Below are 60,948 nucleotides of genomic sequence, written 5' to 3' on the forward strand. Positions count from 1 at the left end.
GTTGGAAGACAAATCTCCGTCCCAGTCTCAGGTCTTTTGCAGACTCCATCAGGTTTTCTTCCAGAATGGTCCTGTATTTGGCTCCATCCATCTTCCCATCAATTTTAACCATCTTCCCTGTCCCTGCTGAAGAAAAGCAGGCCCAAACCATGATGCTGCCACCACCATGTTTGACAGTGGGGATGGTGTGGTCAGGGTGATGAGCTGTGTTGCTTTTACGCCAAACATAACGTTTTGCATTGTTGCCAAAAAGTTCAATTTTGGTTTCATCTGACCAGAGCACCTTCTTCCACATGTTTGGTGTGTCTCCCAGGTGGCTTGTGGCAAACTTTAAACAACACTTTTTATGGATATCTTTAAGAAATGGCTTTCTTGCAACTCTTCCATAAAGGCCAGATTTGTGCAATATACGACTGATTGTTGTCCTATGGACAGAGTCTCCCACCTCAGCTGTAGATCTCTGCAGTTCATCCAGAGTGATCATGGGCCTCTTGGCTGCATCTCTGATCAGTCTTCTCCTTGTATGAGCTGAAAGTTTAGAGGGACGGCCAGGTCTTGGTAGATTTGCAGTGGTCTGATACTCCTTCCATTTCAATATTATCGCTTGCACAGTGCTCCTTGGGATGTTTAAAGCTTGGGAAATCTTTTTGTATCCAAATCCGTCTTTAAACTTCTTCACAACAGTATCTCGGACCTGCCTGGTGTGTTCCTTGTTCTTCATGATGCTCTCTGCGCTTTTAACAGACCTCTGAGACTATCACAGTGCAGGTGCATTTATACAGAGACTTGATTACACACAGGTGGATTGTATTTATCATCATTAGTCATTTAGGTCAACATTGGATCATTCAGAGATCCTCACTGAACTTCTGGAGAGAGTTTGCTGCACTGAAAGTAAAGGGGCTGAATAATTTAGCACGCCCAATTTTTCAGTTTTTGATTTGTTAAAAAAGTTTGAAATATCCAATAAATGTCGTTCCACTTCATGATTGTGTGCCACTTGTTGTTGATTCTTCACAAAAAAAATACAGTTTTATATCTTTATGTTTGAAGCCTGAAATGTGGCAAAAGGTCGCAAAGTTCAAGGGGGCCGAATACTTTCGCAAGGCACTGTATGTACTTACTAGTCGCTCCCGTTCAAGTCCGTGTCCCACAACAGGACTGTAAAAACATCTGTACAGTAAGGAGAGATCAAAACACTCATCAGCTTTGCAAGACTAGTCCCTTATGACAGTGTTAGCTCAGTTGTTCCCTTTCGTGTTGTCATGGCGAGCAGAGGGTGACGCTGACGCCCTCCCCTATCCGACAGGCGGGGGAACAGCTCCTGAGTGAAGGCACAGTAGAAGGAATGCAGCCTCATCTGCCTGTCTTCGTAGTACGTCAGCGTTCCCGCCTCGTAATCCAGCAGCATTACAATGTGGTGGTAGTGACCAGCCACCGTCTCCCGGCGCCCGCTGTGCCAGGCGTTCAGCTGGAGGCTCCAGGACAGATCGTTCATTACCACCATGCTACTCTTTCCCTTTTCCTTCCTGGGGATGCCCTCATAGGTGAACTGGGGGAGAGACGCAGGGGTCAAAGGTTATGTTGGGAAGTCTCAAAAGACATAGGTACAATTCTATAGTCCCCAAACTCAACTCTGGACCTGGAAGCCAGTTACACTGCTCCCCCCTGTTGTCAGTTGAATAGCCCTGCTCTGGGCTACCATGGCCTTCACACTCTGACCCCCTGCTCTGGGCTACCATGGCCTTCACACTCTGACCCCCTGCTCTGGGCTACCATGGCCTTCACACTCTGACCCCCTGCTCTGGGCTACCATGGCCTTCACACTCTGACCCCCAGGTAGGCCCATGGCCTTCACACTCTGACCCCCTGCTCTGGGCTACCATGGCCTTCACACTCTGACCCCCAGGTAGACCCATGGCTTGGACACCTCCAGCTCCCAGTACTGCTTTCTGTGTTTGAAGCAGAGCACCTGCCGGGTGTGGTCTTGGCGAGTCTCGTGGGCGGGGACACGGCGCAGCGCTCCTCCTGGGAGAGTAGCAGGTGACTGTTGGCCGTACGAGGGTCAGAGTGCAGCGGTCTGTGGAGGGAGCATGTGAGAAGATGCATATTAGTCACAATTGGCTCTAAAACAGCAGATAGGCAATACATCATGGCAAACTTTTTAACATCCTTCCTTTTGAGTGACAAAAATTTCACCCATAATATGTTTTGGATACAAATGCTCAATTGTTTATGAATTACATTCATGTCTTACTACCAGGAAGTTTAAAAAGACAGGTTGAGTGGGCCTGGAGCTGATATTCATGAGCCTTGATGAGCTCATTTGAAACGTTTATTATATGGAATAAACACAGCGAGTAAAGTGTTGGTTCCATGTTTCATGAGCTGAAATGAAAGACCCCAGAAATGTTTCATACACACAAAAAGCTTATGTCTCTAAAATGTGGCAACAAACTTGTTTACATCCCTGTTAGTGAGTATTTCTCCTTTACCAAGATAATCCATCCAACTGACAGGTGTGGCATATCAAGAAGCTGATTAAACAGTATGGTCATTACATAGTGCTGGGGACAAAAGGCCACTCTAAAATGTGCCGTTTTAGACCATGTGTAACCATGCTAGCCCAGAACCTCCACATCCAGCATCTTCACCTGCAGGATTGTCTGAGACCAGACACCCGAACAGCTGATGAAACTGAGGACTATTTATATTTGTAATAAAGCTCTTTTGTGGGGAAAAGCGTATTCTGATTGGCTGGGCCTGGCTCCCAAGTGGGCGTATGCCCTCCCAGCGCCACCCATGGCTGCGCCCCTGCCCAGACGTGAAATCCATAGATTTAGCCTAATGAATTGATATCAATTGACTGATTTCCTCATATGAACTGTAATTCAATAAAATCGCTGAAGCTGTTGCATGTTTTATGTTATCTACAGTTGAAGTGGGAAGTTTACATACTCTTAGCTTGGAGTCATGAAAACTCGTTTTTCAACCACTCCACAAATTTCTTGTTAACAAACTATAGTTTTGGCAAGTCGGTTAGGACATCTACTTTGTACATGACACAAGTCATTTTTCCAACAATTGTTTACAAACAGGTTATTTCACTTAGAATTCACTGTATCACAATTCCAGTGTATTTGGCTAAGGTGTATGTAAACCTCCGACTTCCAACTGTATAAAGCATTAAAGTAAAACACGTCCAATGTATCTGACATCTAATCTGTTAGAATTACTCATTAGAAAACTAGGTCAATGAATTACATTGACTTGGTTTTTTCCCCCTTAGTTTCTACACAGATCGGAAAATGCGCCTTCAGTTATGCCGCACCTTACATGTCAAACCATTGACAGAAAAAACAACAATAAGAATGGGATGTTCTGGTGCCTCTGGGGAAATTCAAAATTCGGTTCTCCCACTCCACCAATTTCTGAAATTTGAAATGTTAATTGTGATTGTTTTTTGTTAATGTGTATATATATGTCTTGTGTCTGTATATATGTGGCTATATGTGGTTTTTTCTTTGTATTGAAAACAGGGCGCTACTGTTCATATAAATAAGAGTATATTAAAAAAAGTGTATGTTGCGTTTATTATTTTGTTCAGTATATATTTACATATTAGTCCTATGTCAAGCAACGTGGATGCAGTGAGCAGTGTTCACACCAGCATCAACAGATTTGTCAATTTGACAACTGTGTCAGACTTTTGAATGACAAATAACTGTCATCCCAAAATTCCATGACCGTCACACACAGACAAATCTACTTTACTAGGAAAAGGAACCTATTTTCAATGTAGGCCTCTCCATTGACTATGCTGGTACTTTCACCAGTGTATTGACTGTCACTATAAAAAATAAAAAAAACTTTACCTTGGCTTTGGCGATATTCTCTGTCAGCCCAGCATCTTTCAGTCTCCTCTATACATATTCCCACCTCTACACTCTTCCTCCACAGTAGTGACTGTGGAAACAGATGGACAATACCACATTGAGTGTGTAGTAGAATATGAATTAAATTCCACGACAGCTGCAGCACACAAATGTTGACCGCAGGTAGTCCCTGTCAGACAGAATATAGTGTGTATATAGTCAGTGTTTTCCAGAAGTTAAGTGTTGGGTCACAGGCAGCCAATGGGTTTGGGGCAGAATTCTTTTTACCCCTTTTTCTCCCCCAATTCATGATATCCAATTGGTAGTTACAACTCCCGTATGGACTCAGGAGAGGCGAAGGTCGAGAGCCATGCGTCCTCCGAAACATGACCCTGCCAAGCCGCACTGCTTCTTGTCGGAGGAAACACTGTACAGCTGGCGACCGAAGTTAGCGTGCACGCGCCCGGCCTGCCACAAGGAGTCGCTAGAGCACGATGGGACAAGGACATCCGGACGACGCTGGGCCAATTGTGTGCCGCCTCATGGCTCTCTGTGATACAGCCTGGGATCGAACCAGGGTCTGTAGTGACGCATCTAGCACTGCGATGCTGGGTCTTAGACCGCTGTGCCACTCGAGAGGCCCCCCAAAACATATTTTATGTGTTAATCTCGTTGACATCCACAAAAACATAGGAGTTACATAAGGTCTGTCTGACACTCACCTCTCGGTTCTCCCTCTCACACTCCACCAGCACCTCCTCGTGGTTCTTACACTCAGAGATGGCACACTCACAGCACACACACGTTGTCTGTCCGGCAGTAGTACACCAGGGGCTTCTTGTGTCGGCCACACAGAATCAGGGGCGTGGCTCTGGCCATGTCGCCCCTCATAACAGGTACAGTGTCTCTACCGGATGCACCGGCACTGTTCGCTGAGGCCTCAGCCAAAGAGGACAGGGACACGTTGCGATTCAGGACAAGCCTGGTGGTGAATTTCTCATTGCAGACAGGGCATATCGGACATGGACTTCGTGTCCCAGTGAGCCGTGATGCAGTCTCGACCGCATGGGACGGTGACTGGGACGGTGAAGGGATCCAAACAAATGATGCAGGACAAATTGTGGGCCTCCATCACTACAGTGTATCTGTGTACAGAACACTCCCCTTCAGGTCTAAGGAGAGAAATTCATGGGAGAAGTAGGACATGTGGGTTGCTGATACAGTAGCTCCATTACATGGATAAGGCTTTCAATATTGATTCTAAGATTGCTTCATGCATACTGTAGTTGTCATAATGTCACTTGAAAACCCAACCATTACTGTATACTATACTGGCCTACTGTATACTGGCCTACTGTATACTGGCCTTCTGTATACTGGTCTACTGTATTTATTTTAATTTTTAATTTTACCTTTATTTAACTAGGCAAGTCAGTTAAGAACAAATTCTTATTTTCAATGACGGCCTCTGAACAGTGGGTTAACTGCCTTGTTCAGGGGCAGAACACTGGCCTACTGTATACTGGCCTTCTTATAGACAGCATCACTAGAAAAAGAGTCATTTAGAAGAAGGACCATGGCGACAGCTGGACCTTATCAGCAACTCAACGTTCCATTATGGGATGTCATTGCATGAGTCACACGATGCTACATAGGCTATTCAGGGCTCAAGCAGAGGCTGCTGAGGGGAGAACGTTCATAATAATGGCTGGAAAGGAGTAATGAAATGGTATCAAAAACATGGTTTTCAGATGGTTGATACCATTCCATCTACTCCATTCCAGGCATTATTATGAGCCGTCCTCCCCTCAGCAGCTTTCACTGGCTCCTACATATTATGCTGTGTGACCCCGAATTTTATTTCAGGAGTAGCAATGCACCTAGAAAAATGAAGGATTCTGGCTTTAATATCGAAAATATTTTTCATTGTGCTCTTAAATTTATTTGTGTGTGCCTACATTTTTCAACTTAGGCGCACAAATGCAGTTTAGGTAAGCATAGAGCCCTGCTATAGCAAAGCCAGCAGTTTGTAGCTAGCAAGCCTACATCAAATTAATGGAAATCATAGTAGCTACTACTTAGCCAGCTAGCTAGCTAGCTACTTTGTAACCATTATTACAGTAAAAAGACAACTATCAGATGAGTACAGTTCTATGAATCAAAGGTAAAACACTTAACATATTGTCATTCTAAGATTCCATTTTAAAGTAAATGTAGCTCACCGGTGTAATAAATTAATATAGGGCATCTAATTTGAATACAGTAGCTGGGAATCCGCCTCGCCAAATTACATATGAAGCGCCATATGATGACGAAGTACTCATAAATATCATACGTAGCTATCTATACTCCACATGCCGGATGTTACAGTTTGCGTTTTTCGTCATTCACCACCAAAATGGCGTTGCGTATGCTTTGCTCCTCTGTGCTGCGAACGGGCACAGATATAGGGGTCAGCAATGCCAGGACATTTGGAACTGCAGGTACGATGTTATTGTGGACAGATTTATGGTTCCAAATTCAGGAATTATTAGAATGGCGAGCCTCTCGCAAGCGAATACCGAAAGGAAGGTTGCAGATCATAGCTACGTTAGCTAGCTGGCTAGTGGCTACTCCCTGCGTATGCTTTATAACGTTACTTGCATATCATATTTATTCTGGTAATATGTGTTTGTGATTTTCAGCCATTTTATGCCGACGGTCTGCTCCATTGGGACCAATGCCAAATGAGGACATAGACTTCAAAAACTTGGAATCACTCGAAAAGTATCGCAGTTACACACGCTACCTCAAGAAAGCAGAGGAGGCGAAGAACACACCAGCCTGGTGGAAGACCTACAGACAGTATCAGGAGCAAGAGGACCCTGGGCATGGTGCGCAGTATTTTCTTATACACTGACACAATAACGTTACCTAATGTGCCCTCCTACAGTATGTTTACTTTCGGCCTCGCTTTTCTGGACCTTGCTTTATCACAGTGGTGGTAGTGCACTTGTCCTGCATCTGCAGCTAAGTTACTGGTTCAAGTAGTGTTATCAGCCCAGTTTTTAGAAGATTTGAAGTATAAAGATGAATGTCAACTGACACAGAAGACATTTCAACCCTTTATTGTCTGGCATGCTCAGTTTTCTCTCCTGTATGTCATTCTGGTCCAGATGTGGAGCGAGCCAACATTGGGCTGCCACATTGTCGGCCCTCCAGGGTGAAGGAAGCGAGGGAGCGGAAGAGGGTGGTGAAGGAGAACAGACGTAGTATAGAGCTGGAGAGAGCCATGCGTCTGCGCACCTGTAAGTTCCCCCAGCTCGGCCTGATATTTTTGAATACCATACAGAAACCAGACATATTAGCTTAATTTCAAAGACTAACGGGTCATCTTGATCTAATATGGATGTTGTTTTTCCAGTTAAGGTCTCCCTGGATCGGGTGCAGGCAGGCTGGGAGGAGACGAGCGGCCCGTACCATGTCCAGAGGCTAGCGGATCACTATGGGATCTTCAAGGATCTGTTCCCCATGGCCTACTTCTACCCCCGCTTCACACTGTGTGTCAGCTACGGCCAGGATAGCCCAGCACAAGTACATTATGGGAACCACTTGACCCCCACAGAGGTAAGAGAAACAGATCGCAGGTGGATGCTGTAGTTTTCAGAACCGATTTACTGAACCGATGCAACCTTTGTTTTGCCCCCAGAATCCTGCATATCAAATCAAATGTATTTATATAGCCCTTCTTACATTAAATGATATCTCAAAGTGCTGTACAGAAACCCAGCCTAAAACCCCCAAACAGCAAGCAATGCAGGTGTAGAAGCACAGTGTCTAGGAAAAACTCCCTAGAAAGGCCAGAACCTTGGAAGAAACCTAGAGAGGAACCATGCTATGAGGGGTGGCCAGTCCTCTTCTGGCTGTGCCGGGTGGAGATTATAACAGAACATGGCCAAGATGTTCAAATGTTCATAAATGACCAGCATGGTCAAATAATAATAATCTCAGTAGTTGTTGAGGGTGCAGCAAGTCACCTCAGGAGTAAATGTCAGTTGTCTTTTTATAGCCGATCATTAAGAGTATCTCTACCGCTCCTGCTGTCTCTAGAGAGTTGAAAACAGCAGGTCTGGGACAGGTAGCACTTCTGGTGAACAGGTCAGGGTTCCATAGCCGCAGGCAGAACAGTTGAAACTGGAGCAGCAGCATGACCAGGTGGACTGGGGACAGCAAGAAGTCATCATGTCAGGTAGTCCTGGGGCATGGTCCTAGGGCTTAGGTCCTCTGAGAGAAGAAAGAGAGAATTAGAGAGAGCATATATAAATTCACACAGGACACTAAATAAGACAGGAGAAGTACTCCAGATATAATAAACTGACCCTAGCCCCCTGACACAAACTACTGCAGCATAAATACTGGAGGCTGAGACGGGAGGGGTCAGGAGACACTGTTTCCCCATCCGATGATACCCCCAGACAGGGCCAAACAGGAAGGATATAACCTCACCCACATTGCCAAAGCACAGCCCCCACACCACTAGAGGAATATCTTCAACCACCAACTTACCATCCTGAGACAAGTCCGAGTATAGCCCACAAAGATCTCCGCCACGGCACAACCCAAGGGGGGGCGCCAACCCATATGTCTATGTATTCTCCTATTTCACCTCCTCGCCTCTGTGTTTAACAGGCTGCTGTGGCACCTCAGGTCAGTTTTGAGGCAGAGGAGGGCTCCATATGGACACTGCTGCTCACCAGCCCAGGTCAGACACACACACCATCAGAAAATACCAAGAATTGTATAATTCAGTTCTTAACATGTCCACATGGTGGCACTGTATCATTAAAGAAACATTTACTGCATGTTTTGTGTGTAAACCAATGATTTCTTTGTTTCAGATGAGCATCTGCTGGACAGTGAAGGGGAGTATGTGCACTGGCTGGTGTGAGTATTGCAGTAATGATAATTGTATTGTGCTTTTTGTCAAACTTGTAAGTGGTTTAAATAGTCTGGGGGTTGCCTACTCCTTCAACCATCAATACGATGATGATGATTAAAAAACACATGTTTTTTTTATATATAAATGTAACCTTTATTTAACTAGGCTGATGATGACCCTTTTTAAATCTGTTTTTAATTGATGATGATGAGCTCTGTTACCATCAGAACATTTTTACACCTCTAATTTCAAATGACAAAGATCACAAATTGTTTGCCAAAAAAAAGTGAGTCATTGACGTCCTCTCTTTTTTTTCCAGTGGGAACATCCCAGGTGGGGCTGTGACCTCAGGAGAGGAGCTGTGTCCATACCTGGCCCCGATCCCTGCTAAGGGCACTGGCTTTCACCGCTATGTTTACATCTTGTTCAGACAGGAAGAAACCATCGACTTCCATGAAGACATCCGACCGCTGCCGTGGTGAGGAACAGGACATACACAAGTGTCACTCGCGCTCCATGACATCAATCATCAATCCATTCATTCCATAGGGTACCCAAACAGACGAACACACATAGTAACATGCCCCTCCCCCCTGTTCCCCAAGTGTGTCTCTGTCAGAGCGGAGCTTTAAGACGGTAGAGTTCTACAGGAAGCATCAGGACAGCATGACTCCAGCAGGCCTCTCCTTCTTCCAGAGTCAGTGGGACCAGTCTGTTACCCACACTTTCCATAACATATTAGGTAAGTGCACACAAGTTTTATTAGTTTGGCTGAACCTTTGGGAATGTTGCCGGCAATTTGATGTGTGCACATGTACACTGAACAAAAATATATAAAAACAACGTGCACCAATTTCAATGAGTTTACTGTGTTACAGTTCATATGGAAATCGGTCAATTGAAATAAATTAATTAGTCCCTAATCTAGGGATTTCACATGACTGGGAAGTGGCGCAGCCATGGGTGGGCTTGGGAGGGCATAGGTCCACCCACTTGGCTAATCAGCCAATTCGAGTAAGTTTTTCACCACATAAGGACAGAAATACTCCTCGGTATCATCAGCTGTCTGGGTGGCGGGTCTCGGACGATTCCGCAGGTGAAGAAGCCGGATGTGGAGGTCCTGGGCTGACGTGGTTACACACGGTCTGTGGTTGTGAGGCCAGTTGGACATGCTGCCAAATTCTCTAAAACTACGTTGGAGGTGGCTTATGGTAGAGAAATGAACATTAAATTCTCTGTCAACAGCTCTGGTGGACATTCCTGCAATTGCACACTCCCTCAACTTGAGACATCTGTGGCATTGTGTTGTGACAACACTGCACATTTTAGTGGCCTTTTATTGGCCACAGCGCAAGGTGCACCTGTGTAATGAGCGTGTTGTTTAATCAGCTTCTTGATATACCACACCTGTCGGGGGAATGGATTATATTGGCAAAGGAGAAATGCTTACCAACAGGGATACAAACACATTTCTGGGAACTTTTATTTCAGCTCATGAAACCAATACTTTACATGTTGCGTTTTTAAATTTTTGTTCAGTATACTTTGGTACACACTCATTGCACTGTGTGTGCTGTGGCATCTTGTCTCTATTGCAGTTCAGCGATTGCAGACATGTCTCTTTACAAGAAAATCGTGGACCTTGAGTTATACTCTTTCTGGGAACGCTTTAGTGTGTGGATTTAATTGTGTGGTTGATTTTGTGATAAGTGTCCATAGACTACAGTATCTGAAGGAAGAACCCGCCCGTCCTCTCTTATCCTGAGAGGTGACATCATCGGCTATAATGTTGTAATGGATCTGATTGCCTTCCAGAGGAAGTCAACATGGGGCTTTTTCAACATTGCAGCCGACAGTGCAGACAACTGCTGCGGACTGACTGTCAGTGACCATTTAGCCACTATTCATCATGGAATTAATGCTCTCGAACACTAGGCCATGTTTGAGAGCAGGAAAAACATGTTTTTATGGGTAAATTGTGACTGACCTACGGACAATATTGAGCAGTTATTTATGATTTATAGATCAGTCAGTTTTGACTCATTTAAGTCGGCTGCAATGTGGAACGCATCGATCGTCTTTTCTCTTAGGGGGTCGTCGGGGTGGACTGACATGAGATTCACCCATCCTCTCTCTCTTGGTCCCTCAGACATGAAAGAGCCCGTGTTTGAGTTTGAGCGGCCTCCTGTGTACCACCCTCCTCAGGTGAAGTACCCTCATGGACAGCCCCTACGGTACCTGGACAGGTACAGAGACGGACAGGAGCACACCTACGGAATCTACTGATGTGTGCAATCTGGATGGACGCACACAGTCCAATTATGGTTGATGTTAATATAATAAAGCATTTTTTTTCTATGAAATGTATTTGTCTAGATGCTCTCTTGTGCACTTTTGACTTGCTTCTGCCTGAATTCTCTCCTTTTTTAAAAGAGAAAATAGTTATTTTTAAACCAGCTGGGAACTGTTGCCAGTGTGGTAATACTGATGATTTGTCGCTCCAGATGGTTGTTTACATGGCAGGTTAGCCGAGTTGGGTCAGATTACTTTCTAAATTTTATTCCGTTACTAGGAACCTGTCCCAAATTGTAATGGGTAACTTTACCTTACAGAGTTTGGGTAATCCAAGTTCTCTGATTACATTCCGTTACTTTTAGATGACTTTCCCCTTAAGAGACAATAGAAGAAGACAATGTATGTCACCAATAGAACGGCATCTATTGCAGGATAAATCAATGTTAACGTTTACATAGCTGGCCATATATGGATGTTACATTTAACTTTGTGTTGGTTATGTAGTCTTCTTCAAACCCATAGCTATATACTACATATAATAATACGATTAAATTATATCTTTACATTAATAACCAGAGTCTATCAGAATTCGGGTCATTACAATAAATGTAATACCCCTTGATCTCCAAGAATAGGACTTTGAAATATGGCAGTATACATTAGCCAAATTGTTTAACCTGAGCATGACTCCAAAACTAAGGACTTATTAGCCAGCCCTACTTTGTTTTTTTATGATATTGTCACGGAGGACTGATTGGGCTCATTGATTCCAGTTGGAAAAAATATGCTGCGCTCATGGAATGGCATGCTTTGAGCACTACTGAAAAGTGCTATTTACATGTGAAAAATGAATGCCAGAGCTCATGGAATGGCATGCTTTGAGCACTACTGAAAAGTGCTATTTACATGTGAAAAATGAATGCCATATGCTACAGGCCTCTTGTTTACCTTTTAGTTGGTGACACTTTATCTTGATAATATGCAGCTGTTTAAAGGGCAAATTTACAGATGAAACAATAACAAAACGGGCGCCTCGCCTCTGTTCTGGTAAAAAGCTGAGGGATGTGCCTAGAGAAATGTAACCACTCAGACTAATAGACAGAGCTATGGATGCGAGGACTGACCATCAATCATATCAAAATTATTTTAACCATGTAATGAGGCTATACAGTGTTTAAATGTACAATGTTTACAAACATTGGAGTAAAACAAGCTTACATTTGGGGTTTTGATGGGGTGTGACAGTTGAACTAAGCTTATGAGGCATTTATAACTGATATTCTCCAAGAATCAATAGATATACATATTTTTAAGTTTAAATATTGATGTAGCAACTACAGGTTTCCCCTTTTTAAGTCTATCAAAAGTTTGAGTTTGAGCATATTTTATTTAAGTCAGTCAGTTAAGAATAAATTATTATTTTCAATGACGTCCTAGGGGGTTAACTGCCTGTTCAGGGGCAGAACGACAGATTTGTACCTTATCAGCTCGGGGATTTGAACTTGCAACCTTCCGGTTACTAATCCAATGCTCTAACCACTAGGCTACACTGCCGCCCCATGTGTCCATTAGGCCTATGGATTTATTTTTTATCAGCATGAATTAGATTGAGCAATAAAAGCCTCACTTTTATTCCACAGGCTTGGATCCACACTATCCAGCTGTTGCAAGAGCACATTTTTTACTGGCTGTCCACTGGTTTGGAAAACAATGACTGATAGGCAGCTCATGTTACATGCTAACCACACTGTTCGCGTCACAAAATAAATGTACACATGTTATCATTGTACCCACACTGCTCACGCAACTCAGCGAGCGTCTGCGTGGCAAGGTGCTAAAATAGAAATAGGTTCTATTTGTGACGCTCGACACACTGCAAGTCCGGCCTCTCCCATATTCTCATTGGTTTTTAGTAGCATTTACCCACGTGGTTGATTGAAAGATGAACTGACATCCACACTCCAGTCGGTTGTAGTAATGCACCGTAAGGTTGTTTGCCAATAGCCATATAAAGTCCAAAGAAGTAAGAAAGAAGCCTGAGTCCATTTGTGGTTTCACAGAGGGTGAAAAAAAGAGTTGGGTAACGTGGAATCGGTGAGGGTAACCAGAAGTGATCTAGTGATAATTGTGTTTCTGTTGGTCAGAGGGAGAAGATGCTCGGAGTAAAACAAATATGGGCAAGAAAAGTGAATTTCTTCATTCTCAAGAAAAGGGCACCAATGAAAGGAGTGATACCTGGGGTAGCAGATATAAACGTTGACCAGCTGAGGGGAAAGATGGCGAGAGTGGGGAAACAGAAGAGTCATTGTCTGTTCTTTTGAGTTTTGAAGTTGAGTCTTTGTCCGACAAAGTGAAGTTAGGATATATCAATTATCCTGTACTAGCTTATTAAGTGCCGAATACATTACGATGTTACAGGTGTCAAGCTTATGGGCATGTGGCAGCAGTGTGTAGGAGGGAGGATCCAAGCTGTGAGAAATGTGCAGAAGGGCATGAGACAAAGGAATGTGTAGCATTAGGGAAAGTAGTGGAATGTGTTAAATGTAGGGGTGCCCATGGGGCTGGGGATCAGACATGTCCCGTGCGAGAGAGGCAGGTTGAGGTTTCCAGGGTTAGAGTAGTGCAGAAGTTGTCATATGCTGAGGCAGTGAAGAAAGTAGAGGAAGATGGGGAGGAGTGGTGTGAGTAGTAGAGATATACCAGTACAGAGGGAGAGGCCAAAAAGTGATATAAGTTTCAGTAAGATTGGATTTTTAGCATTTATAACAATGGTTATCAAATATACTGCAGGGATGAAACATACATCTCAGAAAATTGAGGTTGTGGTGGCAGCTGCATTTGGTGAGGTATTTGGGTGTGTGAGACTTGACATCAGAAGAGTTACAGGATGTGTTAAGTGGTGGTGTCCCATCCTGTCAGGGTGATGGCATGAGGTAGAAATAAATACATTTAATTAGTGGAGTAGGCTGGTGCTCATTTTATTTGATATCATTTTTGAAATTAGTGCGTAATATTAGGTAACCTAGTGGTTAGAGCATTGGGCTAGTAACCGAAAGGTTGCTAGATCAAATCCCTGAAAATGTGTTGTTCTGCCCAAGGCAGTGAACCCATTGTTCCTAGGCCACCATTGTGAATAAGAATTTGTTCTTAATTGACTTGCCTAGTTAAATAAAGTTTAAAAAAACAACAACATGTATTTAGTACATTTTTATTTTTCAAGCAAAGTACAAGGGAGTTGTACTCCAGTCTAGTAGGTGGTGGTAATGCAACACATTAGATGCCAACCGCCATTAAACCTCATAGAAGAAGAAGCCCGAGGAAGGAAGAGAAAAGGAATTCGGTTGACCGTTTTATCTGTGGATTAATCGTCGGGAGTAGAGGACCTTGTGCATTTCAGGTAAAATAACAACCCATTGTTTATAAACACAGGACAAATTAGCTAGCAACAGCAAGTTGCTATATTTCCATAAATGTTTAATGATTTTCGACCTGTCCCCAAATTAATATATTTGGTTCAGACTTTATTTTGATATTCCATTGTGTGTAGCCTGATTGTATCTAGAGTGGGGGTACAAAATCATCATCCCGCGTCCGGTTTGGGCAGGATGTTAGACCCTGTGGCTGTCTGGTTTAAATGAACTAAAACAAGAGTGGGAAAATTTAGGGGACATCCCAGCATGGACCAGAAAATTCCAGTATGATGTAATTGCAATTCTGAGTGTTTCTTGGAAAAGGGTTAGGTTTCTGTACAGCACTTTGAGATATCAGCTGATGTAAGAAGGGCTTTATAAATGAATTTGATTTGAAATAAATTTGAGTTTAGCTAAATGCTACAGTTGTCAACAGCAATAAATGGCCAAATCAAATTGTATTAGTCACATGTGCCGAATACAACAGGTGTAGTAGACCTTACAGTGAAATGCTTACTTACAAGCCCATAACCAAAATGCAGTTAAAAAAATACAGTTAAGAATAAGATATAAAAGTATCAAGTAATTAAAGAGCAGCGGTGAAATAACAATAGCTAGACCATATACAGTGCCTTGCGAAAGTATTCGGCCCCCTTGAACTTTGCGACCTTTTGCCACATTTCAGGCTTCAAACATAAAGATATAAAACTGTATTTTTTTGTGAAGAATCAACAACAAGTGGGACACAATCATGAAGTGGAACGACATTTATTGGATATTTCAAACTTTTTTAACAAATCAAAAACTGAAAAATTGGCCGTGCAAAATTATTCAGCCCCTTTACTTTCAGTGCAGCAAACTCTCTCCAGAAGTTCAGTGAGGATCTGTGAATGATCCAATGTTGACCTAAATGACTAATGATGATAAATACAATCCACCTGTGTGTAATCAAGTCTCTGTATAAATGCACCTGCACTGTGATAGTCTCAGAGGTCCGTTAAAAGCGCAGAGAGCATCGTGAAGAACAAGGAACACACCAGGCAGGTCCGAGATACTGTTGTGAAGAAGTTTAAAGCCGGATTTGGATACAAAAAGATTTCCCAAGCTTTAAACATCCCAAGGAGCACTGTGCAAGCGATAATATTGAAATGGAAGGAGTATCAGACCACTGCAAATCTACCAAGACCTGGCCGTCCCTCTAAACTTTCAGCTCATACAAGGAGAAGACTGATCAGAGATGCAGCCAAGAGGCCCATGATCACTCTGGATGAACTGCAGAGATCTACAGCTGAGGTGGGAGACTCTGTCCATAGGACAACAATCAGTCGTATATTGCACAAATCTGGCCTTTATGGAAGAGTGGCAAGAAGAAAGCCATTTCTTAAAGATATCCATAAAAAGTGTTGTTGAAAGTTTGCCACAAGCCACCTGGGAGACACACCAAACATGTGGAAGAAGGTGCTCTGGTCAGATGAAACCAAAATTGAACTTTTTGGCAACAATGCAAAACGTTATGTTTGGCGTAAAAGCAACACAGCTGAACACACCATCCCCACTGTCAAACATGGTGGTGGCAGCATCATGGTTTGGGCCTGCTTTTCTTCAGCAGGGACAGGGAAGATGGTTAAAATTGATGGGAAGATGGATGGAGCCAAATACAGGACCATTCTGGAAGAAAACCTGATGGAGTCTGCAAAAGACCTGAGACTGGGACGGAGATTTGTCTTCCAACAAGACAATGATCCAAAACATAAAGCAAAATCTACAATGGAATGGTTCAAAAATAAACATATCCAGGTGTTAGAAAGGCCAAGTCAAAGTCCAGACCTGAATCCAATCGAGAATCTGTGGAAAGAACTGAAAACTGCTGTTCACAAATGCTCTCCATCCAACCTCACTGAGCTCGAGCTGTTTTGCAAGGAGGAATGGGAAAAAATTTCAGTCTCTCGATGTGCAAAACTGATAGAGACATACCCCAAGCGACTTACAGCTGTAATCGCAGCAAAAGGTGGCGCTACAAAGTATTAACTTAAGGGGGCTGAATAATTTTGCACGCCCAATTTTTCAATTTTTGATTTGTTAAAAAAGTTTGAAATATCCAATAAATGTCGTTCCACTTCATAATTGTGTCCCACTTGTTGTTGATTCTTCACAAAAAAAATACAGTTTTATATCTTTATGTTTGAAGCCTGAAATGTGGCAAAATGTCGCAAAGTTCAAGGGGGCCGAATACTTTCGCAAGGCACTGTACATGGGGGTACTGATACAGAGTCAATGTGCGGGGGCACCAGTTAGTTGAGGTAATATGTACATGTAGGTAGAGTTATTAAAGTGACTATGCATAGATGACAACAGAGAGTAGCAGTGGTGTAAATTTGGTGGTGGTGGTGGGGGGGCATTGCAAATAGTCTGGGTAGCCATTTGACTAGATGGAAGAATGCACTTTTACATTTTTATATTTATTTAACCTTGCAGACTGTGCATGCAGAGGATTGCAATACCATTGAATTGGGGCTAGTTGAACCAAAATATGCCACAATTGCCTTGTGTAACCTACAAAAAAAGGTTCACTGTTATAAGCTAACTTTTTTTGCTGAATTTAAGCAAAATTCCCAAAATTCCCGGGCTTAACTTCCCATGGAAAATTTCAGGTAAATTTCCCAAAAAGTTTCCGACCCTTTGCAACCCTAACTCAGACCTCGAGATAATATGTATTTATATAACGTGTGGGTCTAATCCTGAATGCTGATTGGTTAAAACCGCATTCCAGTCGGTGTCTATTCCACAAGTTTCCACCAGCTAAATCTATGATGTTAAAATGCCTATTTACTGTTTTCCATCTGACTGAGCAATCCACTGTCTCATCAGCTCAGACAGGCAATTTGATATCCACTATAAAAAGCATCTCAAATCAATTCCAGACATTATCTCACATTTCTTGTAGACTAACATTTAGTTTACAACAGCAGAGATTTGTCTCAGCCTCCAGTATTTATGCTGCAGTAGTTTATGTGTCGGGGGGCTAGGGTCAGTTTGTTATATCTGGAGTACTTCTCCTGTCCTATTCGGTGTCCTGTGTGAATCTAAGTGTGCGTTCTCTAATTCTCTCCTTCTCTCTTTCTCTCTCTCGGAGGACCTGAGCCCTAGGACCATGCCCCAGGACTACCTGACATGATGACTCCTTGCTGTCCCCAGTCCACCTGGCTGTGCTGCTGCTCCAGTTTCAACTGTTCTGCCTTATTATTATTCGACCATGCTGATCATTTATGAACATTTGAACATCTTGGCCATGTTCTGTTATAATCTCCACCCGGCACAGCCAGAAGAGGACTGGCCATCCCACATATGCTCTCTCTAATTCTCTCTTTCTTTCCCTCTCTCGGAGGACCTGAGCCCTAGGACCATGCCCCAGGAATACCTGACATGATGACTCCTTGCTGTCCCCAGTCCACCTGACTGTGCTGCTGCTCCAGTTTCAACTATTCTGCCTTATTATTATTCGACCATGCTGGTCATTTATGAACATTTGAACATCTTGACCATGTTTTGTTATAATCTCCACCCGGCACAGCCAGAAGAGGACTGGCCACCCCACATAGCCTGGTTCCTCTCTAGGTTTCTTCCTAGGTTTTGGCCTTTCTAGGGAGTTTTTCCTAGCCACGGTGCTTCTTCACCTGCATTGCTTGCTGTTTGGGGTTTTAGGCTGGGTTTCTGTACAGCACTTTGAGATATCAGCTGATGTACGAAGGGCTATATAAAATAAATTTGATTGTATAAACCTTGCTGTCTGTCTCTACGATATTTGCAACATTTCAATATTCAATCCTAACCCTTACAATAACCCTAACTTTAACCCCTAACACTAACCCAAACCTAACTCCTAACCCTTACCATAACCCTAACTTTAACCCCTAACACCAACCCAAACCTAACTCCTAACCCTTACCATAACCCTAACTTTAACCCCTAACACTAACCCAAACCTAACTCCTAACCCTTACAATAACCCTAACTTTAACCCCTAACACTAACCCTAACCTAACTCCTAACCCTAACCCTTACCATAACTTTAACCCCTAACACTAACCCAAACCTAACTCCTAACCCTTTCCATAACCCTAACTTTAACCCCTAACACTAACCCTAACCTAACTCCTAACCCTAACCCTTACCATAACTTTAACCCCTAACACTAACCCAAACCTAACTCCTAACCCTTACCATAACCCTAACTTTAACCCCTAACACTAACCCAAACCTAACTCCTAACCCTTACCATAACTTTAACCCCTAACACTAACCCAAACCTAACTCCTAACCCTTACCTTAACTTTAACCCCTAACACTAACCCAAACCTAACTCCTAACCCTTACCATAACTTTAACCCCTAACACTAACCCAAACCTAACTCCTAACCCTTACCATAACTTTAACCCCTAACACTAACCCAAACCTAACTCCTAACCCTAATCCTAACCCTAAACCTAAGCTTAAAATAAATCAAATCAAATGTATTTGTCACATACACATGGTTAGCAGATGTTAATGCGAGTTTAGCGAAATGCTTGTGCGTTTAGTTCCGACAATGCAGTAATAACCAACGAGTAATCTAACCTAACAATTCCAAAACTACTACCTTATACACACAAGTGTAAAGGGATAAAGAATATGTACATAAAGATATATGAATGAGTGATGGTACAGAACGGCATAGGCAAGATACAGTAGATGGTATCGAGTACAGTATATACATATGAGATGAGTAATGTAGGGTATGTAAACAAAGTGGCATAGTTTAAAGTGGCTAGTGATACATGTATTACATAAAGATTCAGTAGATGATATAGAGTACAGTATATACATATACATATGAGATGAGTAATGTAGGATATGTAAACATTATATTAAGTACCATTGTTTAAAGTGGCTAGTGATATATTTTACATCAATTTCCATCAATTCCCATTATTAAAATGGCTGGAGTTGAGTCAGTGTGTTGGCAGCAGCCACTCAATGTTAGTGGTGGCTGTTTAACAGTCTGATGGCCTTGAGATAGAAGCTGTTTTTCAGTCTCTCGGTCTCTGCTTTGATGCACCTGTACTGACCTCGCCTTCTGGATGATAGTGGGGTGAACAGGCAGTGGCTCGGGTGGTTGTTGTCCTTGATGATCTTTATGGCCTTCCTGTGACATTGGGTGGTGTAGGTGTCCTGGAGGGCAGGTAGTTTGCCCCCGGTAATGCGTTGTGCAGACCTCACTACCCTCTGGAGAGCCTTACGGTTGTGGGTGGAGCAGTTGCCGTACCAGGCGGTGATACAGCCCGACAGGATGCTCTCAATTGTGCATCTGTAGGAGTTTGTGAGTGCTTTTGGTGACAAGCCAAATTTCTTCAGCCTCCTGAGGTTGAAGAGGCGCTGCTGCGCCTTCTTCACGACGCTGTCTGTGTGGGTGGACCAATTCAGTTTGTCCGTGATGTGTACGCCGAGGAACTTAAAACTTACTACCCTTTCCACTACTGTCCCGACGATGTGGATAGGGGGGTGCTCCCTCTGCTGTTTCCTGAAGTCCACAATCATCTCCTTTGTTTTGCTGACGTTGAGTGTGAGGTTATTTTCCTGACACCACACTCCGAGGGCCCTCACCTCCTCCCTGTAGGCCGTCTCGTCGTTGTTGGTAATCAAGCCTACCACTGTAGTGTCGTCCGCAAACTTTTTTTTAATTTTTTTATTTTTTTATTTTTTTTACCTTTATTTAACCAGGCAAGTCAAGTTAAGAACAAATTCTTATTTTCAATGACGGCCTGGGTGGGTTAACTGCCTGTTCAGGGGCAGAACGACAGATTTGTACCTTGTCAGCTCGGGGGTTTGAACTCACAACCTTCCGGTTACTAGTCCAACGCTCTAACCACTAGGCTACCCTGCCGCCCCGAGCGAATGATGATGATTGAGTTGGAGGCGTGCATGGCCACGCAGTCGTGGGTGAACAGGGAGTACAGGAGAGGGCTCAGAACGCACCCTTGTAGGGCCCCAGTGTTGAGGATCAGCGGGGTGGAGATGTTGTTACCTAACCTCACCACCTGGGGGCGGCCCGTCAGGAAGTCCAGTACCCAGTTCCACAGGGCGGGGTCGAGAGCCAGGGTCTCAAGCTTGATGACGAGTTTGGAGGGTACTATGGTGTTAAATGCTGAGCTGTAGTCGATGAACAGCATTCTCACATAGGTACAGTATTCCTCTTGTCCAGATGGGTTAGGACAGTGTGCAGTGTGGTTGCGATTACGTCGTCTGTGGACCTATTTGGACAGTAAGCAAATTGGAGTGGGTGTAGGGTGTCAGGTAGGGTGGAGGTGATATGGTCCTTGACTAGTCTCTCAAAGCACTTCATGATGACGGAAGTGTGTGCTACGGGGCAGTAGTCGTTTAGCTCAGTTACAGCAGACTGGGATAAGGAATGATTGAATATGTCCGTAAACACACCTACCAGCTGGTCTGCACATGCTCTGAGGACGCGGATGGGGATGCCGTCTGGGCCTGCAGCCTTGCGAGGGTTAACACGTTTAAATGTTTTACTCACGTCGGCTGCAGTGAAGGAGAGTCCACAGGTTTTGTTTGCGGGCAGTGTCAATGGCACTGTATTGTCCTCAAAGCGGGCAAAAAAGTTATTTAGTCTGTCTGGGAGCAAGACATCCTGGTCCGCGACGGGGCTGGTTTTCTTTTTGTAATCCGTGATTGACTGTAGACCCTGCCACATACCTCTTGTGTCTGAGCCGTTGAATTGAGACTCTTCTTTGTCTCTATACTGACGCTTAGCTTGTTTGATCACCTTGCCCTGGTTCACGCTTTCAGTTTCACGCGAATGCTGCCATCAATCCACGGTTTCTGGTTTGGGAATGTTTTAATCGTTGCTATGGGTACGACATCGTCAATACACTTTCTAATGACCTTGCTCACCGAATCAGCGTATTCGTCAATGTTGTTGTTGGAAGCAATGCGGAACATATCCCAATCCACGTGATGGAAGCAGTCTTGAAGCGTGGAATCAGATTGGTCGGACCAGCGTTGAACAGACCTGAGCGCGGGAGCTTCTTGTTTTAGTTTCTGTCTGTAGGCAGGGAGCAACAAAATGGAGTCGTGGTCAGCTTTTCCGAAAGGAGAGCGGGGGAGGGCCTTATATGAGTCGCGGAAGTTAGAATAACAATGATCCAGGGTTTTACCAGCCCTGGTTGCGCGAATCGATATGCTGATACAATTTAGGGAGTCTTGTTTTCAGATTAGACTTGTTAAAATCCCCAGCTACAATGAATGCAGATATGTGGTTTCCAGTTTGCATAGAGTCAAATAAAGTTCGTTCAGGGCCATCGATGTGTCTGCTTGGGGGGGGGGGGAATATACACGGCTGTGATTATAATCGAAGAGAATTCCCTTGGTAGATAATGTGGTCGACATGTGATTGTGACAAATTCTAAGTCAGGTGAACAGAAGGACTTGAGTTCCTGTATGTTGTTATGATCACACCACGTCTCGTTAACCATAAAGCATACCCCCCCGCCCCTCTTCTTACCAGAAAGATGCTTGTTTCTGTCGGCGCGATGCGTGAAGAAACCAGCTGGCTGCACCGACTCCGTTAGCGTCTCTCGAGTGAGCCATGTTTCTGTGAAGCAAAGAACGTTACAGTCTCTGATGTCTCTCTGGAATGCTACCCTTGCTCGGAGTTCATCAACCTTGTTGTCAAGAGACTGGACATTGGCGAGTAGTATACTCGGGAGCGGTGAGAGATGTGCCTGTCTACGGACCCTGACCAGAAGACCACTCCGTCTACCCCATCTGCGGAGCCGTTGTTTTGGGTCGCCTAGTGGGATCTGATCCATTGTCCTGGGTGGTGGTCCAAACAGAGGATCCGCTTCGTGAAAGTCATATTCCTGGTCGTAATGTTGGTAAGTTGAAGTTGCTCTTATATCCAATAGTTCTTCCCGGCTGTATGTAATAAGACTTAAGATTTCCTGGGGTAACAATGTAAGAAATAATACATAAAAAACTAAATACTGCATAGTTTCCTAAGAACGTGAAGCGATAGATTTTATAATTTTTTTAAATAGATTTTCAAGTAAGTCAAAACTGTAACTCAGCCACTCCATCAGCCACTCAGCCACTCCATAGAATAGCACTTTCTATTCAGGCCAAAAATTGAATTGCCTTGCCATGTTTTTTGCAGTATTAATTTAGTGCCTTGTTTCAAACATGACGCATGTTTTGGAATATTTTTATTCTGTACAGGCTTCCTTCTTTTCACTCTGTCAATTAGGTTAGTATTGTAGAGTAACTACAATGTGTTTGATCCATCCTCAGTGTTCTCCTATCACAGCCATCACAGTCTATGTTTCTATGTTTCCAGTCCAAAATGACCGCCCCATTATAGCTGCTTATAAATCCATAATAATACATATAGTATCACCTAATGTTGTGTTAGATCTTTTTGTCAACTTAAGTTCTTGTGAATATTACAAGTTTTGAACTTCTATTTGCTATTTATGGCCTGTAGACCTCTTGACTTGAGCTCATACAACTAGATTTTGAAAAAAGTATTTTGTTGGCAAAGCTTCTAAAATGGAATATCACATCAAGCATTTCATTAAGTGCAAAACTACTCATGTCATCTACAGATTGGAATGTCCACAGTGCAAGGTGTTCTACATTGGACGGACAAAGGGACACCTTCAAGACCGCTTAGCTGAACACAAGTACGCCATACAGGTAGGCAATGAAGACTACCCCATGGCAAGGCACTACAAGTCCTTACTAGAAGAAAAAGAAAGGCACACCTATTAAGACGAGGTGCTGGCTAGCGGAGTAGAAAACTTGAAAATAAAAGAGAGCCGCACACTCTAGGAGCTCAGATGCAAAAATGTAATACCAACGTTTCGACAGCCAAGCTGTCTTCATCAGGGCATAATCACAAAACTACAAGTCCTTACACCATGCCAACCCTGCCTCTCTACAAGCTATGGGTATTGATCTGAAGATATGGATTTACAAACTACAGGCCACTAAGTACCCTGGTTTAAATGAAGATATGGATTTACAAACTACAGGCCACTAAGTACCCTGGTTTAAATGAAGATATGGATTTACAAACTACAGGCCACTAAGTACCCTGGTTTAAATGAAGATATGGATTTACAAACTACAGGCCACTAAGTACCCTGGTTTAAATGATGATATGGATTTACAAACTACAGGCCACTAAGTACCCTGGTTTAAATGAAGATATGGATTTCTCACCTTTCCTGTAGGGTCATGATGGGTCCATTTGTTGCCCTAACCCGGGCGACGCTAGGACCTCCCGGTCGCGGCCGGTTACGACAGAGCCTGGGCGCGAACCCAGGAACTCTGATGGCACAGCTGGCGGTGCACTTAACCACTGCGCCACCCGGGAGGCCATTCGCATTGGATTTTTTTAAACTTTGTTTCCATTGAACATGCCATACAAATAAAGGCCTTTTATGTTATTGTATGAAGAGTGCCATGGTCCTCTCATTTTGATGTCATCTACAGCAGTGAGAGATCTCCTGCCTGGCTGAGAAAGCAGTAAATGTTCTGATCCAGTTTGGCACCACATACCTATATGAGTCAGGGTTCTCAACTCTGGCGTACTTAAAAAACAGAAAGAGACTCCATTACCTCAGGACTGCACTGTTAATAACTAAGCCCAGAGTAGACCTGCTTGTTGAGAACTTCAACCAGTCACACACCTCTCATTAGGACTGGATGTGTGTTTTCTGTCTACATCTTTGTGATGTCATCAGTCAGTTTATTCCAGTTCATAATGAAAATGATTTGTTCTATTTTAACAGCAACAGTTCCAGCCTAGACGGAAATGGAAGAGTGTTTTTACGTGGAAAATTAAACACGAATAGCTGTTTATGTGGGTATTTCATTGTAACGATTACACCGGTAGTCAGGTAGAAGAAGGTGAGTTTAATAATGAACCAATACAGATGGACAAACATGAGCCGTGTACAGATTGTGAGTGAAAACAATACTACTAATGACTGATACTACTGAGGGATAAATAAAGGAAGAGTAATGAGGGTGATGAAGTCCAGGTGTGTATAATGATGGTTACCAGGTGTGCGCAATGTGGGTTGCCAGGTGTGCAAAATGTGGGTTGCCAGGTGTGCGCAATGTGGGTTGCCAGGTGTGCAAAATGTGGGTTGCCAGGTGTGCAAAATGTGGGTTGCCAGGTGTGCAAAATGTGGGTTGCCAGGTGTACAAAATGTGGGTTGCCAGGTGTGCAAAATGTGGGTTGCCAGGTGTGCAAAATGTGGGTTGCCAGGTGTGCAAAATGTGGGTTGCCAGGTGTGCAAAATGATGGTTGCCAGGTGTGCAAAATGTGGGTTGCCAGGTGTGCAAAATGTGGGTTGCCAGGACCAGTAGACCAGCGGTTAGTAGACCAGCAGCTTCAATCACAGGAAGCAGGGAGGGAGGAGGAGTAGACTTGACAGTCATTTGTTTATGATGCATTTGTTTCAGGCATGAGGGCAATGAAATGTACCAATATTTACATATAGTTGCATGTTTTCATAAGCTTTGGTCCCAGGCTGAAATAGTTTAAGAACCCCTGGTTTACATGAACAAAATCGAGGTGTAACCTGCACTTGTATCCAGACTGATGTAATGTACATAAAAACCATAACAAGAGATTTGACTTCTTTCAGTTCCAAAGCATCAACACTAGTAGTACAGCAGAGAATGGCTCAGACTGTACATGGGAATTTGAACATGAATAAAGAAATAACAACAACAATATAAAATTTGAGGTGAACATGAGAAACTTTGCCTTGAAATGAGCAGCAGCAGTACAGAACCTTCTAGACCAGCACATCACACATTACTCACTCGCTAGACACGGAATTAAAGGGCCAGATGCACAATTAAAGGGGAATTACACTCACAAATGACAAGTCCAGTCCGAAATAAAATGTGTTCTGATGTGATTGAAGCATTGACATGGACTCAGAACATCTAATTGTGTTGTTTCTCTATGAACAATTGTAATTGTGAGAGTAAAAAACAAAACAAAATCTTAAACTAGGAAGAATAAAAAAAATCACTTATTTAATAGGTCCCCCCTTAAAACAGTGCACTGCTTTCTCTTGTACACTAAGGACCCAGGGAAGAGTTGCTGGGCAGAGGATAAGAGAAGAATGTTATTTGAAATCTTGAAAACAAATTGTAACTAACAACATATTTCATTTTTTTCAAGAAGCTCTCATGCTAAAAAATGTTGGAGAGCCCTGGTCTAGGGTGTCATGTTAGAGAAGGTTAGAGACTCCTGGTCTAGGGTGTCATGTTAGAGAAGGTTAGAGACTCCTGGTCTAGGGTGTCATGTTAGAGAAGGTTAGAGACTCCTGGTCTAGGGTGTCATGTTAGAGAAGGTTAGAGACTCCTGGTCTAGGGTGTCATGTTAGAGAAGGTTAGAGACTCCTGGTCTAGGGTGTCATGTTAGAGAAGGTTAGAGACTCCTGGTCTAGGGTGTCATGTTAGAGAAGGTTAGAGACTCCTGGTCTAGGGTGTCATGTTAGAGAAGGTTAGAGACTCCTGGTCTAGGGTGTCATGTTAGAGAAGGTTAGAGACTCCTGGTCTAGGGTGTCATGTTAGAGAAGGTTAGAGACTCCTGGTCTAGGGTGTCATGTTAGAGAAGGTTAGAGACTCCTGGTCTAGGGATTCCCGAGAATGGTGCAACAAACAAAAACATCCAGTCAGTGGCAGTCCTGTGGGTGAAAACAGCTTGTTGATGAGAGGTCGAAGGAGAATGGCAAGAACCGTGTAAGCTAACAGGCGGGCCACAAACAGACAAATAACGGCGCAGTACAACAGTGGTGTGCAGAGCGACATTTCGGTACGAAACAACTCATCGATCCTTGTCACGGATGGGCTATTGCAGCAGACCACAAAGGGACCACAACGGGTTACACTCCTATCAGCTAAAAACAGGAAGAAGAGGCTCCAGTGGGCACGTGATCAACACTAGACAATTAAGGAGTGATGTATGTGCCCAACCGCCTGTATTCAGACTTATGTAGCAACATTTGAAATCCTGTTTTTGACATTGGACAAAAATGGTAGATCATACACTGCATTTGAGGAACAATGGGAAAGTTATTCTGCTTTGAAAATTGATCAACTTGTAACCTCAATTTTGAGGAAATGGCTTTTGAATGTTTTGGTGCCAACTGCAGAGCACTTCTTTTTCTACCCCCATTCAGCATCCTTCACAACCTCTTAAGCTTTAGTTCCACCAATCTCTTTAAGGGTTGATCCGAGTGTTCTGTCCTAACAACAGCAGTCAAGCACCCAAGCTAAATGGCAAACAGTTGTCGCAGTGACATTCTATTGAAATGGATTCTTGCATACTGGAGTCTTTTGATAGCTAGCTAAACAATGGACCATAATCCAGACTCATGATGTTACTAACCAGCATGAATCTGCAGGTAGCTAACCAACCAGGTTCAATGTTAGCTAGCTAACAGTAGGCTATAACTAGCCAAGCAAATGGCTCTGAGATACGAATAATAAGATCATACATGTAATGTTGCCCTTAGTTAAAGATGAATTTGGAGACAGGTGTTTTCTCCATCTCCTTAGCTATCATACATTAATTCCACTGATTTAAAAACTCGGTCCTCCAGAAAGTGGAGAGCAACACTTATGCAATTCTAATAAGTAATATATATGAAAACAATTGCATTAGCCAGAATTTCCTACACATACTAACCAGCTCGAATAGAAAGAAGATGCTATATGGCAGACCAATCCAAACTCATTCCTTGACATTTCCAGCCCACTCATCATCTCAGCCAATCATGGCTAGCGTGAAGGTTACTGACTTTTTCTGTGGCTCGTAATTTATCAATATTATTTGTATTTACAGATGGCTTACGCGTTTGTTATTAAGGCGCATGAAAGTTCACATGTTCCAGAAGGCATTTCTGCCAAAAAAAAGAGAGAGACAGAGAGAGAGAGACAGAGAGAGCGAGAGAGCGAGAGAGAGAGAGACAGAGAGAGCGAGAGAGAGAGACAAAGAGCGAGAGAGAGAGAGAGAGAGAGAGAGAGAGAGAGAGAGAAAGAGAAGGAGAAAGAGAAAGAGAAAGAGAGAAAGAGAGAGAGAGATTATATACCTCACTTGCTTTGGCATTGTTATCACGTTTCCCATGCCAATAATCTGTGGCTATTTCACCACTGGAAACTCTCCTTGACTCTGGTGTTCTTTACTTTGTGTGTGTGTGTGTGTGCATGTGTGCGTGCGTGCGTGCGTTCTTGTGGCCTTAGGAAGCACTATTTTGCTCAAAGTATTTTTTTTATGCTGTGATGGTTTTATTAAGTATGATAGTTACCGGTTGTGCAAAATGTGGATTGTCAGGAACTGTGGTTAGTAGACCTAAAAATCTAGCTTAGCCTAAGAAAAAGTCCAGGGAAAAAACCCTTGGTGAAAGTAAATTCACTGTGCTTTGCCCTCCCTCGCTGCCCATTTTAGGACTGTCGGGGATCTGTCCAGGAGGGAGAGGGAGAGGGAGAGAGAGAGAGAGAGAGAGAGAGAGAGAGAACGTGTTGCATGCCTTCTCAACAGTCTTCAGGTAGGGTAGAGATTGTCTCCACCGAATCTCTTCTCTCACAGTTATTTTCTGGGACACTGCACAATACAACTTTATTTGACGGCAGGACATTCAGAGGCTGTAAGCTTGTAAGTACAGTATCCTTACCTACTTAGATCATTGTGAGTGAGTGAGTGAGTGAGTGAGTGAGTGAGTGAGGATTTGTTGGTCACGTCACCTCGACGGACATCTCATGATTACTCTCAGGGTCTCAATCTCAGAATGTTCTTTTGTTTTCCTCAGCGCTAATGACAGTCTGTGTTAGATGGTGAATTCAGCTGAACTCTGGGTGTTTCTTTGGTAGGCCTACTAAGGCTGTGGAGAGAGGAAAATGCATAAATGTGGAAAAGTTCAGGCTTTGCAGATTGCATGCAGGGGGGAGAAGTTTTGGTGCGGGGGGAGCCCCAGGTTGCAATTCAGAACCTCTCATACCCATTTTACAATGCCAAAGTATTTTTTAACTCATTGACTTTTGCAGATAAATCTAAAAAGCTCTATTTTTCTCAATGTCTATTCTAAAGCTTAAGTGTGTACACACTATTGTATTTATACTTTGGATATGGTCTTTCGTCAGGAAAAGTAATTTAAAAAACTGCTTGAGTGGAACTTGAAAACTATTCAGATTCACCCAGAATTTCTCCTGACCTGTTCTTAATTAAATATCACTACAGCTCCACAGTTGCCACGAAAACAGATCAGGGCTGTGGTTAATTCCAGTCCTTCAAGACATAGAACTACTGCTTGAAGCACACAGTCTATGTCCAATCTGATGTAGGTTAATGTAGGTTAATGTATAAGCTATTCATGTTTTGTGGTTTTTGTTCTTTGTGCTTTAGGACACATGGCAAAATGCTTCTGCTGTTTCTGAGTCTCGGTTTGCTCACTTCTAATGTCCAGTCAGAAAAACAAGGTAAACTCAACACTTTATACATTGTTATGGTTGTTATGAGTGAGAAAGTTATAGGTTCAAAGATCATAGCCCCAAGACATACCTCCCCTGTTATTCTATTGGTGAGGGGTTAGCATGTCTTGGGGGTAAGATCTTTGACCCTCTCATCATTATTCACAATTAAATCAGGAGTATTCATCATCGTGGTAGCAAACACATTATTGTAGAAGTGTTTAGAAACATATGCTGTTCTTATTTATAATAAAAATGACTCCAAAATGACACAATACATATTTACCATTCATTTCTATTGAGCAGAAAATAACTGAAACACAAACCAAAACAAACAACAAATGCATCCAACAAGTTTGAAAAGTCAAATTGCATGCTAGGAATATGGGACCTGTAACGGTTCTCTTGTTGTGGAGTAGAGGCGGACCAAAACGCAGCGTGGTGGTTGTTCATTGTAGTTTAATGAAGACACTATACATGAACAAACTAACGAAAACAAGAAACGTGAGAACTCAAAACAGCCCAATCTGGTGTAAACACAAAGACAGGAACAATCACCCACAAACACACAGTGAAACCCAGGCTACCTAAATATGGTTCCCAATCAGAGACAATGACGAACACCTGCCTCTGATTGAGAACCATATCAGGCCGAACATAGAACTAGACCAAAACATAGAAAAACAAACATAGACTGCCCACCCAACTCACGCCCTGACCATACTAAATAAATACAAAAACAAAGGAAATAGAGGTCAGAACGTGACAGGACCAAATACTAAACCTTTCAATACTTTATTAATAAGAATCTTCATTGGTGTCAATAATTATGAACCCTGCCATGTTGAGAGAAAAAAAGACATTTGATTAAATGTCATTGTATTGTCATGTTCAGATTGAACACAGACAGTTTTGTAGCTTCATTGATGCTGACAGAGGTGTATAAATTCCAGTGGTGGAAAAAGTACCCAATTACCATACAAGACAAGACGCCTTTCAATAGAAAACGACTGAAGTAAAGTGAATGTCACCCAGTAAAATACTACTTGATTAAAATATATACTTCAGTATCAAAAGTAAAAGTAAAAATAATTTCACATTCCTTATTTAACTTAAATCTACCTGAACATCTATAGCAAGACCTAAAATTGTTGTCTAGCAACAACCAACTTGGCAGAGCTTGAAGGTTTTGAAAATAATAATGGGCAAATGTTACACAATCCAGGTGTGCAATGCTCTTAGAGACGTGCCCAGAAAGACTCACAGCTGTAATCACTGCCAACGAGGCTTCTTTTATTGACTCATACTAATGTAAATTCAATATTTATGTATATAATGTTCAATACATTTACTGAAATGTCTAATAAAATGCATTCACTTTGTCATTATGAGGTATTATGTGTAAAACATATATTTAATAAAATTAGTAAAACAACAAAATGTGAAATAAGTCAAGGGATATTAAACGTTTCTGAAGGCGCAGTACATGATAATTGTTTACTCTAGTATGCCCACAAGACTTACAAGACTTGTCTGAAGGTAACCCAGTACCACTGCTCTAATATCGATAAACACTCAATATTATGAAAATTATGAACGGGAATGACATTTACGCTAACGGGTGGCCATAAAGAACTAGCTAAAAGCCACGCCTCCAATAAGCTATGCCTCTAATCTAACAGTCTGACACCTCTACAATATGTTAATAAAAAGGTTCACATTTTAACCCCTCACATTACCAAAAGTTTGCAGTTTGAACTTTTACACAGAGGTTCCTGTGAGACCCTTTGAAAGGTGTTACTCATTTCAGGATACCACTGAATGATAATGTACAGTGCGGCAAAAAAGTATTTAGTCAACCACCAATTGTGCAAGTTCTCCCACTTAAAAATATGATAGAGGCCTGTAATTTTCATCATAGGTACACTTCAACTATGACAGACAAAATGAGAAAAAAAATCCAGAAAATCACATTGTAGAATTTTTAATGAATTTATTTGCAAATTATGGTGGAAAGTAAGTATTTGGTCAATAACAAAAGTTTATCTCAATACTTTGTTATATACTCTTTGTTGGCAATGACAAAGGTCAAACGTTTTCTGTAAGTCTTCACAAGGTTTTCACACACTGTTGCTGGTATTTTGGCCCATTCCTCCATGCAGATCTCCTCTAGAGCAGTGATGTTTTGGGGCTGTTGCTGGGCAACACAGACTTTCAACTCCCTTCAAAGATGTTCTATGGGGTTGAGATCTGGAGACTGGCTAGGCCAATCCAGGACCTTGAAATGCTTCTTAAGAAGCCACTCCTTCGTTGCCCGGGCGGTGTGTTTTGGATCATTGTCATGCTGAAAGACCCAGCCACGTTTCAACTTCAATGCCCTTGCTGATAGAAGGAGGTTTTCACTCAAAATCTCACGATATAAGGCCCCATTCATTCTTTCCTTTACACGGATCAGTCGTCCTGGTCCCTTAGCAGAAAAACAGCCCAAAAGCATGATGTTTCCACCCCCATGCTTCACAGTAGGTATGGTGTTCTTTGGATGCAACTCAGCCTTCTTTGTCCTCCAAACACGACGAGTTGAGTTTTTACCAAAAAGTTATATTTTTTATATTATATTTTTTACAAGTTATAAGTTTCATCTGACCATATGACATTCTCCCAATCTTCTTCTATATTATCCAAATGCTCTCTAGCAAACTTCAGATGGGCCTGGAAATGTACTGGCTTAAGCAGGGGGACACGCCTGGCACTGCAGGATTTGAGTCCCTGGCGGCGTAGTGTGTTACTGATGGTAGGCTTTGTTTCTTTGGTCCCAGCTCTCTGCAGGTCATTCACTAGATCCCTCCGTGTGGTTCTGGGATTTTTGCTCATCGTTCTTGTGATCATTTTGACCCCACGGGGTGAGATCTTGCGTGGAGCCCCAGATCGAGGGAGATTATCAGTGGTCTTGTATGTCTTCCATTTCCTAATAATTACTCCCACAGTTGATTTCTTCAAACCAAGCTGCTTACCTATTGCAGATTCAGTCTTCCCAGCCTGGTGCAGGCCTACAATTTTGTTTCTGTTGTCCTTTGACAGCTCTTTGGTCTTGGCCATAGTGGAGTTTGGAGTGTGACTGTTTGAGGTTGTGGACAGGTGTCTTTTATACTGATAACAAGTTCAAACAGTTGCCATTAATACAAGTAACGAGTGGAGGACAGAGGAGCCTCTTAAAGAAGAAGTTACAGGTCTGTGAAAGCCAGAAATCTTGCTTGTTTGTAGGTGACCAAATACTTATTTTCCACCATAATTTGCAAATAAATTCATTAAAAATCCTACAATGTGATTTTCAGATTTTTTTTTCTCATTTTGTCTGTCATAGTTGAAGTGTACCTATGATGAAAATTAGAGGCCTCTCTCATCTTTTTAAGTGGGAGAACTTGCACAATTGGTGGCTGACTAAATACTTTTTTGCCCCACTGTACATATGAATGTGAATGTACACATTTGTCATTGTATGTACAGTATATTAACACGTTTATCATCATGTAAAATGTACTGGAACAATGCTATGATATTATGCTGCATGTTCATTCCTTGATATAGTTTGATACCCAATATTATCCATTGATATCCTTTCATTCATTGACATCCGATATTATGTTGCTTGTTGATTAATTCATGTCCTTGTTTGTTTTTCCAGGGGTTGATGTAACGTGTGAAAATCAATCGGTTGTAGCAGGACAGAACCACAACCTGACATGTAGAGTGGAATACAGTGATGCATATCAGAATAAGAAGGGTGATGTAGGTAACAGTGAGATGGGATGTAAAACTGAACAGTATTTCTGGAAGGATAAATCAAAAACTCCAATACGAAATTGTGATTGTACAAAAGATTGTAACACTACGATAACAACCAACACCTACTTTTGTGAGATCAAAAATGTTACCAACGCTGATGAGGGAAACTACACTTTTACCATTAACACAGACTGTGGCAACGGACATGGCACATTGACTGTTTCATGTAAGTTACATGTAAGTACAATGCTAATATACAGTGACCAGTGTTACACAGGTTAAATGGGTTCATGTGATATGACCAGGAAAAGGTCCAGTAATTCAAATGAAATGTGATAATACAGTATTCATATACACTGAGTTAACAAAACATTAGGAACACCTGCTCTTTCCATGACATAGACTGACCAGGTGAATCCAGGTGAAAGCTATGATCCCTTGTTGATGTCACTTGTTAAATCCACTTCAATCAGTGATGATGAAGGGGAGGAGACAGGTTAAAGAAGGATTTAATTTATTTAGCATTGAGATAAATGAGACATGGCTTGTGTATGTGTACCATTCAGAGGGTGAATGGGCAAGACAAGATTTAACTGCATTTGAATGAGGTATGGTAGCAGGCGCCAGGAGCACCGGTTTGAGTGTGTCAAGAACTGCAACGCTGCTGGGTTTTTCACGCTCAAAAGTTTCCTGTGTGTATCAAGAATTGTCCACCACGCAAAGGACATCCAGCCAACTTGACACAACTGTGGGAAACATTGTAGTCAAGATGTGCCATTATCCCTGTGGAATGCTTTCGACACCTTGTAGGATCCATGCCCCGATGAATTGAGGCAGTTTTCAGGGCAAAGGGGGGTGCAACTCAATATTCAGAAGGTGTTCCGAATGTGTTGTACACTCAGTGTATATATTCCATATGGGGCTTGATACTGCAACATTTGTGAGTATTCTGAGTGCTAACCTCTCTTTATTTTCTCAGTGAGAAATGAAAAACAAGCGTTTCTGGGATCGTCAGGTCACCTATCGTCAGTATCATCACTGTTCTGGGTGTTCTACTGTTTCTCATCTTAAGACTTAATAGTTCCTTGAGAAACAATGACAAAGCTACCAGAGAGGCCCTAAACCAGAAGCCTGCATAACTTTCAATCTGGAAGAGTGGTGTGTGTGTGTGTGTGTGTATGTGTGTGTGTTGGTTCTATTATCCTTGTGGGGACAGAAAAATCTCATTTACACAAGTAGTCAAACTCCTAAGTCAATAAATACTTTGTGGAAGCTCTTTTTGCATTGATTGCAGCTGTGAGTCTGTCTGGGTACGTCTCTAAGTCAATACTTTGTGGAAGCTCCTTTGGCATTGAATAGAGCTGTGAATCTGTCTGGGTACGTCTCTAAGAGATTTCCACATCTGGATTGTTCAACATTTCCTCATTATTCTTTTCAAAATTCTTCAAGCTCTACCAAATTGGCTGTTGATCATAGCTAGAGAACCATTTTCAGATCTTGCCATAGATTGACTGTCTTCTTGGCAACTCTAGTGTAGATTTGGCCATGGGTTATTGTCCAGTTGAAAGGTGAATTCATCTCCCAGCGTCTAGTGTATTGGATTTACATAAAAAATAACACTTTGTATTCAGGACAAAAACTGAATTACTTTGCCATGTTTTTTTGCAGTACTACAATAGTGCCTTGTTTCAAACATGATGCTTGTTTTGGAATATTTTTATTCTGTACAGGCTTCCTTTTCACTCAGTCAATTATTATTAATTTACCTTTATTTAACTAGACAGGTCAGTGATGAACAAATTCTTATTTACAATGACAGTCTACCGGGGAACAGTGGGTTAACTGCCTTGTCCAGGTGCAGAACAACAGGTTTTTACCTTGTCAGCTCGGGGATTCGATCCAGGAACCTATTGGTTAATGGCACAACACTCTAACCACTAGGCTACCTGCCGCCCCACCAAACTAGTCAAGGTTAGTGTTGTGGAGTAACTACAATGTGTTTGATCCATCCTCAGTGTTCTCCTATCACAGCCATTAAACTCTGTAACTGTTTTAAAGTCACCATTGGCCTCATGGTGAAATTCATGAGCGGCTTCCTTCCTGTCTGACAACTGAGTTAGGAAGGACACCTGTATCTTTGTAGTGACTGGATGTATTGATACAACACCCAAAGTCAAGTTAGTAACTCCACCAAGCTCAAAGGACTATTCAATGTCTGCTTTTTGTTTTACCCATCTACCAATAGGTTCCCTTTACAAGGCATTTGGAAAACCTCCCTGGTCTTTGTGCTTGAATCTGTGTTTGAAATTCCCTGCTCGTCCGAGAGACCTTACAGATAATTGTATGTGTGGGGTACAGAGATGAGGTAGTCATTAAAAAATCATGTTAAAACACTATTATTGCACACAGAGTGAGTCCATGCAATTTATTATGTGATTTGTTAAGCAAATGTTTACTCATGAACTTATTTAGACTTGTCATAACAAAGGGGTTGAACACTTTTTTACTCAAGACATTTAAGATTTTTATTTTTTTCATTATTTGTAAAACCTTTGAAAAACCTAATTCCACTTTGACATTATGGGCTATTGTGTGTGGACCAGTGACCCAAACATCTCAGCTGAATCTATTTTCAATTCAGGCTTTAACACCACAAAATGTGGACAAAGTCAAGGGGTGTGAATACTTTCTGAAGGCACTGTGTCATGTGATGTGTTGTATTATTCTGTAAAACTCACAAGCAGTGATTTACCACTAAGCTTGGTTTGTATAATTGATGTAATATTCTAAATGGGAATTTTGTTATGAATATCGTTATTGATTTATGTACAAATACACCTTTGGAAATAACCAGTCGTTATAATGATACTTCTATCATATAGAGCTTGTTGTCTTGTATTTAATTATTATCTACACCAATCATGTATATTTCAGACATCACAGTACCTACCGTAGCTCGCAGGTTGACATTTATTTGGACTCATGTATGTGGAGGCAGCTCTGCAGAGTGGTCACTAGCTGGCACAACAACAAAGTCATAAAACCGAACCATAACTTTAACCCTAGATAGCATTATTCAGATCAACATTTTTACATCTACAGTGTTAAATGTAACACTGAAAGTGTATATGTGACCCATCAGAATAGTGTTACTAAACTAACACTGTTCAAAGTGTTGACAAACTAACACTCCTAGAGCGTTGGTTCCCTAACACCATGGGTTATTCAGACTTTAAAACTATTAGAGATGATGCTGCTACACTTTTTAGTTTTATTCCATAACACAGTATTTTGGTGTTGTTTTAACACTGTAAGACCATCTGCATTTTTAACTCAAATACTTAGTAAGTTCAATGAAAAGTAATTATTACTTAAACTGACTCCAAACTAAATGAGACGTCAAATCAACAACATTATGCATGCTCTACTGCATGTCCATTTTTGTGAATTGTTTCTAAAATCTGTGTTTTTGCCAGAACATCAAGTGATTTATTGATTAATCTTATGCTGCACAAAGATCAATAAAAAATGTCTAAACTAATCATTTATTTTTTTTGCACCCTTACTGAAATGGCTGTAATTCCTGCCAAAGATGCTTCAACAAAGTACTGAGTAAAGGGTCTGAATACTTATGTAAATGTCATATTTCCATCTTTTATGTTTAATACATTTGCAAAAAAAATCTAAAATATGTTTTTGCTGTGTCATTATGGGATATTGTGTGTAGATTGATGAGGGAAAATATTATTTAATCCATTTTTAAATAAGGAAGAAACGTAACAAAATGGGTACTGTATATAGATTTGCTTTTAAAACCTCTCCTGGATTGGACCACCCCTGCGGTATGGTGGAGGTAACTTGCGCTAATATGATTATTCTTTTTACCTTTATTTAACTAGGCAAGTCAGTTAAGAACAAATTCTTATTTTCAATGACGGCCTAGAACAACAGATTTGAACCATGTCAGCTCTGGGATTTGAACTCGCAACCTTTTGGTTACTAGTCCAACGCTCTAACCACTAGGCTACCCTGCCGCATGAAGTTAACGTCATACCCAAGAAGATGGGACGGCAGTGTAGCCTAGTAGTTAGAGCGTTGGCCTAGTAACCAGAAGGTTGCAAGATTGAATCCTCGAGCTGACATGGTACAAATCCGCCATTCTGCCCCTGAACAAGGAAGTGAACACACTGTTCCTTGGCTGTCATTGTACATTTATTCTTAATTAACTGACTTGCCTAGTGAAATAAAGGTAAAATAAAAATCTATTTAAAAAATAAATAATTCCCAGGACATAGACAGATCTGATATGGCCAGAAAGCTTAAATTACTGTTCATTTGACTGATACAATGTTTTGAACAGTAATGCAATGGTTCATTTGATCAGTCTAAAACTTTGCACATACACTGCTGCCATCTAGCGGTCAAAATCTAACTTATGCCTAAACTGCAATAATACATCGTTGCCTTTCTCTTGAATTTCAAAGATGTTGGGATACAACAAATGTATGTTTTTTTCTTTGTATTATATTTTACCAAATCTAATGTGCTATATTCCCCTGCATACATTTCACATGTCCACACACTTCAAAGTGTTTCCTTTTCAATGATATCAAGAATATCCTTGCTGCAGGTCCTGACCTACAGGAAGTTAGATTTGGACATGTCATTTTAGGCAAAAATTGCAGACTGTTCAGGGGAGCCCCTCCTCCAGACATCTGCAGATCCTCTGAGCTGGTGGAAGAACAAGGCCTCTGTCTACCCACGGCTTACTAAAGTCATGACAGAGAGACTCTGCAGTGGCCACATACGTTCCCACTGAGAGGGTCTTCTCGTAAATAGGGGCAAGTAATAACTGAAAGAAACCGCATCAGCCCCTTGAAAGTGAGGCAGCTTGCATTTCTGAATGGAAATCTCTCATAAAAGCAAATATTGTAATGTTTTTAAAATGTTATAACTGCCTTCATTTTGCTGTACCCCTGGAAGAGTAGCCTGGGCCTGGCCAGCAGCTAATAGGGATCCATAATATATACAAATACAAAACACAATCTGGGAACCATTCCTATCCCACATTTCCCCCAGACAACCCTCCAAAAAGTAGCCAAGGCAGGAAGACAAACAGTCAGTCGGCACCTAGCTCTGTCCCCATATCCTAGTGTTTTAACACTGTCCCTTCAAATAAAAACAATGAAAGGGCAACTCGCTCTGTTACAAGAGGGTGCTCCGGCACCACTGGTGAGTGAGCGCAAACCAAACTATGGACTACTCACCACAAGAGCAGGGAACTGGTGCACATGCGTCAAATAAAGGTGACCCGTTATTGTATAGACTCGTTATTGTTATTTTATTGTGTTACTTTTTATTATTTTTTACTTTAGTTTATTTGGTAAATATTTTCTTAATTCTTTCTTGAACTGCATTGTTGGTTAAGGGCTTGTAAGTAATCATTTCAAGGTAAGGTCTTCAACCAGTTATATTCGGCTCATGTGACAAATAGTTTGATTTGATTTGATTTGCTTCCTTTGTAAATATTTTACTTAAAAAATATATTTTAGCAATAAAATTTACTTTTGATACTTAAGTATATTTTAAACCAAATACTTATAGACTTTTACTCAAGTAGAATTTTACTGGGTGACTTTCACTTTTATTTGAGTCATTTTCTATTAAGATATCATTACTTTTACTCAAGTATGACAATTGGGTACTTTATCCACCCCTGCTTTCTTCTACCTTCGGAAAATACCTAATATTTTGTGACAGCTGATGCATCCTCTCCTTCAGTGTCAAGTAAGCATGTAACTGCGTTGACAGTCATTGATCTGCAAGTCATTTTCCATGCCGAACAATCCCAGGCAATATCAGTAGCCTAGTGATACTCTGTGCACAGTGCTGCGACGGATGCTGACCAACCAGAGGCAAGCCTATTCCTGATCACCTTCAGCATTCAAAATGCTCGCACAAATGGCTTGCGCATAATTAGGCTTCATTAGTAGAGTGACAACCAATGTAACTTGCTATGTTATTGTTATCAAATCAGCTGTTGAAAATGCTGTTTTACCAGAATATAAGCAGCGTAAGCTACCGGTTCGGAGGCACAACTCTGGTTACCTGCTGATCAAGGCTTAGCCTACATTCAGTATAGTTTTTATTTTGATTGTTCAGGTTCACCATCAGCAGTAGTTTTGATAGCTCTGCTATAAAAAAAAAATCGGAATACTTTTTAGATATACAGGGTAATGTCGATAATTTCATAACGAGGACATCAATCCTTTTGTAAGTGGGTGATGGGGATTTCAGATCAAAGGTGAGGGGACAAAAAGCATAAATTGCCTCCACTATGGTTCAGTTCCGGTGCCTACCGCGGTTGTGCTCAATTCAGAATTTTGGAATTTAATTCCATTCAACTCATGAGTTGAAATTCGAATTGAATTGGCCACACAGGATGTAGAATTTGAGTTTGAGTGACAGGAAGTTGAATTTAATAAAAAATAAATTCCACTCAGTCACAGAATATGAGAGTTTCATTGAAACTGTCAAGTCACACTTCCAGATAGATGATAACACATACCCTTTCTCTGGAAACAATGCTCATATACTCTTTTAACCTTAGTGCTTAGAATAGCCAGTTATATGTCCACCAACCATTTCATTTGTTTGGCCTCTTTGTGAAAGCTTCAGGGTCAACTTGAGGGTTAAACAAATTCTGGGAAATGTAGCATATTGAACAAAATTGAAGTGATTAATGAAATATAATAACTTAGAATATTTGCACACAGGGTTAGTTTTCCCTGATCATTCATTTTAAGGGTTAGTCCTGAAAATCAATTGTTTCAAAAATATTCATGTACAAGATCTTTATGTACAAGATGTATATTTGTAGACTACACCTAATATAGAATAGTAGAAGCATTTGACTTTCATTGAATTTCACTGAATTCATTTCTATTTTCTTTTTTTCAAATTTGAATTGCAAATCTGTATCCTGTTTACTACTTCAATACAAATAATTTAATAGGAATTTAGGAGGTCTTCTCAATTCAGTTTTGAATTCAGCACAACTCTGGTGCCTACATACACTATAGAAGCATCCGTCATTTATATATGTACACTCAGTTTACAAAACATTAAGAATTACCTTTCTAATTTTGAGTTGCATCAACATCTGCAACCTCGTCTATGTTTTACCTTGAAGGACAATGTTACCCTCCATTGGTATAAGTGCAGGACTATAGCAGAGAGAAAGACAGTCACCCTTACTCAAAACATACCTTTCAAATAATCATTCAACTTTCAGAAAGGAGTAGACATGACTGTGTTTTACAAATTGTATTACCTTGTTAATTTAAAACAAATCAGCTGAACCACAACAGATAGCAGGATCAACCAACTGCAAATGGGAATTGCAGATGCTCTGCTCAAGTCACAGCTGCAGTCTTTTCCCCTTGGATGAGGATTGGCTGGAAGGTGGGGTGTAGGTGTGGGTACATGTGGACACCTGAGCCAATCCACCGCAATGGATTTTGGAGTGACATTATCTTGGTCCAGTCCTCCTCTCTGCATGACCCAATAGAGGTTGTCCTTAAAGAAGTACGCATCTCCTAGAAGGTAACATAATCAAACAATTGGTTTAAAATGCTTTGAAACGCAGGTGGGCTGTTTAATGATTGTGCATGACATTGCAAGCTAAGATGCAGACTTAGATAATTTATTTGGTTGGACTTTAAGCAGAGTTGAGGTCTAGAAAGTATTTTGCTCACTAGTTTCAACCAACTGAATAATAACTAACTATAGTTTTAGAGCTCAACGGTGGTTACATGTGAGCAAGGTGTCCAAGCAGAGACTTTCCCTGACACGTCACATGGCCCAGAAAATCAACTGGCCCTAGCTATGTAGAACAACACTGAACTATCACTTTCTCTACATTAACACTGCAGCCCACCTTCATCTCATCAAGGCTCAAGTCTTTTTCAAGGCCTCACCTTCTCCCCAGCTGATGATGTCATCGGGGTCCGCTGGCACCCCTCTCCAGAGGGCTGCGTCTTTGGGGTAGCCCCCCTCCGGCTTCCTCCCCTCCTCCTTTCGGCCCTCGTCGAACTTCCAGAACTCACCCATGCTGAATAGATAGGTCTTCCCGTTGTGGGCCCACACGAAGGCAGCCTCCACTCTTTCCACTTTTTCGCCGTCCTTGGTCCTCATCCCCCACTCTGCCAGAGGCCTGGGGTAGCCGGGGCGGGCCACATTGTCTTTGAACACCCAGTACTGAGCCCCTGCACAGGAGGAGGAAATCACCTTTGTTTTACATCACAACAACAATGACATTCATAAGGATATTAGCCACTGTAGCATAGTTCTTATGTTTTCAATTCTAACTAGGGACATGTTCATTAGGCACCAAACAGAAGAAAACTGACTGAAACAGGGAGGGAGTACCTCCAATAAGAAATGCTTATTTTAATTTTCCTTTGCAAAATGTTTCCGTTGCGTCCCATAATGAACATGACATAAGGCTACAACAGTGCTGTTGTCTTTCCCACCAATGAAGAAGATGATGATGCCATCGCTCTTCCTCTCGTAAACGGCATCAATCTTGTTGGTTTCAGGGGGGAGCCCCATCCAGAAGTTTCTAATCAGGGCTGGGTTGAGGGAGACAAGATTACCTGTCCTCTGCATCCTCCAGAAATGTGGACCTGACACAAACAACATAATAAGTAAAGAGGCTGTGTGGAAAATGAAATGCTATTTGTTTATGTCAAATTTGGGCTTGAGTGTTGCCTGTATGGTTCATATACAGGACGTTCTTGAATTGCTGTGGCATTTGGGCAAGGCAACAACAACAAAAAGGACTTCCAGATGCTGTATTTTATTTACATGTATTTGGGTACATTTTGCCATTCTAAATCAACTAATATGGCAGCTTAAATAATGACTTACAATATTGTTTAACCATCATAATAACATTGTGCCACCAGAAAGAGTAGTAACAGCAATGATGGTCACACCAATGACACATTTTTGGTAATTCAGGATTTTCTGAAAGCTTAAATCTATGGTCATTAATAACCCCTTTAAATGCATTTACTAAATTGATATGGTTAATCATTTCGATCACAATGTAATTTCCCATTTAAATTGAGTAACACCAATTACGCTCATGAAATAGACACACCAAAATATCAATGGAATCCTCAAATTTACGACAAACTAAAAGGGTGTGATTAGCTAATCATTTTTCTAATATTGAAACCCTTCCCCCAATAACACTTTGACATGGGAGATAGAATGCTCAAGGTCCTTGTATATCTTTGTAATTGGTGATTTTCAAGACAGTAACGCCAATTACATGAAACTTGGAGACACATTTAATAAAAAAAGGTATATTAATAGTCTTTTTTTTTATTGATCTAAACAAAAAAATAATTTGCTTTACTTTAAAGCATTCAAAATAATATGTATACAAAAATATATATATGCATATATATATATATATATATATGTGTGTGTATGCCTATATATATATATATATATATATATATATGCAATCATAGGCTCATTGGTGAAATCAGCAATTAGACAATATCTTTACGTAAATCAATCAAACCTTTATTAATGCAATTACAGACAGAAGTTGCCAACGGGAACATAGCACGCGTGTTTCTGAGTAAGTTCCGCAAAATAGCAAATGGTCCAGTTGTTTTATTATTCCTGCAGTCAACCTCTAGTGATGTCACTGCCTATGTCATTACCTTCTACTCATGAGACCAAGCACATGCATACACAGCTAAACAAACACTAGTTCCAGTGTTATCTAAAGGCTCAACAGTAATTGTCCACTCCCCATGTTGATTTATAGTGGTATGTCAGACTAGTCTATTATTTCTTTCACTCCCCTGCAGGGTTCTGTGTCTTATGAATCTCTTTTATCTTTGAGGCGCTTTCTCACAGACACCCTGTTTTGACTGCAATAACTCACACACCTCTCAGACCGTTTCTTTATAAGAGGCAAAGACTCAAAAATAACTGTGTAACAATATTAAAGCTGATAATGATTATTGTTAATCTGTAGTCTAGGACCCTATAAATGTAAGGGGGAGGGGTCTTATAACCCTTCCCCTTCTAATTAATACAACATAAGCATAATTCATTATTATAATTCATCAAAAATGTGGTAATAGCCCCTATCATGACCCCAAGGTGAACCCATCAGAAGCCTCTCCAACATAATCCAAGTAGAATCAGGAATTCCTCAGGGCAGCTGTCTAGGCCCTTTACTTGTTTCAATCTTTACTAATGACATGGCTTTGTTTAAAGGCAGTGTCTATGTATGCGGATGACTCAACACTATACATGTCAGCTACTACAGCGACTGAAGTGACTGCAACACTTTACAAACACTTTACAAAGTGAATAAATTAGTTGTAAATATTTCTACAACTAAAATTATTTTATTTGGGACAAATCATTCACTAAACCCTAAGTCTCAAATAAATATTTTAATAAACGATGTGGAAATTGAAACAAGTTGAGGTGAACTCTCATGGTCAAAAATTATTGATACAACAGTTGCTAAAATGGGGAGAAGCCTGTCCATAATAAATAATGTCCCCAAAGTAAACGGCTATTTTGTCAGGACAAGATGCTAGAATATGCATATAATTGACAGCTTAGGATAGAAAACACTCTAAAGTTTCTAAAACTGTCAAAATATTGTCTGTGAGTATAACAGAACTGATATTGCAGGTGAAAGCCTGAGAAAAATCCAATCAAGAAGGGACTCTTATTTAGAAAGCTCTGCGTTCCTATGCGTCCCTATTGAGCAGTGAATGAGATATCAACCAGATTCCTGTTTTCTATGGCTTCCCTAATGTGTCTAGTGTCACAATACATAGTTTCAGGCGTTTATTTTGAAAAATGAGCCTGAACGTCAACATTGCATCAGTGGTCAGCTGAAGTCTCTCAGAGTGTTTTGTGCGTAAAGGACAAATGCGGCCACTGTTTCTCTCTATCCTACTAAGAAGCCACCAGTCCCGGTTGATATATTATCGAATAGATATTTGAAAAACACCTTGAGGATTGATTATAAACAATGTTTGCCATGTTTCTGTCAATATTATGGAGCTAATTTGGAATATTTTTCGGCATTGTAGTGACCGCAATTTCCGGTCGATTTCTCAGCCAAACGTGAAGAAGAAACGGACATTTGCTATCTAACTGGGAGTCTCGTGAGTGAAAACATCCGAAGCTCATCAAAGGTAAACGATTTAATTTGATTGTTTTTCTGACTTTCGTCACCAGGTTGCCTGCTGCTAGCTAGTCATAATGCTATGCTAGGCTATCGATAAACTTACACAAATGCTTGTCTGGCTTTGGCTGTGAAGCATATTTTCAAAATCTGAGATGACAGGGTGATTAACAAAAGGCTAAGCTGTGTTTCAATATATTTAACTTGTGATTTTCATGAATAGGAATATTTTCTAGTAATATTTATGTCCGTTGCGTTATGCTAATTAGTGTCAGTTGATGATTACGCTCCCGGACCCGGGATGGGTAGTATCATTAATTAAGTGAAAGTTAAATTACTGACTTAGAAAAATTATCTAAAAAGTACAAGCACTCAAAAAATATCTCAATTACAGTAACGAGAGTATTTGCAGTTTGTTACTTCCACCCCGTGTAACTATTTTTTCATTTTAAAGTGTTTATCATGGATGTAAAGGTGAGAGATGCAAATGCCACCGCAAGAATGTCCCATACACATAAGATATAACATTTATCAATGTTTTAAATCATGAAACCACACAATCATTAGTTGTTAGGCTAGTTATCATGGCCGTGGGTATGTGTGCCCCTTTATGTTCAAGTAAGTCATTTCCGGGAAATATTTCTGTCACTGTAGGGGATCCCTTTTAGCTGAAGAGCACGTCCGTTTAAAAACTCTTTACTGTTAAGAAAAACCCTCCCCTCTGAAGATTTATTTTGTGACGACGGTAACTCTGCGGACAAAATAGGCCGTTCGACAAAGCATTTATGTTTGTGTAATTGTGTAAACACATTGTCACTGCTGTTGTCACTGGTGTATTTCTCTTACCCTTAAAAAAGAAGACCTCTCCTCTGATATTTGCCACAGCATCAAAGCCGCCCTCACAACGACTTTGGAAAGAGCGGTCCGAACTGGTCATGGAAGGAAGGCAGAGAAGAGTAAAGACACTGGACTTCAGTGGCAACCTGACACTCAATACTGTGAGTGATTTGAGTGATTGATTAAGGACACAATTACTGTATACCCTGAGTATACAAAACATGAAGAACAGCTGCTCTTTCCATGACATTGACTGACCAGGTGAATCCAGGTGAAGGCTAGGATCCCTTATTGATGCCACTTGTTAAATACACTTCTATCAGAGTTGATGAAGGGGAGGAGACAGGCTATTAATAACAAAGATTTTTTAAGCTTTGAGACAAATGAGACATGGATTGTGTATGTGCGCCATTCAGAGGGTGAATGGGCAAGACAAAAGATTGAAGTGCCTTTGAACGGGGTATGGTAGTAGGTGCCAGGTGCACCGGTTTGTGTCAAGCACTGCAACGCTGCTGGGTTTTTCATGCTCAACAGTTCTCTGTGTGTATCGGGACTAGACTACCACACAAAGGACATCCAGCCAATACAACTGTGGGAAGCATTGGAATCAACATGGGTCAGCATCCCTGTGGACTGCCCTGTGGACTGCCACCTTGTAGAGTCCATGCCCCAATGAACTGAAGCTGTTCTGAGGGCAAAGGGGGGGGGGGGGTCGGTGCAACTCAATATTACAAATGTGTTGTGTCATAATGACAACATCAGCTACACTTATGAAATATCTAATAACGATTTTCTTATCAGGTTAAATCTCAGCAGCTACAGTATCATTTATGTATCTCGCTAGCTAACATTTTGAATTTAAGATGGACGTGAAAAATGATGGACAAAAATGTTTGATGTCTGTCCTTCGTGTCCGTCACACATCTGCGTCTGAGAACCATGGAGAGACAATTAGCTTAATCCTGTTTGGACAGATAAGAAATATTGTACCCATTTCACACTACTCAGTCAAACCGAGCTGAGCCAAGCCAAGCTGTACTGGGATGGCCTGGTTAACCTTAGTTGCTGGAACCGACCATGTGAAAAGAAACCATTCCGGCCAGCACAGTATGGTTCCAGTCTGGTCTATAGTGTGAATCATGTTTTCACTCACTGTTTTGTTGGCCTTGGAGGTGGAGGACTGGGCAGGCGAGGGTGACTGGGAGTTGAACCACTGCCACCAGGGTGCACTGTAGGCTTGCTCTCCTTCCTCCCTGGGGAGAGAGAAAGGGTGAATCGTACTCTCTCCTCGCCTCCTTCTCAAAACGAAATTGGCGGAAAAGGTCAAAAGGGAGGAACCTTGGATCTTCTCCAACGCGTTATGACTTAACCCTTTACACTCATATCAAATCAAATCAAATGTTATTAGTCACATGCGCCGAATACAACAGCTGTAGACCTTACAGTGAAATGCTTACTTACAAGCCCTTAACCAACAATGCTTTAAGTAGTTAAGAAAAAAGTAAAACATTGAAAATAAAAGTAACAAATAATTAAACAGCAGCAGTAAAATAACAAGCAGGACTATATACAGGGGGTACCGGTACAGAGTCAATGCGGACGCTATATTCAGGGGGTACCGGTACATAGTCAATGTGGAGGCTATATACAGGGTGTTACGGTACAGAGTCAATGTGGAGGCTATATACAGGGGGTACCGGTACAGAGTCCATGTGGAGGCTATATACAGGGTGTTACGGTACAGAGTCAATGTGGAGGCTATATACAGGGGGTACCGGTACAGAGTCAATGTGGAGGCTATATACAGGGGGTACCGGTACAGAGTCAATGTGGAGGCTATATACAGGGGGTACTGGTACAGAGTCAATGTGGAGGCTAGATACAGGGGGTACTGGTACAGAGTCAATGTGGAGGCTATATACAGGGTGTTACGGTACAGAGTCAATGTGGAGGCTATATACAGGGGGTACCGGTACATAGTCAATGTGGAGGCTATATACAGGGGGTACCGGTACAGAGTCAATGTGGAGGCTATATACAGGGGGTACCGGTACAGAGTCAATGTGGAGGCTATATACAGGGGGTACCGGTACAGAGTCAATGTGGAGGCTATATACAGGGGGTACTGGTACAGAGTCAATGTGGAGGCTAGATACAGGGGGTACTGGTACAGAGTCAATGTGGAGGCTATATACAGGGTGTTACGGTACAGAGTCAATGTGGAGGCTATATACAGGGGGTACCGGTACATAGTCAATGTGGAGGCTATATACAGGGTGTTACGGTACAGAGTCAATGTGGAGGCTATATACAGGGTGTTACGGTACAGAGTCAATGTGGAGGCTATATACAGGGGGTACCGGTACAGAGTCAATGTGGAGGCTATATAGAGGGGGTACTGGTACAGAGTCCATGTGGAGGCTATATACAGGGGGTACCGGTACAGAGTCCATGTGGAGGCTATATACAGGGGGTACCGGTACAGAGTCAATGTGGAGGCTATATACAGGGGGTACCGGGACAGAGTCAATGTGGAGGCTATATACAGGGGGTACTGGTACAGAGTCAATGTGGAGGCTATATACAGGGTGTTACGGTACAGAGTCAATGTGGAGGCTATATACAGGGGGTACCGGTACATAGTCAATGTGGAGGCTATATACAGGGGGTACCGGTACAGAGTCAATGTGGACGCTATATACAGGGGTACCGGTACAGAGTCAATGTGGAGGCTATATTCAGGGGGTACCGGTACAGAGTCAATGTGGACGCTATATTCAGGGGGTACCGGTACAGAGTCAATGTGGAGGCTATATACAGGGGGTACCGGTACAGAGTCAATTTGGAGGCTATATACAGGGGGTACCGGTACAGAGTCAATGTGGACGCTATATTCAGGGGGTACCGGTACATAGTCAATGTGGAGGCTATATACAGGGGGTACCGGTACAGAGTCAATGTGGAGGCTATATACAGGGGGTACCGGTACAGAGTCAATGTGGACGCTATATACAGGGGGTACCGGTACAGAGTCAATGTGGAGGCTGTATACAGGGGGTACCGGTACAGAGTCAATGCGGAGGCTGTATACAGGGGGTACCGGTACATAGTCAATGCGGAGGCTATATACAGGGTGTTACGGTACAGAGTCAATGTGGAGGCTATATACAGGGGGTACCGGTACAGAGTCAATGTGGAGGCTATATTCAGGGGGTACCGGTACAGAGTCAATGTGGACGCTATATACAGGGTGTTACGGTACAGAGTCAATGTGGACGCTATATTCAGGGGGAACCGGTACATAGTCAATGTGGAGGCTATATACAGGGGGTACCGGTACAGAGTCAATGTGGAGGCTATATACAGGGGGTACCGGTACAGAGTCAATGTGGACGCTATATACAGGGTCTACCGGTACAGAGTCAATGTGGAGGCTGTATACAGGGGGTACCGGTACAGAGTCAATGCGGACGCTATATTCAGGGGGTACCGGTACAGAATCAATGTGGAGGCTATATACAGGGTGTTACGGTACAGAGTCAATGTGGAGGCTATATACAGGGGGTACCGGTACAGAATCAATGTGGAGGCTATATACAGGGTGTTACGGTACAGAGTCAATGTGGACGCTATATTCAGGGGGAACCGGTACATAGTCAATGTGGAGGCTATATACAGGGGGTACCGGTACAGAGTCAATGTGGAGGCTATATACAGGGGGTACCGGTACAGAGTCAATGCGGAGGCTGTATACAGGGGGTACCGGTACATAGTCAATGCGGAGGCTATATACAGGGTGTTACGGTACAGAGTCAATGTGGAGGCTATATACAGGGGGTACCGGTACAGAGTCAATGTGGAGGCTATATTCAGGGGGTACCGGTACAGAGTCAATGTGGACGCTATATACAGGGTGTTACGGTACAGAGTCAATGTGGACGCTATATTCAGGGGGAACCGGTACATAGTCAATGTGGAGGCTATATACAGGGGGTACCGGTACAGAGTCAATGTGGAGGCTATATACAGGGGGTACCGGTACAGAGTCAATGTGGACGCTATATACAGGGTCTACCGGTACAGAGTCAATGTGGAGGCTGTATACAGGGGGTACCGGTACAGAGTCAATGCGGACGCTATATTCAGGGGGTACCGGTACAGAATCAATGTGGAGGCTATATACAGGGTGTTACGGTACAGAGTCAATGTGGAGGCTATATACAGGGGGTACCGGTACAGAATCAATGTGGAGGCTATATACAGGGTGTTACGGTACAGAGTCAATGTGGACGCTATATTCAGGGGGAACCGGTACATAGTCAATGTGGAGGCTATATACAGGGGGTACCGGTACAGAGTCAATGTGGAGGCTATATACAGGGGGTACCGGTACAGAGTCAATGTGGACGCTATATACAGGGTCTACCGGTACAGAGTCAATGAGGAGGCTGTATACAGGGGGTACCGGTACAGAGTCAATGTGGAGGCTATATACAGGGAGTACCGGTACAGAATCAATGTGGAGGCTATATACAGGGTGTTACGGTACAGAGTCAATGTGGAGGCTATATACAGGGGGTACCGGTACAGAATCAATGTGGAGGCTATATACAGGGTGTTACGGTACAGAGTCAATGTGGAGGCTATATACAGGGGGTACCGGTACAGAGTCAGTGGAGGCTATATACAGGGGGTACCGGTACAGAGTCAATGTGGAGGCTGTATACAGGGGGTACCGGGACAAAGTCAATGTGGAGGCTATATACAGGGGGTACCGGGACAGAGTCAATGTGGAGGCTATATACAGGGGGTACCGGTACAGAGTCAATGTGGAGGCTATATACAGGGGGTACCGGGACAGAGTCAATGTGGAGGCTATATACAGGGGGTACTGGGAGTCAATGTGCGGGGGCACCGGGTTAGTTGAGGTAACTGAGGTAATATGTACATGTAGGTAGAGTTAAAATGACTATGCATAGATTACAAACAGAGAGTAGCAGCAGCTTAAAAGACGGGTCTGGGTGGCCATTTGATTAGCTGTCCAGGAGTCTTATGGCTTGGGGGTAGAATCTGTTAAGAAGCCTTTTGGACCTAGACTTGGCGCTTCTGTACCGCTTGCCGTGCAGTAGCCGAGAGAACAGTCTATGACTAGGGTGGCTGGAGTCTTTGACAATTTGTAGGGCATTCCTCTGACACCACCTGGTATAGAGGTCCTGGATGACAGGAAGCTTGGCCCAGTGATGTACTGGGCTATACCCACTAGCCTCTGTTTCGGCCTTGTGTTTGGAGGCTGTGCAGTTGCCATACCATTCAGTGATGCAAGCAGTCAGTATGCTCTCAATGGTGCAGCTGTAAAACCTTTTGAGGATCTGAGGACCCATGCCAAATCTCTTCAGTCTCCTGAGGGGGAAAAGGCTTTGTTGTGCCCTCTTCACGACTGTCTTGGTGTGTTTGGACCATGATAGTTTGTTGGTGATGTGGACACCAAGGAACTTGAAGCTCTCAACCTGTTCCACTGCAGCCCCATCGATGAGAATGGGGGTGTGCTCGGTCCTCCTTTTCCTGCAGTCCATAATCATCTCCTTTGTCTTGATCACATTGAGGGAGAGGTTGTTGTCCTGGCACCACACCATCAGGTCTCTGACCTTCTGCCTATAGGCTGTCTCATTGTTGTCGATGATCAGGCATACCACTGTTGTGTCATCGGCAAACTTGATGATGGTGTTGGAGTCGTGCCTGGTCATGCAGTCATGAGGGAACAGGGAGTACAGGAGTACTCTGACCTGGCACCCCTGAGGGGCTCCCATTTTGAGGATCAGCGTGGCGGTTGTTTTGTTACCTACCCTCACCACCTAGGGGAGGCCAGTCGGGATGTCCAGGATCCATTTTCAGAGGGAGCTGTTTAGTCCCAGGGTCCTTAGCTTAGTGATGAACTTCGAGGGCACTATGGTGTTGAACACTGAGCTGCAGTCAGTGAATAGCATTCTCACATAGGTGTTCCTTTTGTCCAGGTGTGAATGGGCAGTGTTGAGTGCAATAGAGATTGCATCATCTATGGATCTGTTGGGCTGGTATGCAAATTGGAGTGGGTCTAGGAATTCTGGGATAATGGTGTTGATTTGAGCCAACCTTTCAAAGAACTTCAGGGCTACAGACGTGAGTGCTACGGGTCAGTAGTCCTTTAGGCAGGTTACCTTGGTGTTCTTGGGTACAGGGACTATTGAGGTCTGCTTGAAACATGTTGGTATAACAGACTCAGTCAGGGACAGGTTGAAAATGTCAGTGAAGACACATACCCGTATATGGGTTGAAAATGGCAGATTTGGACACAGATAAATGTCTAAATTGGAACGCAGTGGGTGTACAGTAACATGATCTATATGACTTCAGAGCTCTGGCTCAAACGTTCCAAATATGCACTTCACATTTTCATATCATAAAACTCATGTCAAATTAAATAACATTTTATTTGTCACATGCGCCAAATACAACAGGTATACAACATTTCACCTTACCGTGAAATGCTTACTTACAGTCAGGTGTTGCTTGTATGACATCAAAGCGGTGTTTCTTATAATACTCAACGTCTCATCTTTCAAACTGCATAGAGTCGTCTTAATTTACAGCATTTCCCTCAATGTCAATGTTTACGTTCACTATGTTTGATGTACAGTTACAAGATAACATGGCATCATACTTTGGATTTTTCTGAACATAACGAGCCTATGTTTTGTCTATTTTGAAGAACATCTGTTGCGGCACACACACCTGAATGCACTCAGGACTCCTTTCTATGTGCACCAAAATTAGGATCTGTTTCCCTGAATGGCATTGTGAAATCCTAACACTGTAATATCGTATTTTATAACTAAAGCGAGTGCGTAAACAACAACAGTAGCGTAAGGGCAGGAAATAACCCCACCACTGTTAAGCCAGAAAGAGGAAGGAAAAGGGTTGAGGAAAGAGGGAGGTTTGGGTTATGCAAATAGAGGTGGTGTAAAAGACAAGGACAGATGTGGCACCAAGGGGAAAAACTAAGTGACATGACTGACCAAGAAACCTACATTGAATTTCCCATTTAGTTATGGTTAGCTTATGTTGGTTTATGGTTAGTGTTAAGGTTCTGGGGTTAGGGTTAGAATTAGAGTTAGGGTAGGTTTAGGGTTAGAGTTATGGGTTGGTGTGGCCTGGGTGGTCTAGCGGTTAGTGCCACTGCATACTCCACACACGTTCGTCGGATTCCGGCGTGGGTTTTGAATCCAGCCCACTGCCTTTGTGACACATTTTCTGTCTATCTTTCCCACAACTCTCAACATAATATAGAATCCTTAAAGAATCTATTTAAAAAAAACAGTCCATCAAATAAGACACCCTACCGTAGAGCTCTTGAATAGCCATCCTGTCATCCAGAGGAAGGTTGTAGGAGGAGATGTCTTTCACAGCTCCCTGGTAGTAGGGCCTCATAATGGAGGGATCCGAGGAGGAGTGGGACAGACCTAGGGCGTGGCCAAACTCATGCACCGCCACTGTGAAGAGGTCTGTGCTACTGCTGTCCCCTGAGAAAACAGCAGGTGCTGTGTTAATCAGTCGGTCAATAGCATCTCTCTCTCTGTCTGTATTTATTGTGGTAATTGAAGATCCATCCTTCCACCCATCCACCCATCCACCCATGCATCCATCCATCCATCCATCTATCCATCCATCCATCCATCCATCCATCCATCCATCCATCCATCCGACTATCTTTAAATACCTCCATAGCTCCAGTACTCATCGTCATCGAAGTGCGTGTCCCCCGCGACGTCATCCCTCCCCGGGAAGAAGGCGTGGGCAAGGGTGCCCCCTCTACCGTCGAAAGGGTACCCGTCGTCATGGAGCGAGCGGGTAAAAGACACTCGGATGTCCCCTCCGGGCCCCATATCTTCTCTGTCGCTCCCAGAGAGCTGTCGGAAGCTGAGGGGGGCCACGTCACTCCAGGCCTTGAAGGCCAGAGTCAGGATCGCCTCCACCGTGTCCGGGCGGAAGACAGAGGTCGAACGGGAGGGGTTTGGGTAACTGTGGACGCTGGATACAGGAAGGACATCAGTAGTACAAACAAATAAATAAAACACACTATTATACTACTTACCAGGTATGGCACAGTACCTGGTGCAAAGGAACCAATGACACCCATTTGACACTCCAGGCAGGCTAAAATCAAATGCTCAAAGCATTTGAAAGATGACAAATACTATTTGAACCCAGGTCTGCTCAGTACTACACTACACAGAAGAATACTCAAATGTGTGAAACTGTTTGTCCCAGCGACAAATTTTGCACACCTCCATGTCAGGTCGGTCCTATCCCAGCGAAGGCCTGACAGGGCGTATCTCTTCCTCCTCTTCTTCCTTTTCAACATGTCCTCTGATCCCACAATGTCAGGGAGAGAGCATCTAGGCGTCTGCATGAGATTGAGAGTGTCTTTATCTGAAAATACAGAGGCAAGACAGTCACATATGACACCCGGTGACTTAAAGCATCCAGGTATAATGCATTATAATCCTGTTATAATGCATTGTGAGACTCATCATGAGCATGTATGACCCATTTATAATGTTTTATAAGCATCTTATAATGATCCAAACAGTCAATTTGAGACGGTGGAACACTTTATGCGTAGAGACAACATTTATGAGCCTTGTTATAAGACATTGTAAAATATAATACATGCTTACCTCTGCTTAAAAATTGTTAAAGTGTTACCAATGGTTTCAAGCATCTTAATGTTAATTGAAAACCGTTTTTTGTGTCTTCAAGGCCCCTCACAGAATATCACCGGTGTTTGTGCACACACAAGTTGCAATGAAAGACTTTACAGTTGGGTAAAGGGTCAAGTGACAAAGCTTTACTGTAAGTTCACAGTGGCTTACCCAGTCTGCCCGTTTCCTCGAGCCCTCCGAATCTCTGCATCTCGCGGATCGCCTGCTCGACCCCATCCTTCGTCTGCAGCTTGCTCGTGCGAGGATCAGGAGGAGGGAGGTACCCATACCGGCTCAACCAATCCTAACAGAGAGCAGATGAGGAGAAGCAGACTTTGATGTCAGTTGTTGTGATACTAAGGAGCATCCCAGCTGATGAAAGCCACCCCCTGCACACGGCGCTCCAGGGACAAACCACCTCAGGGACTTTGCCTTCCCAGTGTTATATACCTTTTTAACCAGAGACATTCCCGGTATCACCTAAAACAGACAATATGACTTGAGACAATATCTCAATCATAAACTGCACTTTGATATTTGAAGGACTTTTATATTTAATGTATTTTGATGTTTTTATTTAGTTCCTGTCTTAAATTCCTGTCATTTCATGTTTTTAAATGTGACTAATAAAAAAACCCTTGAACCTTTGTCAAGGTCATGTGGTATGTGTTCATCCCCGAGATGTTCTAGTACCACACAATTACCATCAACATAGTGTTTCTCTCTTCAGGTCTTGCTGTAATTCAGTGAATCCTGAGTGAAACCAGACTGTGAATCCCTGATCACTGATCACGCTCAGGATAGCCAACTAGCTAGCTGATCGCGCTCAGGATAGCCAACTAGCTAGCTGATTGCGCTCAGGATAGCCAACTAGCTAGCTGATTGCGCTCAGGATAGCCAACTAGCTAGCTGATTGCGCTCAGGATAGCCAGCTAGCTAGCTGATTGCGCTCAGGATAGCCAAGTAGCTAGCTGATCGCGTTCAGGATAGCCAACTAGCTAGGCCTAGCCCTGAAAGCTTACACACATAACTGATTCAACACATTAGACACAACGGCGGTGATACAATGGGTATTTTCATTGTTTTGTGTGGCTTTTATGTGATGAAGAATCTGTTCATTGTTTAACTATAAATATTTCATAACCTGGTGTCAGATAGAGGGTTAATGAGGTTTGCAGGGTTAATGCTAGCTCTGATCCAGGGTGTCATATTGCATGTTCCATTCCTCTAGTCCAGGTATTCCCAGGTACTACTGCGCAATGCCTTCGGGGGTACGCCAAATAAAAATGTGATTCACATTTTCTAAATAAATTATTCTTACTTTTACTTTTTTTCTCACATTTTCAAACAGTCCATTTATATTTTCCAACGGGCTATTGTTCGGCGGGTTAGAGCAGGTCAACCCAACAGGGATAAGATAACTAAGGTATTTACAGAGAAACTAAGGTTTATAAAATGACTGCCTCGCCTGGCTCACCATCTACTTTTTCGAAAGAATTCAGTGTGTCAAATCTGAAGGCCTGTTGTCCGGACCTCTGGCAGTCTCTATGGGGGTGCCACAGGGTTCAATTCTTGTGCCAACTCTCTTCTCTGTATACATCAATGATGTCGCTCTTGCTGTTGGTGAGTCTCTGATCCACCTCTATGTAGACGACACCATTCTGTATACTTCTGGCCCTTCTTTGGACACTGTGTTAACTACCCTCCAGACAAGCTTCAATGCCATACAACTCTCCTTCTGTAGCCTCCAACTGCTCTTAAATACAAGTAAAACTAAATGCATGCTCTTCAACCGATCGCTGCCTACACGCTGCCTACACACTATTCATTGACCTTGGCGATGTCATTTACAAAACAGTCACCAACACCCTACTCAACAAATTGGATGCAGTCTATCACAGTGCCATTCGTTTGGTCACCAAAGCCCCATATACTACCCACCAATGCGAGCTGTACACTCTCATTGGCTGGCCCTCGCTTCATACTCGTCGCCAAACCCACTGAATCCAGGTCATCTACAAGACCCTGCTATGTAAAGTCCCGCCTTATCTCAACTTGCTGGTCACCGCTGGTCACCATAGCAGCGCCCACCCATGCGCTCCAGCAGGTGTATTTCACTGGTCACCCCAGGGCCAATTCCTCCTTTGGCCGCCTCTCCTTCCAGTTCTCTGCTGGCTCCTTGCTACCAGCTTGGCCAGGTAGCAAGGAGCCAGGAACTGAGGCTAAGGCTGGGGCAAGGGGAGTAGGAGCCAGGTAAGCAGGTCAGGAGCGGAATTTAAAGAAGCAGTAGAACGGGGGTCCAGGGCAGGGAAACAGGACTGACGAGACGAGGGAGACAGGGACCAGAGTCAGAACGGACGGTACTGTAGCAGAGAGAAAAGCAGCGTCTACCTAGGGAAGACCTGCACAACGGGATAACAAGATCAATGCAGGAACAAATGGCTTGAAATGCAGACTGACTGAGCAGAGGCTACGATCTGGCAGCATGGAGGTGGCAGTGTTGATTATTTGTAGATGTCTTGATTATGGAACAGGTTGCAGATGGTGGGGATCTGCTCTGCCTCCAGCACACATGTCTCTACTCACACAATCACATACACCCACATAGAGACAGAGAGCGAGAGATCACTGGGGGAGTGGCGGCAGGTTTAGGGAGACACTGGATGAGGAGTTGGCGGCGTGGCAGGGGTAGATGTAACAGCTATACATTTGGGTGAGGATTTTTTTCTTGCTTGACTAGCCTCGTTTCACTGCCAAAAATAAAATTAAAGCATCTAGTGTTCAGCGAAATAACAACACAATGTCAAATACAGGTAGCCTAGTCAAACCATTAACATCCAATCACATTAACCGTTACTCTCTTGCGGGAATTCCACCTATGGAAACCTATGTAGCCAAACGTAGCTGCTGCTCATGTTGGTATCGGTACTGATGGCGCAAAACCCATGACAGGTTGACATAATGGAGTGGTAACGCGCGTGCAAGCAGTTGCTCCTGACGCCACTTGGGTACACTGCAGCATCCACTGAGAGGCTCTTGCTGCCAAGGGAATGCCTGACAGCTTGAAATACATTTTGGACACTACAGTGAACATGTTTAACTTTGCTAAAGCAAGGCCCCTGAACTCTCTTGTATTTTCTGCACTTTGCAATGATATGGGCAGCGACCATGTAATGCTTTTACAACATACAGAAGGGCTCTGGTTATCAAGGGGCAAAGTATTGACACGTTTTTTTTTTAAATTGAGAGACGAGCTTAAAGTTTTCTTCACTGACCATAATGTAAACTTGTCTGACCGTTTGCATGATGACAAGTTTCTCACGCGACTGGCCTATCTGGGTGATGTTTTTTCTCGCCTGAATGATCTGAATCTAGGATTACAGGGACTCTCCGCAACTACAGTGCCTTGCGAAAGTATTCGGCCCCCTTGAACTTTGCGACCTTTTGCCACATTTCAGGCTTCAAACATAAAGATATAAAACTGTATTTTTTTGTGAAGCATCAACAACAAGTGGGACACAATCATGAAGTGGAACGACATTTATTGGATATTTCAAACTTTTTTAACAAATCAAAAACTGAAAAATTGGGCGTGCAAAATTATTCAGCCCCCTTAAGTTAATACTTTGTAGCGCCACCTTTTGCTGCGATTACAGCTGTAAGTCGCTTGGGGTATGTCTCTATCAGTTTTGCACAACGAGAGACTGAAATGTTTTCCCATTCCTCCTTGCAAAACAGCTCGAGCTCAGTGAGGTTGGATGGAGAACATTTGTGAACAGCAGTTTTCAGTTCTTTCCACAGATTCTCGATTGGATTCAGGTCTGGACTTTGACTTGGCCATTCTAACACCTGGATATGTTTATTTTTGAACCATTCCATTGTAGATTTTGCTTTATGTTTTGGATCATTGTCTTGTTGGAAGACAAATCTCTGTCCCAGTCTCAGGTCTTTTGCAGACTCCATCAGGTTTTCTTCCAGAATGGTCCTGTATTTGGCTCCATCCATCTTCCCATCAATTTTAACCGTCTTCCCTGTCCCTGCTGAAGAAAAGAAGGCCCAAACCATGATGCTGCCACCACCATGTTTGACAGTGGGGATGGTGTGATGAGCTGTGTTGCTTTTACGCCAAACATAACGTTTTGCATTGTTGCCAAAAAGTTCAATTTTGGTTTCATCTCACCAGAGCACCTTCTTCCACATGTTTGGTGTGTCTCCCAGGTGGATTGTGGCAAACTTTAAACAACACTTTTTATAGATATCTTTAAGAAATGGCTTTCTTCTTGCCACTCTTCCATAAAGGCCAGATTTGTGCAATATACGACTGATTGTTGTCCTATGGACAGAGTCTCCCACCTCAGCTGTAGATCTCTGCAGTTCATCCAGAGTGATAATGGGCCTCTTGGCTGCATCTCTGATCAGTCTTCTCCTTGTATGAGCTGAATGTTTAGAGGGATGGCCAGGTCTTGGTAGATTTGCAGTGGTCTGATACTCCTTCCATTTCAATATTATCGCTTGCACAGTGCTCCTTGGGATGTTTAAAGCTTGGGAAATCTTTTTGTATCCAAATCCGGCTTTAAACTTCTTCACAACAGTATCTCGGACCTGCCTGGTGTGTTCCTTGTTCTTCATGATGCTCTCTGCGCTTTTAACGGACCTCTGAGACTATCACAGTGCAGGTGCATTTATACGGAGACTTGATTACACACAGGTGGATTGTATTTATCATCATTAGTCATTTAGGTCAACATTGGATCATTCAGAGATCCTCACTGAACTTCTGGAGAGAGTTTGCTGCACTGAAAGTAAAGGGGCTGAATAATTTTGCACGCCCAATTTTTCAGTTTTTGATTTGTTAAAAAAGTTTGAAATATCCAATAAATGTCGTTCCACTTCATGATTGTGTCCCACTTGTTGTTGATTCTTCACAAAAACATACAGTTTTATATCTTTATGTTTGAAGCCTGAAATGTGGCAAAAGGTCGCAAAGTTCAAGGGGGCCGAATACTTTCGCAAGGCACTGTATATTCAATGTGCAGGACAAATTTGATCTCCTCTTTGTCTGCATTAACAAGGACAACACACAGGTCTTTCCATCATTGTATGATTGACAATGTCAAATGTGATATAGCGAAGCACCGGAGTCAGTTGGGTGCACAATTACGCAGGTAGTTTCCCGAAACGGATGACACAAACAACTGGATTCATTATCCCTTTTATGCCCTGCCTCCAGTCCACTTACCAATATCTGAACAAGAGAGCCTCATCGAAATTGCAACAAGAGGTTCTGTGAAAATTGAATTTAATCAGAAGCCACTGCCAGATTTCTGGATTGGGCTGCATTCAGAGTTTCCTGCCTTGGCACATCGCGCTGTTAAGACACTGATGCCCTTTGCAACCACGTACCTATGTGAGACTGGATTCTCGGCCCACACTAGCATGAAAACTAAATACAGGCACAGACTGTTTGTAGAAAATGATTTAAGACTGAGACTCTCTCCAATACAACCCAACATTGCAGAGTTATGTGCATCCTTTCAAGCACAATTTTCGATTAACCAATAAGGTTTTATATGTAAGATGGCTAAATAAAGAGCAAAATTATTGATTATTATTATATTATTATTTGTGCCTTGGTCCTATCAGAGCTTTTTGTAACTTCCCACAAACCGGGTTGTGACAAAAACTCACACTCATTCTTATGTTTAATAAATGTATTGTATAGTGTGTGTGTGGCAGGCTTACAATGATGGCAAAAAAAAAACATTTAAGAGTGCGCTGACCCCGTTGCTAGAGGACGCAGCTGGAGGTTGAATGTTTGAAGGGGTAGAGGACTATAACAAATTTGGGAACCACTGCTCTAATCTCTGTGCACTAACTCGCTGGAGCAGAGTGAGTTAATGCAGAGGCCTACTGTGTATTGTTGCACTACAGCACTGAGGGAGTTAAATCTCAGGACTGTTCATCAGTCATATGAAATTTTGATTTGTCAACTGTCAAAAGAGGGTGTGCCCCATAGTGGTTTACCACACATTGTTCCGAAAGTCAATAACGTTTAACGGTTGTTTCCTTTTTAGATTTCAAACACCTTGGGTGGTATTAATATATGTTTATTCCCCCCCCCCCCCCCAAAAAAAAATGCAGGCTAAACATTTTCTAAATATCGTTGTGGCTACGTCTGAAATTCCAAACAATGATTTACATACATAGGCTATAAGCGAAACAAAAAAAAAGTCTATAAACAAAAATATACGAATGGTTTCGATGGAGCACATTTATTTTATACTAAGTAAAGCGGGTTTGACAAGGTAAAAAATGAAGACAACATAGAACAACTCACCAGTCCTCTGGCATACTGGTCAGGCATCGGTGTGGGCGAGGGATGTCCCGTTGAGATGAACAAGCTCACGGTAACGGTCATCCATATCAGTCCACACACAGTGCCAAACATTTTCCCGTGAATATCAACCCTGCATCACACATTTACCATTAGAAATCTGTCCAAACATTTCCAAACTTTTTTTCCAAATTTTCAGCACAGGTTGGCATCCTATAGAAACTTAAAACAACCATGCCTTTTCACTTTACTGTTATGTTGCTTCTGAAGATATTTTGTGAATCGCTGTACTATACCGTTTCTTTATCTCCTGCTGCGTTAGTTTCTTCTAAGGACTAGGCAGGGCAAAAAGGAATTGATCAATGTGGTTAGTGGTTCTCCACCCTCACTTCCTCTGTGTCATTGCACACACACACACACACACAATAAAACTGCCAAAAACATCTACGTTTGTTCAAAGTATTTCATACCACATTCTGTAGAAAGTCAGTTAAACATGCTTAAAGAATGTATTTGCATGAGATAAAGTTACAATATGATCAGTCGTTTTTGTTTTGGTATCATAATCATTAAGAACTAGATACTGTGTATCTAGACATCAGACAGAAATGCCAATGTTTTAGGATGTTTTAAAGATCTTGTATCTGTATCATCACAATCTGGCAAAAAAATGTGCCTTTTTGCATTGTTTTGAAGAGAAGCACTTGCATGTCTATTGCTGCTCAACAGGATTCTGAAGTGAGAGATTGCATCATAAGCGAAAGAAGCAATAAATCACATTTGCCTTTTCCGCATTGTGAAACTTTGATACTTACACCATTGTGATGTTGTCAATCGTACAATGGGAGAATGTTGTATCCCATAAGTAATGCTGCATGGATGATAATAGCTAGAAATGAGCAATTAGCTAACTCCAGTTCAACCTGAGAAGATGGTCACCATAAGGGAAATACACTGTATTAGAATAACAT

At 42.4% G+C, this 60,948-nt stretch overlaps 2 protein-coding genes, 1 long non-coding RNA gene and 1 pseudogene across 6 annotated transcripts in view; 2 read left to right on the forward strand and 2 right to left on the reverse strand.

Moving 5' to 3' along the window:
- LOC110491322 (E3 ubiquitin-protein ligase TRIM65-like) overlaps window positions 1-6,181 on the reverse strand; it is a 7,249-nt pseudogene extending 1,068 nt beyond the window's left edge. Inside the window, exons 1-5 of the transcript XR_016487111.1 lie at window positions 6,098-6,181; window positions 4,598-5,047; window positions 3,876-3,966; window positions 1,973-2,080; window positions 1-1,552 (exon numbers count right to left, since the gene is read on the reverse strand). The exon at window positions 1-1,552 is cut by the window's left edge and continues 1,068 nt beyond it. The product of XR_016487111.1 is annotated as an E3 ubiquitin-protein ligase TRIM65-like (transcript). The remainder of the gene's footprint in view (window positions 1,553-1,972; window positions 2,081-3,875; window positions 3,967-4,597; window positions 5,048-6,097) is intronic.
- LOC110491321 (large ribosomal subunit protein mL38) lies at window positions 5,720-11,156 on the forward strand. Of its 2 annotated transcripts, none has more exons than XM_021564687.3 (9): window positions 5,720-6,358; window positions 6,560-6,748; window positions 7,031-7,162; window positions 7,279-7,481; window positions 8,544-8,616; window positions 8,753-8,798; window positions 9,113-9,271; window positions 9,399-9,535; window positions 10,943-11,156. In XM_021564687.3, the coding sequence occupies exons 1-9, from the start codon at window positions 6,274-6,276 to the stop codon at window positions 11,077-11,079; spliced, it is 1,161 nt and encodes a 386-aa protein (XP_021420362.1). In that variant the 5' UTR covers window positions 5,720-6,273; the 3' UTR covers window positions 11,080-11,156. The 2 variants fall into 2 exon arrangements, with proteins under 2 accessions (XP_021420362.1, XP_090057981.1); XM_090201855.1 differs by having other exon boundaries at window positions 6,206-6,358; window positions 6,560-6,746; window positions 7,023-7,162.
- Window positions 11,157-27,953: 16,797 nt separating this feature from the next.
- LOC110491323 (uncharacterized) lies at window positions 27,954-36,370 on the forward strand. Of its 2 annotated transcripts, none has more exons than XR_002468805.3 (4): window positions 27,954-28,234; window positions 28,982-29,055; window positions 32,729-33,066; window positions 33,809-36,370. It is a non-coding gene; the product is annotated as an uncharacterized LOC110491323 (long non-coding RNA). The 2 variants fall into 2 exon arrangements; XR_002468804.3 differs by having other exon boundaries at window positions 32,729-33,055.
- Window positions 36,371-40,140: 3,770 nt separating this feature from the next.
- On the reverse strand, window positions 40,141-60,724 carry mmp25b (matrix metallopeptidase 25b). The gene is made up of 11 exons (XM_036946104.2): window positions 60,274-60,724; window positions 59,981-60,110; window positions 53,815-53,947; window positions 53,227-53,371; window positions 52,659-52,969; window positions 52,282-52,461; window positions 46,059-46,158; window positions 44,915-44,997; window positions 41,364-41,516; window positions 40,809-41,096; window positions 40,141-40,427 (listed from the first exon to the last, which is right to left on the reverse strand). The coding sequence occupies exons 2-11, from the start codon at window positions 60,089-60,091 to the stop codon at window positions 40,159-40,161; spliced, it is 1,773 nt and encodes a 590-aa protein (XP_036801999.2). The 5' UTR covers window positions 60,092-60,110; window positions 60,274-60,724; the 3' UTR covers window positions 40,141-40,158.
- Window positions 60,725-60,948: the final 224 nt, after the last annotated feature.

Source organism: Oncorhynchus mykiss, chromosome 16 (assembly GCF_057628025.1).
Source record: "Oncorhynchus mykiss isolate SJ-2025 chromosome 16, ASM5762802v1, whole genome shotgun sequence".
Taxonomy (NCBI): domain Eukaryota; kingdom Metazoa; phylum Chordata; class Actinopteri; order Salmoniformes; family Salmonidae; genus Oncorhynchus; species Oncorhynchus mykiss.

Coding starts and splice junctions, on each gene's coding strand:
- mmp25b (XM_036946104.2), bottom strand. CDS start 60,091: ATGTTTGGCACTGTGTGTGGACTGATATGGATGACCGTTACCGTGAGC. Junction 46,159..52,281: donor GGCTATTCAAGAGCTCTACG/GTAGGGTGTCTT, acceptor CTCTCTCCCCAG/GGAGGAAGGAGAGCAAGCCT. Junction 44,998..46,058: donor CCTCCAAGGCCAACAAAACA/GTGAGTGAAAAC, acceptor TTCCATGACCAG/TTCGGACCGCTCTTTCCAAA.
- LOC110491321 (XM_090201855.1), top strand. CDS start 6,274: ATGGCGTTGCGTATGCTTTGCTCCTCTGTGCTGCGAACGGGCACAGAT. Junction 8,799..9,112: donor GAGTATGTGCACTGGCTGGT/GTGAGTATTGCA, acceptor TTTTTTTTCCAG/TGGGAACATCCCAGGTGGGG. Junction 9,536..10,942: donor CACTTTCCATAACATATTAG/GTAAGTGCACAC, acceptor TTGGTCCCTCAG/ACATGAAAGAGCCCGTGTTT.